Source organism: Borostomias antarcticus (assembly GCF_949987555.1).
Source record: "Borostomias antarcticus genome assembly, chromosome: 7".
Classification (NCBI taxonomy): Eukaryota; Metazoa; Chordata; class Actinopteri; order Stomiiformes; family Stomiidae; genus Borostomias; species Borostomias antarcticus.
The window spans coordinates 10,891,830-10,960,223 of record NC_140240.1 but is presented as its reverse complement, the minus strand read 5'-3'; the positions used below and the strand labels follow the sequence as shown (position 1 = coordinate 10,960,223).

General features: G+C 45.4%; 4 protein-coding genes across 5 annotated transcripts in view; 2 read left to right on the top strand and 2 right to left on the bottom strand.

Annotated features, from left to right (window-relative positions):
• Window positions 1-376, bottom strand: part of spdef (SAM pointed domain containing ets transcription factor) — a gene marked incomplete at both ends in the record, with an annotated part of 2,835 nt that extends 2,459 nt beyond the window's left edge. The window contains one exon of the mRNA XM_084441332.1: window positions 1-376. This exon is cut by the window's left edge and continues 69 nt beyond it. Coding sequence (XP_084297458.1) covers window positions 1-376 — 376 coding nt within the window.
• A 21,465-nt stretch (window positions 377-21,841) lies between these two features.
• On the bottom strand, window positions 21,842-29,437 carry ilrun (inflammation and lipid regulator with UBA-like and NBR1-like domains). 2 transcript variants are annotated; one of them, XR_014630522.1, is made up of 6 exons: window positions 29,191-29,437; window positions 28,306-28,460; window positions 27,960-28,157; window positions 27,415-27,725; window positions 22,181-24,232; window positions 21,842-22,148 (listed from the first exon to the last, which is right to left on the bottom strand). XR_014630522.1 is itself a non-coding variant. In XM_084440521.1 (5 exons), the coding sequence occupies exons 1-5, from the start codon at window positions 29,346-29,348 to the stop codon at window positions 24,197-24,199; spliced, it is 858 nt and encodes a 285-aa protein (XP_084296647.1). In that variant the 5' UTR covers window positions 29,349-29,437; the 3' UTR covers window positions 21,842-24,196. The 2 variants fall into 2 exon arrangements, 1 of the variants encoding a protein (XP_084296647.1); XM_084440521.1 differs by having other exon boundaries at window positions 21,842-24,232.
• Window positions 29,438-30,129: 692 nt separating this feature from the next.
• On the top strand, window positions 30,130-35,511 carry snrpc (small nuclear ribonucleoprotein polypeptide C). The gene is made up of 6 exons (XM_084440697.1): window positions 30,130-30,188; window positions 30,543-30,585; window positions 30,699-30,807; window positions 31,697-31,756; window positions 32,685-32,789; window positions 35,025-35,511. The coding sequence occupies exons 1-6, from the start codon at window positions 30,181-30,183 to the stop codon at window positions 35,144-35,146; spliced, it is 447 nt and encodes a 148-aa protein (XP_084296823.1). The 5' UTR covers window positions 30,130-30,180; the 3' UTR covers window positions 35,147-35,511.
• A 28,645-nt stretch (window positions 35,512-64,156) lies between these two features.
• anks1ab (ankyrin repeat and sterile alpha motif domain containing 1Ab) overlaps window positions 64,157-68,394 on the top strand; it is a gene marked incomplete at its 3' end in the record, with an annotated part of 37,535 nt that continues 33,297 nt past the window's right edge. Inside the window, exon 1 of the mRNA XM_084441331.1 lies at window positions 64,157-64,453. Within this exon, the coding sequence (XP_084297457.1) occupies window positions 64,211-64,453 (243 nt within the window). The 5' untranslated portion in view covers window positions 64,157-64,210. The remainder of the gene's footprint in view (window positions 64,454-68,394) is intronic.

Sequence of the window (68,394 nt, the reverse complement as noted above, 5' to 3'; positions counted from 1 at the left end):
GCACCTGCTCCAGGGAGCGCTCCTCCTCCTGGCCCTGTAGGCCCTCCCCCAGCGGTGACAGCCCCAGGCCCCCCTGGCTGTCGATGACGGGGCACTGCTCGGGCTCTTGGCGAGGCTCCCCCCGGGACACCATCGGGGAGGAGGCCTCGGCCACTTTCACCAGCCAGGCAGTGTCTTCAGTGAGGAGCATGTCAATGCACGAGCAGGACAAGTAGAAACCGGGCAGGCCCCGCTCCAGGGTCTCCACGCAGGGCTTGGTCTCCTCGACGTCCCACGCCTCTCCGGCACCCAGGGCGGCCAGGGAGCTCGCTGTCACCTCCCGACGGGACGTGGGGAACGCCGGGCCATCCGGGTGACTGTCCCCCGGACTTGACATGGCTGCCACCTGTCGATGGAGAGAAAGGAGATATTTATTCATCTTTTATTTAAACGATAAAGTAGGCAACGATGACAATGGGGTCGTTAAAAACGGCTTGTTCTGATTCAGATTTTGAGTTCAGATAATAAACATCCCCATCCACGTATTCTAGTTCTATTTATTTTTTATTTAGAGTATATCTAATGATTAAGCCTTTTCAGTACAGTAAATTGACATCACTCATACAGATAAAGTATATTGGAAAACAACAGTTTACCAGAGCATGGCAACACCAGAGGGTCAGGTCGACTCATTGATTCGTTGTCACCACAGTAGTCAGACACAGATAAGGAAATGTCGGAAACAGTAAAATAGATTGCTCTTTTTTCACGTATCATCTGAATTAATTGACTTTTTTTGCGTGAAGAACAGTGGATACATATTTATCCAATAGCGGTGTAACAAACGTTATTTTTTTCAGGAAATCAAAATTACAGTACCTTTGAGAAATAATCCCTTTGCGGCCTGAATCTCTAGATGCTCTCTAAACACAGACCAGTCCGAATGCTGCTAGAGGCGCCATCAGAGAGCCTGCGGGTCAGGATACTCGGAGAGATGAGGACTGAGGTGAGAATGTTTATCAAAGCTCTCTTTAAATGAACCCTGAGCCGTATGAGAAGATAATGGGGTGGGGGGTGGGGGGGTGGACGACTGGGAGAATGACCCATAAGAGAATGACCACCACCGCACAGGCCGGCAGGCGCAGGGCTGCAAAACTGGATTTGACTGAGTCTCTTACTTGTGGGTCAGTGGGCCAGAATGGCCCGTGTCTCGGGGGTGGGTGACTTGTATAGAGGCCTGGAGCAGAGCAGGCGCCTGCCGGGAGCCTTCAAGGTACCGTCTCTGCAGTCCCCCGTCTCCACTGCCAGCTGGAGTTTTTAATCAAATGGAAGTCGGATCACGCCAAGGAGAGACACCCCCGCACGTGACCCGACGACAGCCATGATGGAGAGATACCCCCGCACGTGACCCGACGGCGGCCATGATGGCACCTCGATGGTGTCCTCCTCGTGTTAGAAGGTTGCTGAGATCAATACTGAATGTGAATGGCCCCTGGAGAGGCCCCCTGCCTTTCTCGTGTCCATCTCCGTCCCAAAATGTGTCCATCCCCAGCAGTCCCTATCAAGTCACCCCCTCCCTTTTTTTATTCTTGTCTCTATGCTTTCTGTCTCCCCACTTTTGTTCAGCAGCTACCTGGTTTACTCTACATTCTTTATGAGCCTGTCTGCTAAGTGCTTATTGTGCCCTATTATATGTTACACTTAAATATCATATTATGGTCTACCATGTAGGTAACATCTCTGTAGCTTCTGTATTTATCTACTCTTCTGATAGTGATGTCTCATATGAAGTATTGAACCCGTGTTTACTGCTCTGTAAATGTTCTTAGCCAATTAGGCTTAAACATTTTGCAGGAGCTTGCTCGATTTTCGTTGAGGAAGGTCAGGGAAGAATTTTTACAGCTCACTTATTCGGCCCGTGGGTGAACTGTTTTTTGTGCGTGGCTATAAGCCAGCGCACCTAGTAAAGTGTTTGTCAGGTTATCACTCCCTCCCTCCGTTACTCCAGAAAATGTTGGCCTGCATTCTCTGTTGGCACCACAAGAGGCAGTAGTCCCAGCATGCCAAAATCAAGAAGGACACCAAAATCAACCCACCGATCTAATCTGCACAAGTAGAGTAGTGGTGAGAGCATTGGACCACCACCCGGGAGACCGGGGTTCAAGACCCAGTGGGGATGACTTCATGTTATCATCAGTGTAACTGCTTTAGCCACTGACCGCTACCATTAATGTTATAGAAGCTGCTGCTAGTTGTTGTGAGCTCATGAGCTAACTGGCTATCCCGCTCTTATTGTGCTGATACGATACGATACCCTTTATTGATCCCCAAAGGGGAAATTCAATTTCGTTCAGCAGCAAATCGAATTTCCCCTTTGTTGATCAATAAAGGCTATCGTATCGTATTGTATCAGCACAATAAGAGCAGGATAGCCAGTTAGCTCATGAGCTCACAACAACTAGCAGGAATGCAGGATTAGCATTGGAAGCATTGGAACTGATGTGTCCAGGCGACAAGACCTATCTTAATTTATCAGACATTATTTCATGTCATTTCAATTCACAGCTATGTCAGTGGCATGACTAGCTTCCGTCCAGTGGTGTAGTCTAGTTTTTTGAAGTGGGTATACTGTGATTTTTCCCTCCCAGCCTCATACCCATCCCGGAGCAACACCCCTCCCACAACGTCGACACCCCATAAGCAACACCATCTCACTAATGCATAATATATCTATCTACGTGTAATTAAAAGCATTCTGAAAGACTGGTAACGTTAGAATAGCATCAGCCTCGTTTTCTGCACCGCATTGTAGGGTAGCAGCACACGGCTCATCAGTAATGTTAGTTTCTGTCATGTCATTGTCACTTGCTGCAGGTCTGTCATCACCCGAAGGCTTTTGAAAACACTCAGAGAGTGTTGTTTGCTTGCGTTTCATATCTAAACCATGGATCTAAACGAGTTTCGAGACTGAATGAGGTTCTCGGCGTGAAAATGTTCCTAACGTTAGGCTACTAGTGTACAAAAAAACGGCTTCCCATGACATCAGACTTAGGTTACGGGCCACGGAAGGCTCAATGGTCAGTGATTTGTTACACAGACAGTGTGAATTTTATAAATGGAAGTGTGAAGGTTTTTTTTCGCAAAACGATGTTGTTACGCACCCTCGCGCATTTTTAGGTGGGTATACGTAAATCCGTGGCCTTTCTAGTGAGTATACGGCATATACCTGCGTATCACGTAGACTACACCACTGCTTCCATTCTACCAGTCCTGAACAGAAACAAGCTAGCCATGCACGTAAGCCTGGCCTGGTTTGCTTCCCTCTGGTATATGAAGGGGTTAGACCTATGTCCATCCCCCCTTTTCTCTCGGTGAAGCGCATTGTGTTGCGTCTGTGTATGAAATAAATAAAGTTTGATTTGATTTGATTTGATTCATACATTTCTCTATTCCTCTGGTGGAAGTTCGCCTGTGTACTGTTGGCTAGTTTGGTCCATCTATATGACTCTGGCATTTCATCACAGGGACATGTCTGTTTACTGAGGTGGCGGTCATACTGTAAGTCAACATTTATCTATGTCAGCTGTTCCACCGGTGCTGTAATCCCAGGTGGAGTTCACAGAGGGCATACACACACATACACACACACACACACGCAATGTACCCGCTGCCACAGCTGGTGGATGGGACAAAGCCTCGGCATCACACGCAGGTTATCAATGTCTGTTCCGGTGGCGGGGTACTGTAAAAGAGGCGTCTTCCCTCGCAGAGCACATGTTCCGAGGAAAGAGAGACGTGGAGGGGTTTGTTTGTCCAGAGACAGAACAACGCTGTCTTCATAAAACTGCTAGAGCACCACCACACCCAAAACAGATACCCAGGTCATGGCCAGGGACAAAAGGTTGGCCAGCGTTTCTTGCAATGTTGCTCATGGGTAGTTTCCATTGTCAGGTAAGACGAGAGGATCTACAGTAGAGTTACTTTAGTGTAAACTCTTAAAAAATACCACATAGGCCCCCAGAACGGCTTTAAAATCAATCCTGAAACGAACCCTGAAAGAGAATGAAGTTATACTTTCCAAATTAAGTCCTCATTCTCTCTCTCTCTCTCTCTCTCTCTCTCTCTCTCTTCTCTCCATGGTTCATCCCTCCAAACGTATCCCCCTCCCTACTCCTCCTTTTATCTCCCAATTTCCCACAAAGGGTCTGAGGCTCGACCACCGTCCCTCCGGCCTTCACCGGGAGTCAGATTAAAAATGTCCTGTCCCCCAGACCGCCCGCTGGGCTTCCACTCTCCCCTGCAACAGCTTGCCCTAAGCCCATTAGCCTGGCAAATTTAGCCATATTAGCTTTCTCCAAAAGGAGAGGGGACAGAAGGGAGAGGCGCAAACATACTCCCCAGGGGGAAGGATTAGGGCCCTTGACTGATCTCTAAATGAGTTTGGTCAAGACGCTGATATTCATTTCAGGAGAATTAGAGTTTGCTCCATTTACGGGCAAGGCAGCCTTTGACACAGCAATCAAAAGGAGTCCTCACACAGGCCTGCTCCCCTGGTAACCATCGCTCTCTGCATTCCTGGCCTCTCTCTCTCTCTCTCTCTCTCTCTCTCCCTCCCTCTCTCTCTCTCTCTCTGCATGATTTAAAGACCATCTCTATAGAGACACTTTCTGGGGCTCTGTAATGGGTGGTAAATTCACTATTAGGCTTTTATAGAGTTTAGATGTAATTTAAAGGGATAGTTCGCACAAATAAAAAAATAAAAACTTTTTAAATGTGTTTGTTCAGCTTGAAAGCAGTATGTCCAATTCATGTTTAGTGTAAAAAGGTCAGAGTTCATGTGATGTGATGTCACAAATAACCCCCTAAATGTTTGACCTTTCACAAGACCCGTGAGAATACAACGTTTAATCATACTTGAGACAGAGGAGGTCACGAGTATGATGGGAGGACAACATCCGCCGATGGTCACCAAAATGTCCTCATGGCTCCCTCAGTCCTGTCCTTCTACCCTGGCTAGCCAAGAAAGGACTCTCTTGTCTTGTTGATTTTGGAGTTTAAGAAGTGTATATAACCAGGCGTGTCTGTTTGCCATGTGTGCAACTGCGTACGGTTTAAAGAAAGATTTGGAGCCAAAGGGATTCTTTGTTATTGTTTCTCATGGGAAACTTAGACTGGGGAGCAAGGGAATTGTTCTCTAAGACTAAAGAAGAGAATGAAGACTAAAGAAAAAGAATGAGTTTCATCTGCGGAGACTCTTCTGTCTCAGTGTGACTGTGCTGATATTACCCAGCAATACCCTGGGGGGAGGAGGTTCTGGCTGAGAGTAGCATAAACCACTAACAGCCCTCTGACTTTCTCTGGACCTTTTTTTATGACGGGACTTAAGATGACCAGGTGTCAGATATGAGGTCTTTTCACACAGTGTCAAGAATAGTTAACTCATTTACAAGCCCATTTTACAATGTATGCCTAAAAGAGTGAAAGTGGACATAGATTATTATAATATACTATTTTGTGAGAAGAGTGAGAGTAACCTTCAGCTGTACAAGCTGTATATTTATCAAGAATACAGCTGTATGCTTGATAAATATCTTGAATGTCCTTTATCATCATATTTTCCACGTCTAATGTCTAAAACATCTTTCTAGTTCGCCTCTGCCAACCCTAAACCTGGAGGAAAGCATGACCCCACTGTACTGAGACACTCCACAATCATTATGATATATGAAACGTTTAAGATATAGGCTACTATTCCATGATACATTTGATGTATCATACGTATCATATTCCATGATACATATGATACATTTCCCAAGCAGATCATTACATTATTTCATTGATATATTATATGACCTATAAATGGCATAATTTAATCCATAAAGCTGTATATGACCAAAAAGTTACCTGAGGGTTTAAAATATTTTTTATTTGGCATGAGAGATTTCATAATGCTACACGCCATGATCTTAAATTCCTCCTCCCTAGTCACTAATGTTGACACATTCCTTAGGATAACATCCAGCAACATCTTCTGATGACTCATCGGCCGATGCTGCCAATGAAAGTGTTTTTCCACATGAGCAGGTGTCAATGGGGGATATCAACAGCACTTAACAGCCACTGGTTATGGTTTGACACTCTGAAAAGCAGAGTAAGTGGTTTGCTCCTGCCCAGACTGATGGTGGCCCTTTCAGCCTGATCTAACCGTAAGCACCTGTGATGGCTCTGAGCCAGCCTACTGGGAGAAGATTAAGTTCACAATTAAGTTATTTTTGAGTTTTTTCAAAATCAGATTGTTAGCAGCAGTAATTAGTACAGTATGTGTGTGACTGCACAGTGTGTGTGTGTGTGTGTGTGTGGGGGGGGGGGGGGGGGGGGGGGGTTGTGTGTGTGTGTGTGTGCCCCTCTCCACCACCCTCAGGCCATAACGGTGGGAGAGAATACGTTCTCAGATAGTCACCTTGCCCTTATAATTCAAGGTTATTATCCCCCATCTCTGTTTGGCCGGCTCACTCACTCACTTTCTGTTTGGCCTGCAGACAGTGAGATGGGGGGTTTCTGTGGTCTATGTGGTGCTGTATCTTGGGCCTGGGCCAGACATTCCCTTCCCATGAGCCTGTACCATCCTGACCCGCATCTTAGTGGATGGTTTACCTCAGTTGGGGTGATTGTGACTCATCTCATACAATGATATGCTAAAGGCAATACAGTAGATTTTACATCTGTTACTAATAAAGCAGAACCCAGTTGACTCATATGAGATGCATAAAGTGGTACTTCTTTTCAGACTTTGATATTGTTATATTCAACAGTGAATTTGCCCTCAAAATAAGTTTAAAAAAACCACAACAAATAAACAGGAAAAAAAAACAAAAAAACAGAGTGACCTATAGAAGGATTAAATCAGACAAACATTCCCTGAGCATGTTTCTGTTTAGTTTCTCACAGTGAAGCTGACTCCCTGTTGAAGACATTGCAATCTCACAGGTTCTTACCTGGGCAGAGAAGGCTTGTGCGCGTGGTCACGCTAGCTCAGCAGAGGTGAGGTGGCGAGGCCGGACGCAGCGTTGCTCAGTGACACCGGCCTCTCGTCCCGGGGCGGAAGCGGGGGGGCGGGGGTCTCAGGTCAACCCCGGCTCGGTTCCGCCGGCGTGGGGTCGGGGTCGATCCTGAGGCTGCCGGAGGCCCTGGAGATGCAGCAGGCAGCAGGGCAGGGCGGTAGACGCCTCCTCCCGGGCCCTGGAGCTGTGTGTGTGGGGAGGCTGGGAGGCTGAGCCCCGGCTCACTCTTCTGACTACTAGGGAGGCTGACAGGGCACCTGCCGTGGGCGGGACAGGGTGAGTGAGTGTGAAGGCATTCAGTCCCCATTGACTGCTGGTCATATTTATAGGGCAGCCTTGTTTACCTATGCACACACTAGTGTGTGTGTGTGTGTGCGTGTGTGCGTGTGTGAGTGTGTTTGTGTGTGTCTGTGTTTGATGGCCGTTGATCTCTCTGTTGTGTCTCCCCCACTTCCCTGAAGGAAATGAAGAATTAATATTTTATAATGACTATTCTTTATAAGAAGAATAACTATAATGAGAATTATTCCGTATACTGATAAAAGTTATAACTATTTATATGAGCCATTTACAAAGCATTTAGATAACAAACACTTTTAACAAATGGTGAATGTAGATGATAAGGAAATGATCAGCATGTTACTAATAATTACTAATAATATTCTGATCACAGCATAAAGGAACCATTTAAAATGGTACAGATGCTGTAACTTTTAATATCTGATTGTGCAGTGCTGTAGATGCTAAACTCTGTTCAAACCTGTGCCATAATACACTTTCTAAGCTTTGTGTCATGGGATGTGTCATCATACATGTTCTTATCAGACAACAGATTGATTATTTTAGGATTATAGATGAACACTGTTAGACCAACATCATGAATGACTGGGTTGAAGGATATGGTCAATCTAGAAATGTTTGCATGTCTGGAGGCAAGCTGCATCCACCGCAAGGAAACATCAGTCAGGTTCTGACTTAGGTATTTACAAAGTCCCATATCTGTTAGATGAAGCATTGTAATGCGAAACCACAGAAGCAAGATTTATGACCTGTTACTACAAGAAAAGGAATGGCAACAAATATTTATATATTTTTACTTCATACTTCAAGTATTTGCACATCGCTGTACACTGCACATACAGTAGTTAATAATGTAAAAATAATAAGTAGCTTTGTTATCATTTTGTTTCCGCTTATTTCCTTGCCCTTTGTTTACACTAGCCTTTTTTCACATTGTTGAACACTGTACATTAGTAATATACAGTCATAGCATTTTTCCGATACCTCTATTTCTTTAAAAGTGATATAGATAACATTTGTATGTAGACTCAATATATCGGCTTTTTAAAACTACAGTATTGTTGCACAAGCATTGTTAGAGGTGGAAACCAAAACTCAGCCAACAAAACATTCATTTCGTACCCGTAAAGAAATGTAAATGATAAATTCATAATAAATCTTTTTTGGCGGGGGGAGGGAGGGGGGGGCAATACTTCTATTCAGCACCTTTCTAAAAGCTCTGTGCATGTTTGTTTTCAAATTGTGAATAGTTAAAAAAAAAGATTCACCTACAGTACATAGAAATGTTATCTATATCACCTTTAAAATGTTTCCAGTGTCATGTTTACTTAATGTTTCTTTTAGTTTCTGCCTTGTTTTGGCAAGGCAAACATACCACTATCTGTTTCCCATACCAATAAAGGTCTTAGTATTGAATTGAGAGAGAGAATAAGGAAACAAAAGACAAAGATGTCAAACAGGTTTTGCCCATTGTCCTTTTATCACTAAATCATAAACACACTTATGATTATTTTGTATTTTCTGAGTAGCAGGTTAAACGCATTTTAATGGCAGATGATACTGTTTAAATTATATTGTTGAAAATTATCTTGTACTTCCTGGAAAACAGTTGACTGAATTGCTTAGTTATTCCATCCCCAGCTATGGCTCTCATAGGGCACAGCTTTGATCTAATTAGACATGACAAAATGGAGCATACATCATCCACACATAAATTGACTGGATCAGATATATCCACCCAAAGTGCAAATATCAAGCCAATAATATTTATTCCACACACATGCCAATTCTCTACTTTCACTAGCCGGTGTCTGAATGGAGTGATTGTGAGATGTGGAGAGGGTGTGCTGTGACTGCGTCACACGGACACAGGGACTTTTGGTGGCCTGCATATGCCATGTGTTTGAACTGTACTAGTAGGCACGCCAATACAAACCCACACCATTTCTGCTCTTTAAACACCTGGAATTAGTTTAGAGAGTACTTTAAAACGTGCTCTCTTGTGTGCGTGTGTGTGCGTGTGTGTGTCTGCGTGTGTGTCTGTGCGTGTGTGTGAGTGCGTGTGCATGTTGATGTCACTAGGCCTGGATGACACCAATATGCACGCTTATGAATAGTTGTTCTATATATATTCAACATAGTTAGTTCTATGTTGGTTTGTGTCCTCCCAGCCCCAGCTCTAGACACCTGTCCCTCACTAGACATCTGTCCCTCACTAGTCCCACGTCACTCCAGTTCCTCTCCACTCCTGGCCCTCTAACTCTAGTTTCCCGTTGTTTTCCGCCCAGTCCATTTCCCAGTCCCAGCCTCATTCCCTGTTCCCTTGTGTCCTAGTTCCCTCTGTCCTTGTGTTGGTGTCTTGTTGGAATCCCTCCATGTCCATGTCTGGGTGATTGTCTGCACCTGTCTCGTTATGTCTTGTTGCACACCTGTACGTTGTTCCTTGATTGTTATCCCTGAGGATATATGCCCTCCTGTTTCCTTGTTCTCTGTCGGTTCATTGTCGATGTTAGTGTGTTTCCTGCCAGTGTTCCTCTGTTTAATTTTTGATATTAAAACTTTATTTTCTGAACCTGCGCTGCTTGCCTGCCATCTGTTTTTGGGTCCTACCTCCACCAGCCTCAAACCCTAACACTAACCAATCAGCCAGCTTTCTCAAGAACCATTCAACCAAACAACTTCACATTTGACATTGCACTTCCTTGGGTCCTGAGTAATATGCCTTGTGAATGTCAACTGCATACAGTAATTCTTGAGATAGATTATTGTCACTAGGGCGGATGGTGGCCATTTTTATTTTCACCGATTTCAGGATTTCCCCTTTGGATGATTCATTAAGACTTTTTGTAGGTCAAAGAGCATATCTTTAGGAGTACGATACAAGTAAAATAGCTTTTGTGTTAAATTTGCATGAGGTCAACTTACATTATTACTGAAGTATTAGTTGATAGTTCAGTAATAATGTAAGAGAGTTGTTGTGAGTTTTGTTCTGGGTATATAAAAATAACGTTAGAGGGCATAAACGTTGTCGTTTACTGCTACTTCAGATATGAGCCAGAGAGGAGAGTTGAGGGAAAGACAGGAGAGGGAATGAGACAGATTTAGGAAGCCCAGACACAGGTCCAAAGCAAGTAAAAGATAATGTATCTAGTTTCCTTACAAACATTCTGGACTTCCGAAGACATCCTTTCAGAGGAGCTGGTATGACACAACCAGCTGGCTAGAATAGTCAGTCAGCCAAAATAATAAGAATAATATTATGAAGTAGTCAAAATAAATGTGTGTCTGCGCTGGTTTCCAAACTGAAACTCCCCTTGGCGCTAAGCCCCTGATGTCTTTGAAACCTAGAAATGCCTGACGTGTGTGTGCGTGTGTGTGTGTGTACGTGTGTGTGTGTTATGGTAATCCACAACCAATGATCTACAACCACAACCATTCTATGAGGACTATCAGAACACCTATTAGAATAGCGTTCGTGTCAATTTAGTTGTCTTTTCTCTCAACTGTGTTTTTTTTGGGCTTTACCCATATCCCATCCATCTGGAGAATTTGCATGGCAGTTAGTTCAAGCATGCAGAGGAGAGAGGTGTTGCACTTTTGACCTTTTCTTTATAGCATTCCCATCAAGATAAGGGGAGCCTAAGGAAAAGTGATTGTTTAATGTTGCGGGAAAGCTGAGGTAACAGACCTGAACTTCAGTGACGGTAATGGTAATTTGTCACCTGTCACCATAAACCCAAACAAGGGCACAGTGAGCCGGTCGTCCCCCACCCATGATGGATGTTCAGCATGTGTAGCTGTTGAATGTGTAAGAACAGTGGGCTTTTCTAGTTTAGATGTATCTATAAAACTGGCATAGAGGCCCTTCATATTTTTTGTCTAAAAAGTTAGCGTTAATTCAAAAGTAAGTAGCGAATTAATATCAGTGTATATATATATATAGCAGTGATTAAAATAGTTAATATAAAAAGAACCTAAAGCAATTTAAACTTTTTGTAGGACAAAAAATCACACCCAGGTAGTGAAGTAAGAGGTGCAGATTTATGAGTGATCTCTACTGCCCTCTAGTGCTGGTGTGCAATCGTATTGGCAACTCCTGATTGGTCTAAATCTCTTGCTACAATGGACACACACATGTACACACATGTCAGAGAGTCTATAGCAGTGGCTTTATTCATAGTTTTAGTGGTAGTAGTGGTGGCAGTTGGTGATTTGAAAATATCCACTGCCGCTACTCCTACAATTTTCACAATACTTACACATATTATAGACCAAAACGTTCACTCACATTCAAATATCTAAGCCATGCCATTTATAGTTTTTGAAATATTCAGTGTGATTTAAAAATCACACTCGCCATTCACACAAATGGTGGAATGTTCAGAGCTCCACTCTAGAGGCAAATGGTACTCGTTTTCTAACTTGTCACCACTGACAAGTTAGAAAACCACCACCACCGCAGTTTTTAAGATACACAGACAATTATATCTCAAAGTGTTCATCTGTTTCCCAGGATTCCTACGTTATACATATCTAAGCTGTGGCATTTACACTTCTTGAGATAGAGCGGTCTGAAGCCGGCCATGCTTTCCTCATGCCTGCAGTCTAGTGCTGGTGTGCAACAATAGCAATTCCTGATTGGACGGCACGTAGTGTAACCCATACGTTTCGGCATGCCCTGGGTGGGAATCGAACCCTGGTCTCCCGCGTGACAGACACCGTTTTAACCAGCTGCGCCAATGAAAAACTAACTCTTCATTGACAAAGTGAATGGTATTTATACTGGGGAGTGAGTTTTAACCAACAGCTCGCTACCTACTCGAGGACTCACGAGAACCAGTTTCACTCAGTTTAGCTCAGGAGGTGGAGGGGATCGCAAGGTCCCCGGTTCAATCCCAGCTTCCAGTGTGCCGAAGTGTCCTTGAGCAAGACACTGAACCCCAAAATCACTTACGAAATGGTGGTGCAGTACCTAGTACTGTCGCCTCACAGCAAGAAGGTCTCTGGGCAAACGCCTGTGTGGAGTTTGCATGTTCTCTCCACGTCCACAAGGGTTTCTCCCATAAATAACTCAATATGAAAAACGTGCAGAGGAACAGATCGCTAACGTTGTCCGTCCCTAGCAAAGACAGACAGGAGGACTTAGTGGGCCCCCGGGCGCGTCCCCTGAACGCTGCCTACAGTCTGCTCCTGGCTGCCCTTGGGGGAAGGTCGATGGGATGGGTTAAGAGCAGGAGAAAATTGTCATCGATGGATGCTCCTGCCACTTGTGTGTGTGTGTGTGTGTGTGTGTATTTCGTCATTGCCACCTACACCGTGTGCATGTGTCTCACTGTGTGACAAATCAAGAAAAATCTCATGCTACGAACAAACACACAGACACACACATGTCACATATAGAAGCGGTTGCACCCCTTAAAAATACATAATGAAAACAACAATGTTTTTCAATAATAATAATAATAATAATAATAATAAATACATCAATACAATTAGATATATGATCATGTTGCTATTAACTGATGCATTTGATCTTCTAGTCCATTGTTAACACTTCAGACTTCCATTGTGTTTTTAAGGTTGCATCTCCAAGCATCTGCAATGAACATGTCTATGCATATACTGCACAAGAGACTACTGATCATGTTTGTAAACTGTAGCGTTGCTGTTAAGATTTGCATGTCTGCCTTTTGTCAGGGGCAGATTAAGGTAGTCAGACTGGGCTTGAAGGTTTTCTGGGCTCTTCCTCAAACCCAACACACACACGCGCACCAACGCACGCACGGACACACACACACACACACACACACACGCGCGTACGCACCCACACCCAGGTACTTCACTTGAAAACCCAATAAACACACATTATTTTGACAATCAAACTGTACTTTCACTTCTTTCTTGTTCCCTAACTGTTGAATTTAGAGGGGAGGTTATTAAAACGGTGCTCCTGCGTTCGTCCGTCCGTTCTATGAGATGTAGCCTGCCAGAGATCACCCCTAGAGTTCTAGCCAAAGTGAACTTTTCCCATTACCAATACATTTTTGCTGTGCACAGCACAAGTATCGTCCATTCTACACACGGGCACTTATTTCAAAATACATTGAGTTTAGACATGCAGGCTAGATGCTTCCTGCATGTCTTGTTTAATCCTTGTTCAAAATGTTATGACTCTCATTGGTTAGTGTAGAGCAGGAGTCACTAATAGGCGGACCGTGGCCCGAGTCCGGACCCAGGCGCCATCCTATCCGACCTGCAACCAACTAGAAAGGGTCCTCAGAGAGCACAGGCCTCCTAAAATGGTTAAAGTCACACCTCAGTTTATATGTAATAGCTTACCACAGGATCCAGGCTAATGCATTGTAAATAATCTCAGGTTATGCTACTTAGCCAATCAAATCGATGTATTCCGAGTGAGCTCACACAGTGCGCACGAGACGAGCGACAGCAGCTGTAGAGAGGAAAGTAATTTCACAGGCCGTGCTCTAATAAAAAGTAGAGAGCGAAAATAGAGCTTTTTATCAAGAATGAACAGACACTAATAATGATCATTCTTCCCTCTTCCTATGTTCTGAGACTGTGGTGATTATTACATGTGAAGCTACGAGCAAAGCACAAGCTTGAGCAAGCCTGCCCACTCAAATCTGAATCACAGAAAATAAACGATCTATCGGCCCGATATGATGGATCCACTAGAATCCTAACTCATTAATTTACTAATGGCAGCACAACAAAACAAGCACCGGGATCATTATGTCATTCGATGAAAGAAATGGGAAAGCTTCACACACAACCTCATGTGAGCATACTTTAGGAATAGCCTTCACAAGGAATCTGTGAAATAAACAACATTTGAAGACACAAAAATCACTTCAATTTGATTTACTCTCCTGTGGACCTTTGCTTCAGAAAATATTCTCTATCTGGACCTCTTTGAATTTTAATTGCATACCTCTGGTGTACAGTAGAGATTTGGTGCATTGTCCGTACAATGATATATATAATGATGTAGCTGAAGTCCTTGTATTTCAGATATAATTTTTGGGTATTTTTTCTTTGCGTGTGTGTGTGTGTGGGGGGGCTTTACAGAGTAGACTGGTGATCTTTTGGCTAGGTATTACAGTATAGTTTCCAATTGTCAACAGTTTGGTCATGTCCAGAGGTAGGATATCTTCTGATATCATAAGGCACATGTTGTTATGGTTCGGGCCGGGTCCGCCCCGGCTCGCCCCCTGCTCCCAGTCTGGACCCCTGCCCCAGACCCCTGGTTTGCCTTGCTCACCCCTGCCCCGGACCCCTGGTCCACTCTGCTCGCTCCCGGTCCAGACCCTCGCCCCTTCCCCGGACCCCTGGGTCGTTCTGCTCACCCCCTGCTCCCAGTCCAGACCCTCGCCCCAGACCCCTGGTTCGCCCTGCTCACCCCCTGTTCCTAGCCTGGATTCCTGACCCTGAGCTCCTGTGCCCCCTGGACCCTCCTGGACCCTGAGCACCTCCCCTCTCAGTGACTGCCCCTGCACTCCCCCCAGAGACTTTTGTACACTTTGATCACTTTGTCACTAGGTTTTGTTCTGCCTCCTTGTGTGTATGGTCTTGTGTTCGTTGTCTTGTCTTCTATGTTGGTTTGTGTCCTCCCAGCCCCAGCTCTAGACACCAGTCCCTCACTAGTCCCACGTCACTCCAGTCCCTCTCCACTCCTGGCCCTCTACAGTAGCTTATGGTGCATTCGTTTGTGGTCGGAGGTGGCAAGTCGCAAGTGGCAAAATACCTACCTCCGACCTGTGTGCATTCGAGCTATATACCATTATATCACAGTTACCTAGTTATATTTAGTGCATTCGAGCAACTGGGGGCTGAGAAACATATCCGAATTTGCGACGAGGAAGTGCGAGTTCATGCGGTGTTTTATTTAATCATTCCTAGTAGCAAGTTGCAATTTGCCACCTCCCACTTATAAACGAACGCACCATTAGTCTTCCATTCTAGCCCCCTCCTTGAGTTTCTTTACTCCCCTCTCTAGTTCCCAGTCCCTAGTTCTAGTCCCCTCCTTTAGTTGTCTGGTCCCCTCTAGCTCCCCCCTCTAGTTTCCCCTAGTTTTCTGCCCAGTCCTATTCCCAGTCCCAGCCTTGTTCCATGTTCCCTTCCTTTGTGTCCTAGTTCCTCTGTCCTTGTGTTGGTGTCTTGTTGGCATCCCTCCATGTCCTTGTCTGGGTGATTGTCTGCACCTGTCTCGTTATGTCTTGTTGCACACCTGTACTGTACGTTGTTCCTTGATTGTTCTCCCAGAGTATTGAGCTGTGTTCGGAATCGCTCCCTCGTTCCCTCACTCCCTATTCCCTATATAGGGTTCACCATGTAGTGAACTACCTAGGGAACGGAGAAAATGTAGGGTACATGCACTGTTCCCTGCAAATCAAGGTGAATTGTGGGTAGTAAATAGTGGACTATATAGGGAATGAAAATTCCGTGGAGAATTCGGACACTACAAACAAAATGGCTGACGATCTATATAGTGCACTATATAGTGAATAGGGAGCGATTCCGAACACAGCTTATATGTCCTCCTGTTTCCTTGTTCTCTGTCGGTTCATTATTTATGTTAGTGTGTATTGCTCCTGTAGTTCCTGTTTATTATTTGCCCATTTTTTGTGGGAAAAAAAACCCTTTTGAACCAACGCTGCCTGCCGCCTGCATTTTGGGTCCAGCCTCCACCACCCAACCCTAACATGTTCTTTAGCTGCATGTAAGATGGTTCCACTACAATGCATGTAATAATGATGTACAGTAAATTATGAACTTGCTCAAGGTTGGCTACCAGAATGGGTGCTTGAGTGTATTAATTAGTCTACATTGCCATTTTGTCATCTTCCACACAAGATGGTAACAGCTCACATCTGGTACTCTTAGTTGTTGTATTTCCCACGGTCAATACATTTAGCATTGAACACTGAAACTATGCTGTTTCGGTAGAACTATAGTTTATTATTCTCAAAGATTCTTCAAATTAAATCCACTGAGTTTAGATATGTAAAAGCTTCCTGGCTTGTTTAATCCTTGTTTTATGTGTTACAATTCTCATACTGTAGGTTATTGTATTAACTAAAAAAGAAATTCCACATTCCCACTTCATCATTGCCACAATCACAATCACACACATTATGGGTGGGGGACAACATGTTTAACATGCACTTGTTTTCACAGGCAGATATTCCTTATATGTCTCACCAATTGATACAGTACAAGACTTAGTGTCCTGAGAAATTGTGGGGAAAAATCTTAATCTTAATTCTTGGAATGGCAGGAGAAAGGAGCGCTGCTTGGTTGTCGGCAGTAAGGTCTGGAAGGTGCTCTGTCAGGGTTTCAAAATGCAAAGGCGGCAAGGCACTCTTCCAATAAAAACATTTTAAAAATTAAAAAGTATTTATTTTAAATAAAGGCTTTTTACATTTTATTGTGAGTGCCTTGCCACCTTTTTGAATCTTTCATTTTAATTCTTGTTGAGGGCAGGCAGCCCATCCACTTCTGATCAATTGCTATCTTACTCCTGTTTACCTATCAGATATTTCCTCAATCCACCCAGCAGCTGTGAAGTGAGCCAAGGCGCCAGGCTAGGAAATGACCCTGGTGTCTGTACACGGACAAGCCTCATCCTGCAAACATGCGGCATGTGCCTCACACTCTGTCTACTGCAAGGTCTCAGTTCATGTTTAGTTATGAGGGCATCAGTGGTAAACAGAGGAAGGACCCTATTAACATTAATAATGAGACTACACACTTGTTTACTGTCACTCTTTATATTGAATAGAAGGCATTGTTGTCACAGTAAGTTGCAATCAGTTTTATGTTTTATTCAGCAAATTAAAATACTTTATTGGCCGATCATGACTGGGAAATTGAGACACATTAAACAGCAATATATCTGTTAGGGTTTGAGGCTGGGGGAGGTAGGACCCAAAAGCAGACGACAGGCAGGCAGCGCAGGTTCAGAAAATAAAGTTTTAATATAAAAAATTAAACAGAGGAACACTGGCAGGAAACACACTAACATCGACAATGAACCGACAGAGAACAAGGAAACGGGAGGGCATATATCCTCAGGGATAACAATCAAGGAACAACATACAGGTGTGCAACGAGACATAACGAGACAGGTGCAGACAATCCCCCAGACAACAGCTGTGTTCGGAATTGCTCCCTATTCACTATATAGTGCACTATGTATTTTGTTTGTAGTGTCCGAATTCTCCACGGAATTTTCGTTCCCTATATAGTCCACTATTTATTACCCACAATTCACCTTGATTTCCAGGGAACAGTGCATGTATCCTACATTTTCTCCATTCCCTAGGTAGTTCACTACATGGTGAACCCTATATAGGGAATAGGGAGTGAGGGAACGAGGGAGCGATTCCGAACACAGCTAAGGACATGGGGGGATTCCAACAAGACACAAACACAAGGACAGAGGGAACTAGGACACAAGGGAAGGGAACAGGGAACGAGGCTGGGACTGGGAATTGGACTTGGCGCAAAACAAGGGGAAACTAGAGCTAGAGGGCCAGGAGTGGAGAGGGACTGGAGTGATGTGGGACTAGTGAGGGACAGGTGTCTAGTGAGGGACAGATGTCTAGAGCTGGGGCTGGAAGGACACAAACCAACATAGAAGACAAGACAACGAATACGATACAGTACCATACACACAAGGAGGCAGAACAAAACCTAGTGACAACGTGATCAGTGCACAAAAGTCTCTGGGGGGAGTGCAGGGGCAGTCACTGGGAGGGAAGGTGCTCAGGGTCCAGGAGGGTCCAGGGGGCACAGGAGCTCAGGGTCAGGGATTCAGGCCGGGAACAGGGGGTGAGCAGGGCGAACCGGGGGTTCGGGGCATGGGCGAAGTTCTGGACCGGGAGCAAGCAGCGAGCAGAGTGGACCAGGGGTTTGGGGCAGGGGTGAGCAGGGTGAACCAGGGGTCTGGGGCAGGGGCGAGGTTCCAGACTGGGAGCAGGGGGTGAGCCGGGGCGGACCCGGCCTGAACCATAACAATATCACCGTAGCTACCACTTGAGTTAACATTTTAACCCTATAAGTACAGTGACAACATTCCGAATATTAATTGGATTTTCCCTATAATACTAGAAAGCGCAGTTTGTCTGCTTTCAGGAAGTGTTGAAATGTTGGAATTTTTAGATTTTTTTTATTATAATTTTTTTTTTTTTAAATAAAGATTTTTTCAATATTTTTACAATTTTGCCGGTGACGTGGTTGTATTCATAGGGTTAAACAGCTCAACTGATTGAAGCCCAAATAAAAGTACACATTGTCCTTTTGATTGTAATCCAATGGCCTCTGGGCTCTTTCCCACCTAGCAGAATAAATCATATTTATGATCACTGTTCAACACGTCATGTCAACAGGCAGGCAGGAGCAGATTTCCTTTGGCAATTATTTTTTTATTCGCTTCTGCTTTTTAAGGATGAATGGTTCACCCATCGTGAAAAGATCTTAAAATCGACTCTTTCAAAATGGAGTATTTGGGATTATTTGATTTTTATTTGATTTTTGAATGAGCTATTTGGTCTTTCTGAGTGTATATTGTATTCCTCTCTGTTAATGCTTCATTATGCAGATGGGAAGTAGGCTAATAAAACTAGACAATGAGTGTATTTACCCAATGATAATGAGATAGTGGGGTTTTCCTTATTTACAGTAGTTGTAGTTATAGGGTAAGATGCACAATGGACAATGGCAAGATAAAGTCAATATTCCTTATTTGCTCTATTTCACAACTTGACTGAATGAGCATTCAAATAATCACCAGCTCGCACACACACACACGTTACAGACACCCAGACACACTGCACAATCACACAGACACACGCACACTGCGCAAACACACACATGCACAACTTTTTATTTGCACACACTGACCCCTGAAGATCATGTCAATCATGAAACTGTCGGAGGCAACATTGTTTAAAGAGACAGCAGGCCTTCCTGCAGCCTCACCATCAGATGTGCAGGGCCAGTGTTTAATACAGGCCCATTTTTACATTACAGTCATTACGGTCATTTAGCTGACGCTTTTATCCAAAGCGACTGACAATAATTGCCTTTAAGGTGTTCATTATTTCAGGTGTTTCAAATGAAACAGGCCCCAACTGCAGGCAAAACTGGCCCAAATCTGATATTTTTGCTCATACTCTATGTGACTCAGATCTTAATTTTTTTTCATAACTACACAGCACAAATCACATGGACTATGATCTTTAAAATTTAGATTTGGGCCACTGGTCCTATAAATACCGGTCTAATTTTCTGCAATGCGACCTCAGTCTGAACAGTCATATCGAAATTCATGCATGGAACTTTTACGTCACTTTAGATGGACATTTGTCACTACTCTGCACTGGCAGAAATCACTCAGCGAATAAAAACATGGAGGACAACTGTGTCAGTAGAGGGACAGTAGGGTGTTAGGCCTCATACTTTACTGTAAGTATATGGCGTGATCTTTCTGTACAGCCATTGCTCCACGAAAAGCTGTAATTAAAAATTTCTCTTTCTTCTCATCCTCGTTATCAACTGCTCACAAATTTGCTGGCTAGGTTACAGTAGTCTAAAGGGCCCCCTCTGGCATAAATAACTGTCATATTCACCGCACAAAAAAAAGAAATCGTTGATAATGACATTGTTTTTGCCCTGTTCTGCATCTGTTCTGTGTTTCCTCACAATATGTACCAAATGTGACACATGGGAGGCCTTGCATTGGCCATTTGAAATGGGCCCCCAAATCCCTGAATCTGTGTCTGCTGATAGTGAATAGCACAAATTGCTTGACTCTCTAATTTAGTCATGCAAATCATCAAACGCTATTGGCAGTAATATTAGTCAAACGCAGTAGGAATAATTGTAAAATTGTGTGAGCTTGCTTTCGCAAATGACGTCAGTGGAGGTGAATAATAAGTGAATGAAGCGGCGCAGGTGCATCTCTAAGCCAATTAGGTGTGCAAGGGTATAAAAACGGGAGGTGTGAGAACAGATGAATGAGCATTAGTCACAGAGGAAAAAGAAGCAAACACATGAGGAGATCGATATCCTTGTGCGTAAAGTAGCCTACAAGAGCGCAAATTATAACCAAAAGATTATATGAAATGTTGGGAGGCCCATGCTGTCAGTAGTCTAATTGAATTAATTTGTAGGACAGACAGATGTAGACAGATGTGGTGGTTTTCTAGCATATGTGAAGTAGGCCTATCTGAATTGTCGTTTCATGTCTGGTTGTTAGGAAAATACAAAATTCATACTGGTATGGGTAGAACTGGTCGGCTATAAGCCAAGGCGCCAGCTGGACAAGGTTGGCAAACGAGACCCGATGCATTAAAAAAAATCTGACTCATAGTGCTCCCCGAAGCACATTTATATCGCACTCTGTTGACACTGTAAGCCATGCGCGTCTTTTAATGGATAACTGTCTCCTATGGACACTCAAGTTGCCCGTGCGTCATGCTCAACGATATTGGCCAATGTGAATCATAATGGTTTCCACTCCACAAACGTTCAGGTGGTTTGCGTAACCTGTCCGCAGTTAACATGAAAAGCAGCGGTGTACAGGGGTTAGCCTCAGCATTTACGGCTTTGAATGATGGACATGGGGACAAAGGAATTCCTAAAGCGGTTGAGCCTGCAATGGGGGACTCTGAGCATCTGCCTGAGGGAAGTGGGGTTTGAAATATTTTGGGTGGGGCCTGACTGGCGATTGTTTCATCAAAGACAGCCTGGAGCGATGCTGCCTGACTCCTATGATTCCCATGGCTCTCTGTGTTACCCGGGTAATCTGGGCTTTCAACTGTACACTGAGGCTGCCAAACCAGACTGATGTGCCACCCCGCAGGGTGGCACTACGGCATGGTAGAAGAGGAGCAACACTCTGGTTAACACCAAAGACCCTCGGCCTACGAAGGAAGTGTAGCCGCTGTTGGACCTTATAGTGTAGCCACCTGAGTGCACTTCATGTCCGTCTGTTGTCGATGTGTGTGCCTTGGTATTTGTAAGAGTCAATCTGGGCTATGTTCTGGTCACGGTGAGTGGTCTCCGATCCAATGGATTTTGTCACGCCACTGGACAAAGTTCTGAATGTCATGTTTGTTTGTATACAACTGATGTGTCAGACATGTGACCCAGGAATATAGCTGTGCGGTCAGAAAATGTAATCAGGTAATTGTTAGCAGCGCTGTGCATTCTCTGGTGTACAGGGTGAGGACTGGGGAACTAGCGCACCCCTGGGGGATGCCGGTGCTAATGATCAAAGGTTCAGACAAGGTCCTGTTTACCCTGACCTGCTATCTTATGTTATTTTCTCCAACCAACCTGACTCAGCAGACTCATCCCATCCCCAGTCACGTCAGTTACAGAGTTAACAACACTCGCGTTCTCGTTTCTCTGTTAATTTATTTATACAAATGTTTATTTATACATACAGAAAAAAGGCTTTAATTTGTCATGTTCTCTTCTGATAAGTGTGCTATCTTAGGACTCTATGCAAACTCTCGGCTCATCCACTCACCGTGCCATCCGGCTCATCCACTCACCATGCCATCCGGCTCATCCACTCACCATGCCATCCGGCTCATCCATTCACTATGCCATCCGGCTCATCCATTCACCATGCCATCCAGCTCATCCATTCACCATGCCATCCAGCTCATCCACTCACCATGCCATCCGGCTGAAATCTGTACATCGCCACATACGAAAACAAAGAGAGAAAAAAAAAATCATACGGCAAAATACCGTATCTCGCCATTACACACACTCATACACACACAGCCGACAGGGACTCACACACTGATTTAAAATGAAAAGGCTGAGAAGTGTATGCCGTTTGGGAGCAGGATAGAATGGCCGTCGGGATAAATAAATACAGCAGTTGTGGAAGATCCTTTGCTGGTGAGAGGGGCAGCGTGAAGCTCGTAGAGACGGGGGAGGGGGATTATGATCCAAGAAAACCACACACACACATACTTGTAGCTGGGGTCCCATGTGGTTCATGGACGACAAGAAGCTTCTGGTTTTCTCTGGAGGCCGCGGGGCGCACGGAGACAGAGGTGGAAGCAGAGGAATCACGGCTGACGGTGAGAGACGAGTCTCAACACCAGCTTCAGCTCACACAAATGACAAAACCACACAACGTCGATACCTTCAATTTGTAAACAATGGTTCACTTACATGGATGACTCTCCCACAGTATGCTCAGAAAGCGTCCATTACACAAGAGACAGAATTATCAGAATGATATCAATTTCATGTTCCCAATTTTTTTATTTAGCTTTTATTCACGCAGGGAGTCCCTTTGAGATAGAGGTTTCTTTTGCAAGAGAGCCCTGCCAGTGGAGAACCAAAGGTGCAAACTCTTGCCGTGGAGAACCAAAGGTGCAAACCATACCTCAGGGTATCATTCCCAACTGTAGATCTCAATCTGTAATATGACTCCTGAACCTACCAAACCGCTTCTTTTTCTGTTAGCCTTGGAGGCAGTCCGATGTTCAGGAAATGTGTTGTGAACGCAGAATTGATTTTGTGGCCACAAACTGTCTGGCTAGGCTCTCCACGCAAAAAGAAGCACATCACCGAAAAACCAACCTTCAACCCTAACACACATTGCCTTCAGAAAAAAAAAATCACCACTTGGAAACATCTGTGGAGGCTGCTTACATAGCCTACAGGATTGTGCAAATAGCAGTAAATGAACAAATGTGCTGGTAACAATCTCAAGACACCTTCTAACGGACCAGAAACCAATACATAGATCAATTACTGAAAAGTAGTTGAGGTGCATTCGATTTGCCTTAGAGTTTCCAATTCAGTTTTGGTTCCATTGGTTCTTCTGGACCAGCTAAATGAAATCAAGCCAACCCGGAGTACTAGACAGCAGACTGGGGCTGGTCCTATCTGACCCATGCTTGCTTGTCTCACTGGCATGGTTGATTCACAGCAAGTTTGATTTGGTCTCTGAATTGATAGCGCCATCTGTTGTCTCTATTGGAGAATGTCACTTTATTTGAGACATTCTTGCATTGGTAGTACAGCAAAGACTTACAGCAGAGGGCAATGGAGCTGCTGATCTCAGCCAGACTGAAGCCAAACCTCATCTTGCCTCACAGCATTGCCTCTTAATTGTTACTGAAATATAATTATTGAAATCATCAATAATTATTGAAAATTCAGAGGAAGGAAAGTTAAATAATGTTTGTTCAATTTAGGTGTTCACGGGTCACTGTGGCATCCTTACCCAAGTAGTATACACTAGTCCATGTTCAGTAAAATCCAAAAGGATACGATACAGCATACACACATGCGCACACGCACAAACACACGCACACTTATGTATAAACAATGATCCAGAATCTATAATTACTTACCAGGCCAAATAGATTTCGATGGCTTTTTCATCTCACGTGTCACGTTTTCATTGGCTCACACACTCGCACGCATCCCTTTGCCAAGTCCATGAGTACCTACCTCGCCAGGTGTGTCGACAGCTAACAAAGAAAACTAAATATGTTGTGTCATCTAACTTCTCTTTAGGGTTTATAGCACTCGGTATGCAGCGTTCACACATGCGGACCCAGGTGGTGAGGTCTGGGGGACTCGTCGCTGGCGCGGAGGTGTCCATTCCAGGTTCCTCACTGTAGTTTGCGTTTGTGTGGGTGGGGTGGGGTGGATGGGGGGGGGCAGGGGCTAGGGAGAGGGTTGTCAAGAGTCAATATGAAAGAACTGTTCCTCCCCCTCTCCGAGCCCCCTCCTGCTTCTGGGGGATCCCAGGACGTTTCAGCAGCGATCCCGGACAGTCTTGCCCCTCTCTAACTCTGTCCAAATGGGTAGGGCCCGTGTATACCCTAGAGGGAGAGCAGGAGTTAACACAAGGTCATGAGCAGCACAGCCAGAGCACAATCTCAGCTTACATAGTTTGTCCATAGAGGCAGCAGCACATGGGGTACCTTCTTTGTGAATCATTAGAACAACAGATGGAATGTGCTTCTAGACAGTCCAGGTTGACCCACCCAGGAAGGAGCACAAAAAGGCAGGGTGGATATGAAAGCTATGAGATAAAGGAGAGGAAGGAACCACACCCAAGGGCCTCGTTGCCGTCCCATCTCACCCCATTCTGCATGATGTACGTCGACTACTGTTCGCAAACGGCTCGTCATTCATTAGGCCTGTACATTGAACGCACCCCTCCAAATGCCATGGAGCATGGTGAAGAATTGACCATGAATGTGTTAGATATACCATCAACTAGGGATGGGCATCAATGATCGAATAATTCATTGAATTGATCGATCGATAATTGATTGATTTTGGTCGATCACAAAAAAATGTGCTCGATAATCATTAATAAATTCAGTGGAAATTAGTTTGTGTACGTTCTGTGTGAGAAATGTATTTGTTGAATTAGTAGGCTACGCAATGACACAACAGGTTCCCGAAGTAACGGTATAGTTGATGCATATTAATATTTAGCCAGTCCAGCAGCAGCAGAACAGCCTAGCCATGTTGAAGACGAAGCGGGCAAAACAAAGTTTGGCGTGGGATCATTTTTATTTAAAAGGCCAAATTAGCGCAAACCTACCTCTGCATCCCAGCAACCTCGGTCCCCTCAGAGTGAGTGTTTTCTGCGGCTGGCCTGACTGTCACCAGATTGCGTTCGCGTCTCACCACTGAGCATGTTAATATGCTCATCTTTCTGAACAAGAACCAGTAGGCCTACTAGGCTCTTACTGGAATAAGTTAAAGCTGGACGCTCTTAAGGACACCAACGTTTACGTTTTCAGTCATCCTCCCATGTGTGAGTATTTTGTTACTGCTGGTGAGTAACGTTAGCTTATTTTTGCTATATTTTTATTTATTTAACGTAAAATGTGTTGTTAAACAATACGCTACTCACTGCCTTGTTTATTTAAGAGGATTGTTATTGGACTGAAGTGTCTAGTTTGAATGCCGTTTTGAGTGCAATCACGTCAGCATGCGTGGACAGCCTAATGTAGGCTAACGTTATCAGAACACAAGGAAACATGCGTTATTTGTTATTTCTGCCTTAGGCGTTGTTTTAATGGAAAAAAGCTTAACTAATTAATCGATAGTTGATTGTTAATTCTTTCAATTATCGAAAAATAAATTTTGATCCTTTGCCCATCCCTACCATCAACCATTCTAAATACTGTACAACACATTTAGCATACTAAAGAAGGTGTTAACCATTACAATTACAACGGCCTTCACAGTACCCTGTTCTAAACCTCTGGCTGGCTATAGAAGGATCTGGCTGGGCTCGCCACAGTCCAGGGAACAGCTCTATTGTATATTCTCACACTGTACCACCCAGCCAGCCGTGGAAAAGACTGGAAATGGGGTAGAATCACAGGGTGCACACAGTAGAAATTCCAATTTGATTGCAAATACGCTCAGGCTTTGTCAAACAGCTTTTGCATTTGAATTTCAAATCCTTTCCTGAACAGACAGAAGTGTCACTGAAATGTCACTGACCCGACACCCTGGAACGACCTGCTTGTTTTGAAACGGGACATTTTCAATGACAATGGAGACATGGTTAGGGCCCTGGTCTGTGATGTGTGGGACAGCCCCTGCTAGCCAACTCTGCGTTCGCTCTGTAATGCCGGGCCCACACTATAGGATCTCTGGGACGATTTATCCCCAATTCACTCCTGCCGACAATCGGAGGACAAATCTGGTCTGGGACCTTGGTCAGTACCGATGATCGACCCAGATTATCTTGTGAGGGGTTTACAGATCCAATCTTAAATTACATTATAGTCATTTAGCAGGCACTTTTATCCAAAGCGACATACAATAATTTCATTTAACATATGAAGTCAGTGTACTATTACTCACGAGTCTATCTGCTTTCTAAACAAGTGACTAAGAGCATAATCTAGTGCTGAGGGCAAAGTGCAAGAGTAGCAAACTAAAAATACAATAGGTGCTTAAGAGGGACGATCCTGGTAATAGTTATTGAAGAGGTGAGTTTTGAGCCTGCGTCGAAAGATGGGCAGCGACTCTGCTGTCCTGATGTCAGTGGGCAGTTCATTCCACTACTGCGGGACCAGGGGAGCAAAGAGCCGTGACCGTGTCGATCAACCGCAGGGGCCTCGGAGTAACGGACAAGCAGTTGCCCCGAGGTAGCAGAGCGTAGTGGTAGGGAGGGGGTGTAAGGCTTGATCATGGCCTGGAGGTAGGAGATACTGTTTACTTACTATTTTAGATTCATAATTACCATTTTAGATTCACCATTTACTATTTATTATAGCACAGATCATTTTAGAGGATTGAGACACTTGTTCTTATTATATTTATTTGATTTTATATTGTCTCTTTTAGTACAGTACACTGCCATGTGCTGTATGTTTTTTTTTTACTCTTTCCTGCCTGTGCTGTGTGACCACCTGGGGATCAATAAAGGCTATCGTAGCGTAGCGTAGCGAGAGAGCTGTTCCTTTCATTTCCCTTTATGCATTCTGCTACTGGAAGTTTCTTAAACCTCCCGCTCAGTTTGCAGACTCATCGCGGCCGCCCCGATAATATCAAACATGTTTGATATTTAGGATTTAAAATCTGGACGATTACGTCACTACTTTACGAGTGAGACGGTGAGGCCACAATAGCCAATAGACGTGAGGTGGTTCGTTGCTCCCTCGGTCACAATAATCAAAATAATATCCTGTAGTGTGTGATGAGCCATTATGTTCAGATTTTGTAGTGTGTGCATGTTTGAGATTGGAGAGAAGAACGTCTGTTAAGATTCTCCTTTATGTGCGTGATGCAACCCGATTTCGAAAGGATTATTAGGATTATTATTTTTTTAAATCCTGTAGTGTGCCCGGTATTAGCTAACACAGCTTCCAACGTGAAGACATATGGGCATCCGGGACTGTTGCTGCAACGGCCCGGGAAGCCTGCGTTAGTAAACAGAGGTAGACGCAGAGCTGGCTAGCTGGGGCGGAGTGCCGCTGTTTCCCCAAATAATCCCGAACCAGGCTTTAAGAGTAAGCCAGCGCCATACCTGAGTCACTACTGAGAGGTTGGTTTGGAGGCCGTTGGAGGTTCTGTTTACAGCATTGTGTGACAGTCCGTTCTGATCCTGCTGGATGGACTCTGGCGGGCCCTCCCAGGCTCCGCCCCCTCCTCCAGGGTCTTTGAGGTTGTCGTGGCTGCCGTCGTGCTTGTTCTTCTGCGGCGAGGCGAAGGGGTTGAAGTCTCCTCCCTCGGGGTTGCGGTGGGGCTGCGTGTTGAACTCCGTCTCGAAGGAGGACAGCTGCTGGGTCACGCCCAGGAGACCGCCCACCTCCACGCTCAGGATCACCCAGATCACATCTGCGACGAGAGAGAACGAGAGACACACTGGGAGTTACAGGTTGTCCTCCCATACCAGCAACTAGCCCATTATGGCAACCAGCCCTCAAGAGATTACCCATTGCGGTGACGAGTGCCTTGTGATGCATCCTAAATTACACACACATGCCTAAACCTCAATGAGTACTACTACTACAACTAATGATGGGTGCTGTAAATGTGCCATCTACTATATACTGTGGAGTGCTATCCCACCTCCGTAGAACAGGCCTGTGGCTGTACACATCCTCCACTGGCCCTGGTACATGCCGGGGGCCGCGGGGCTCTGCATCTGCACGCTGATGTCAGAGACCTCCTGGGGGTCCAGGCACCGGACCATCACCATGTTAACATGGCCAAACTGGTCCCCGCCAATGTACTTCAGACAAACTCCAGGGGGCCAGGACTCCCCACCTGCAACATACCAATTAACACACAATTTAGTTAAGGGGCCGATTCGCAACACACACACACACACACACACACACACACACACACAGAAATGAAAACTTCTCCTGTACTGTCTTTAGTTCTCTGAAGTCAAACTCAGACACTACCTCACCTGTGTTTTGTATTCTCCAGGTCTTTGTGAACTGAGTGTCTGGGGGAACAGACTCGCCCTCCCCAATCGTCACGTCTTCCACAAAGGACATAGACGGCGTGTTGATGCTTGGACTCTCAAAGTCATAGTATGCACCGATAGCTGCCTGCAAGTTCCTGTAGCAATGGACAAGGGAGTAAGAAGAGAGTGGGCATTTGATATGCTCAATCAGCCGATCATAAGATGTATTTGAACTAATCAAGTACTAGACACAACTGAAAAATAAATAAATAACACATAATCATGCTGACATAAGCCCATCAGTCTTGACATAATCAACTGATCAGTGACAGTGTTGAAGGTCAATGATCACAGCCGTGCCTGAATTTGATGATAGTTTAGAGGCACACAAAAGCCGTGGCTCACGACCCATTACGTCATCATTCCCAGTGGCAAAGTTGTCTTGAAAATTCGAGCCCCTGTCTGCAGGAGTTTGCAAGTCTGACTCCTAGATCACCCTAATAGCTATCATCACTGTACATAAAGAGTCATTATGAACTAGAGTTGAAAAGCAGACATTGTAACACTACAGCAGCGGTTAGCCTTTTTTGCTAGAATATAGCCAGCTAGCTTGTCTTGTGGTTTATTTTTAGCTGGCTTGTTAGCAAGCTAGCTAGCTCAACTTTTAGCATTAGTTCTAGCAAACGTTAGTTTCGGTTTCACATGACATGATGTTCAATAGGTCCAATGCTATGTAGCTAGCTCGCTAAAACACCTTTCAGAAAAACAACAGCCTGGAACGTGACATGTCTTTATTTTCAACCCCCTCTTTTCACAGTGCTGTATCGATTTGTAGCATGATAAGCTATCTAGCTAGTTAGCTAGGCCACAAATCTCCGCGCTCACCAGTTGGTCATGTCAAGGAAGAAAGCGCAGCCAGCCGGGTTGAGCTGGAACCCGAGCAGTCTTTGGAACTCAGAGATGAGGACGTCCTTGTCAGTGGTGCCCATGCAGCTGAATTTCTGCATGAGCTCCTGGTCCAGGTCTATGTCCATGCCCTCCATTGGCAGGTATCCCGTGTCTCCGACGGGGGTTCCTCTCCTAATTTAGTCCGAGGCCTTGTCCAGTCATAACAACCAGTTTCACAACAACAACCATGATAGGGAACAACGTTTGACGTACTACTATCGGACGTCACTTAACGTCACGGACATCGCTACGTCATCTGTTGCTATTCGAATGCATTATGTTTTCATTGGCTTAGCAAGATTTAACAAGATCATTTGGAATGCAAGTATGAATTGGCACAAAAAAAAGAAAAAATATCACCAATCAATCAGTCAAAACCAACAAAGACAGAAACTGTTTGCAAATATATGGCAAATAAAAATGATCTTGAATCTTGAATAATCTTGAATATGTCACTGTAGATAAGCCAAATTTGCAGCAGTGGACTCGACTCGACTGGATTGTACCATGGATGTATTGTACATACCTCAGGGAAAATGGCGGAGGATTTCGAATGCTTGGTTTTACGATTTAATATAATGTCAACATTAATAAAATTAACAGACACTAACTACACTGCGAGTTTAATGCCCAGGCTGGCCACCCCATATTTCCTGTAGCCCACGATCGATTAAAATCGAAACATTTATTAAAATCAAATTATTTTACATGAAATATTATTAACTGGAAACATCTTATCTAGCCCAAAATACATTCCTAGCTGAACCCTAGCTTCGTGAGCTGACCGGATGTGTTCCAATGATAGCAAATTATTTATTTTAGGCAGGTGGAACCTTTGTAGTCAGAACTAGCGTTTGCGAACAATTTTGACAAGAACACCCGGAAGGAAGACTCTCACGGCGGCTGGGGCATCGCTTGAAGACAAACATGCCGAAGTAAGTATACATGCTGATTAAATGTTTGAAATTTAAGTATAATAACAATGATTGTATTAAAGGACTACTTTTAAATTCTCCTGAACATTATTCGATGGCGCTTGCTTAGAAACTATTCGCAAAGCCACTAAAGCTAGCCGTTTGTTAGCCAACGTTAGCTAGCTAGCTAGCTAGCTAGCTTTTGGCTAGCCAAGCCTAGGTGCAAACTCTTCGGCTACCTAACGTTAGTGCAGTTGTCCAGTTATTGCAATTAGTGCAGTTGTCCAGTTATTGCAATTAGTGCAGTTTATACACCTACATTTTGGCGAGTGACTGATTTTTGTCCTCTTTTTGACCCTGTTTTGTACCTCTCAGATTTTACTGTGACTACTGCGATACCTACCTTACACACGACTCGGTAAGACTCCTTTCTTTGTGTAGCTAATCGACTAATTTATCAAGATAACTGGTGTATGTTGTTGCTGTTAAACTCAAACCTCATGTTCTTTTGGATGTGGTTCTTTTTGACAGCCCTCTGTGAGAAAGACCCACTGCAGTGGAAGAAAACACAAGGAGAATGTGAAGGACTACTACCAGAAGTGGATGGAAGAGCAGGCCCAGAGCCTCATTGATAAAACAAGTGAGCAGATATGGCCTATCATCTGACAGTGTCAGTATTATTGCATTGATGACCAGAGAATATAACATGATCTGGTCACACTAATGCCCCTATGTCTTGTTCTTCTGGTGCCCTATGGCTCATCATTCTGCCCATCCTAGCCCTTCTCAGTCCTGTTGTCGCATTACGCTCACTCATGCCAGACAACAGTCCTTTCCAGCTCCATTCACTTCGCCATCAAAATAAATCGGTGTCGGCCTATTTAGGAGAGGCGCTCATATTTACAAGTGTCAGATAAACATGAAACTTCTCTTACCTAAGCAAAGGGGTCTATTTAAACAAATGCTGGGTTTTGAATCTTCAGCGCTACCATTAAATAACTTATTTAGACACGTTCTGTCCGAGTGAAATTATTTTTCCGAGGTAGTCTTCTGTGGTGGTGGCGGTCTCTTTGAAGCTTCAAAGCACCGCCAACACCACAGAAGAAGACTCGAAAAATAATTTCACTCGGACAGAACGCGTCTAAAGCTATTTAATGGTAGCACCGAGGCTTCAAAACCCAGCATTTGTTTAAATAGACCATTTTGCTTAGGTAAGTGAAGTTTCATGTTTATCTGACACTTATAAATAGGCGGACACCGACCGACACCGATTTATTTTGACGGCGAAGTGAATGGAGCTGGAAAGAGACTGTTGTCTTGCATGAGCGAGCGTAACAGGACTGAGAAGGGCTATGCCCATCCATCTGCAGCATCTTATTTCTAGCTTTATATGTATGTATGTATGTGAGTCGGTCACGTGTGACTGGGAGAGGATTCCAAGATCGTACCCAGTGAGTGGCAAGTGGAAGCAATGCGCATGACAGTTGTGTATCTGAGGCCAATGCTAAACACATGTTTATCCTCCCCAGCGGCTGCGTTCCAGCAAGGCAAGATTCCTCCCACACCGTTCCCTGGAGCCCCTCCCCCAGGTGATCCTATGTTTCAAACACCACACACTTTTATGCATGGTCATGTCCCGTTTGAACCCTAACCAGGGTAGGAATTTCGTCATTTTAGGGGTAAGGCCATTTGGCCTTCGGTGTCACTCATTTCTTTTAGGGCACAAAGGCCACATGCCAAGGCACAAAGGCCATTGAGGGAAATTAGAGGATTTGAAGCCTATGAATAAATTACTTTAAAGCAGTAGTTAAAGTAGTAGTCAGTAATGTAACATTAGCTAGCTAACTGAAGCTGTGTCTGTGGTCTGTGGAGTTATCTAGATAGCCATCATGTTAGCCATCACCCGGCACAAAGAGAGACTTGCTCTGCTCTGGAAATTATTTTGTTGAAAAAGAAGAATAGTTGGGCAATGGCTAGATAGCTAAGGCATTGTGAGTCATAATTTATTAGCTATCGATATAGTCAATTCAGACCTTGTTTGCATGCTTGCGCTCAACGAACCACAACGCAGCAGCAGTCCTTGCAGCTGGTTGTGCGTGCTAGTTTCACATCGCATCAAAGCCACTAGCAGGCTACAATTGTATACTACCAGTGTAACATTTTATTGATATCAATGCAGCCTCAATTGAATTCATTTTGCAATTTCAAGAAAACGACAGGAGACCACTGATGCCTTTAAAGCAACCTAAAAATGTATATGGTAGCAGGGGCACAAAAGCCATGGTGGCTGCAGGGGGTAGAATTAATTTTGGGGCGTCACGGCCAGAGGGAGGGGCATCGACGGCCATGGCCGTCGTGTAATTCCCACCCTGACCCTAACCTATTCCTTAGTTAGACCACTATTCTAGAAGGTTGTAGGACAGTGTAGCCAGACCACTATTCTAGAAGGTTGTAGGACAGTGTAGCCTAACATGAAAATATTATAACTTGTTATAATAACATATATCTGACTTCCAGGTGGCCCCCCACGCCCTGGCATGTTGCCAACGCCCCCTATGGGAGGCCCTCCCATGATGCCCATGATGGGCCCCCCTCCCCATGGGATGATGCCCGGCGGTCCAGGTGAGAGTTCTACATTTTCTCATCTGCCTGGTATTACTAGATATTTTACAGTGAACACCTACAAACGCACAAAACACATTTCATGGATGATCAAACATCGTAATCACTTATTATTATAAGTAGTAGTAGTACTTTATTGATCCCCCAGGGGGGAAATTACACTGTTACAGCATCAGTGGACTAGCCTGATATCAGACAGAATTGTCAACTCATTGCGCTCCATTGAAAACGTATATCTGACATTGCTTCCACTCTAACCAATTTCCATGGGGTAGAGAGATTCGATTATAATGTTATTGCTGATGCATAGACATGACAACCACCGATGAGAACACGGAGTGAAGTGATACAGTAATGGAATTATTGTAGTAGGCTACTGTAACGAACAGGGGGTAGACTAATTTGTTTCTACTATCAATTACTACGAATCGTCATCCAAGTAATGAGTTCCCAGAAGCTCTCGCTGCAGCACCTCAAAAGTCGTGTTGTCCGAACACACAGCTGGACAACGCCCGACAACAGCTTGATTATTGCATTAGTCCCGCCATTGGCGCTGATTGGCTAATCGTTAGAACCCACGTCGATTATTTTTTACTTGGAGAATCACCTGTTTCACGTAGCAACACCAGACCAAGAATCGGTCAACTTTGGAGTGGGCAGATTCGAACCTCTGGACCCAGATTCGAACCTCTGGACCCAGGCTATCAATAGACAACATAATAGATTACAATACAAATTTACAATTTATACAGAAATACAAATGTACAAGGGTGAAAATAGTAAAGTGTATAACAGTAGGTCAGTTCCTTAGCATGCCTAGATTGTGCAAACATCAGATTTATTGTGCAAATGAAGCATTTATCGAATGGAGCCTTGTGGGGTCCCAACTGAATTTATACACAATTTTTTTGTTAAATGAGCTTCTAAAGACGTCTCATAGTTAGAATGTTAAACGTATTGCAAAATCGAATATATTCCCTGCCACATCTTGCCTGCCTGCCAACCTTTGCCACATTCTAGAGTTCCACAGTGGAAATAAGTGCCCCATTCAGACTACACAAATTCAGCCCGATTTTGAGAAAGTTTTTTGTCGCTGACTGTCCAGCGTCGGGCCTGAATATGAACAGCGGGAACAACGAAACCCTTTGTAGTGTGACATAATCAATGACATAATCGACGATCAGTGATTTGGCGTGTGGTATGCCCTACGACACCCCGATGAAAAGTCTAGCATGTCAGAACCTTTTGTATTTTCCTGCCTAGTCGGACATCTCCTGCGACCATGCCTACGACATACCTTAAAGTTGACCAAGAGGATGACAGTGTTCTTTACATGTTAACACGTACGTTACCTCAGGTTCTCCTTGAAGGATAGTCAGCCCATACTCTCCTCTTTGTGACACCCAGGAACAGGTTTTCTTTATTTTATTTTTCTCTTGACTCTGAGCACAGCAGCTTGCGCCGAATTCTGACTGCATGGCAGAATCCCGCTCCCCTTCGCGTTTAGTTTGATCTGCGCTCTTCCGACAAAAAGAGTGTTTACAGATTCTACCACTCGGCAAAGAACATCACAAGAGTCCATTTACCATTTACCATAACATCCATGATGATAAACTACGAGAGCCCTTGGAATAGGAACCTACATTATAGTTTACAAGTAATAGGCCTACATTAATGTATTATATTATTTATCCCTCCTCACATTTATTGTGGTTAGCCTGCATCTTTAGGTCACTGGATGGTAGTGGAGTCAGTAGATAAAAAGGGATAAATCCCAGACGAAAACATCAACTGTAGTGTTAATGAGGCAGATAGGCCTATAGCCTAGGTGTGGTACATATTGTACAGTTTCAGGAGTCAAAAGATAACTCTGAAGTCAAAGATAGTGAAGGGGAGTCATTCTGCTGGGGAGTCGGAATTCGGCACAACACCCCGCCACTATAATTTAGTGTAAATAAAGGTTGTGAAAGACGGCATACGATGATTGGTCGCGGTCATTCGTGTAGTGTTGCCAGTGTCTCGGCTACGACAAGGCAAGAATTTATGGAACTGTGATTGCCTAATCTGACATGGTGACCATTGTGAAAGACAAAAATATGGTGTAGTCTGAACTGGGCCTTATCCTCAACTATTAATCTTAATGTATGTACTGCCGTGATATGTTGGCTGTATATGTTTCATAAATAGACCAGTAAATTAAGTGCATTTATCCCATGTTATTGAATCCCCCCCCAGGTCCAGGTATGCGTCCACCAATGGGAGGCCACATGCAGATGATGCCAGGACCTCACATGATGCGCCCTCCTCGGCCAATGATGATGCCCGTCAGGCCTGGCATGATGCGGCCAGACAGATAGAGCCAGAGGACTCTCCAGGAACTGAGGGGAATGTCCTTGTTCTTTACAGCTATGAACACTCACTCACTCATGAGGACACTGCTACTGCTACAACAACACATTGTTTCTGGTTTTTGAAATGTATGTGCCAGCATATTTCTGTTTGTCCCCAGCAGATTTATTTTAGTCAAGGTATTTATTGTTATTTCAATAACAATGTTATTTCAAAATTCGACCTTAGTGTTGTGATGATTTTTAAGTTTACAAATAGACACTACTTTTTAGTTGCAGTGATGCGATGCTCAACCTATGCATTTTTAGAAGATATCATTTTGACAGTATCCCAATTTATTTCTTTTATTGTGCCATTGTTTTATAAAAATTGAATCCAGTCTTCTCTTTTCCATAATAAAGTGTGTTGACTTGGGCCTGTGTTTAGACACTTGTGTGTACTCAACTATCTTACATATTCATTCAGCAGGTGGCGCTAGAGTCATTATTGACCCACCAACTGTTGTGGTATAGTCACAGCAAAGTGGCTAGTAGTACATGTCCTATCAGACTGCAGGAATATGATGCAATGGTCTTTCAAGGTAGTTCTTGATGTGTAGCTCATTTATAGGGGAACCCTCATCAGTTTTCAGAGCCACAGGTCATAGATTGACATCCATGCATTGGAGAGGGAATTTCAAGGCATGCTGATGGTCACTATAGAATCCATTAAGACAGGCACTCTCTGCTTCCCCGTATGTCACATAAAACCTTCACTGAGCTGACATGGAAGGAACCTTAATGCACATCTAATGCATATGTCGTCCATATGCTGATCTGGAAATCCAAAGGGTCTCATGAATATTCAGTTTAACCATAAAGTGAAGAGTAGCTGTTGGCTCAGCCCTGAGGGGGGAGGAAGAGGAGTGGGGAGAGAAGTGCATGATGGGAGCCTCTGAGGGGGGGTCAACGGTATGTCATGGGGGTGGTGACCAACTGTATGATTGCGAGGAGGGGGGAGGGTGCTAGTCTTGATGATGTGACCAGGTACTGGACACATCAAGAAGGATTTCAAGGGTTGGGAGAAATCACTACTAAAAGGGTGTGCAGAGACATCAATATATGCAGAGCGATTCCGTAAGGTACTTGCAGCAACCAGCAGGCTGTTTAGTGCATCAAGTGGGCACTATGGACCTGAGCCAGCTTCGAGGTTAGGATTAGAGACTACTGTATTTGGTGCTATGACTCTTTGTACAAGACATTTTCCTCATTAATTTGATTGCCAGAATGGACATAGGCCTACTGACTTATTGACTGACACTGTAGCCCATCTTAGGCATGTTTTTGCACAAACCAGGCATCCTAAGATATCTACAGGTATGCACTTGTTTATTGTATTGCACTCGGTTTTGTGTTAAGTACCCAAAAGCCATACTCGAGTAAAAGTAAAGTTACTATTAGTATCTGATATTTGCTGTACTTAAGTATCAAAAATAATCTGATATTAAATGTATTTAAGTATTGAAAGTAAAATTACACGTTTTTTGTGTATGTAATTATTTAAATGTAGTTGCAGCTAGACATGCTTGTGAAAGGTATCGCAATCTGAATGATTTTAGGTGTTTGGCAAGACTTGATACATTTCACAGGACACCATACCGAGACTGGTGAGATTACACCCTGTGCTTCCCGTCTCAGAGATGCACATTTATCATAGTTTTTCCAATGCATTTATGGGTGCCCCATTGACTTCCTTTTTAGCCTAGTGAAAAGCACGATACTGGAACAATCAGTGAAATGATCGTTTCTATGTTTCAGGTTCATGGTAGACAGATCACAAATAGGGCTAAACGTCCAAAATAGCACACTACCCCTTTAAGAATGAAACAACTTTATTCAAATATTCAATAACGCTTAGTGTTCATGTGCTGCTGGGGTTTGCAGTCTCCAGAGATGGACTTGTCCTGGGGAACTCCCCACACACCGGCAGAGGTGGTCACAGTTGTCTGGGCGGCCTGACTGGCATTGTAGGCATGGACGTCTCCCCAACTTTGGAACGCAGAGCAGTGACTTCAGCAGCAACATACCAGTGCTATTGCTGGCATGGGTGGACTGCATGTTGTGTATCAGGAAGACTAAACATAGATCTACACCACCTGGCACAATGTGGAGAACAGCAGCAATAGAAACAAAAGTGTTTAAGTCATTTAAAATGCCTGTTAGTGTACTTACCTGATGGATAGGCTATATAGTTATCTGGTGGTTATCCATTGGCTGCTGGGAGTGGAACTGGGTAGCCTACGGCACAGGGCTTGGGCAAATCGCAGACGGGCCATGCAATGTTGCTTCTGCTAGAATTGCGCTTGAGCTCGGCATGTGGCGCTCTAACTTCTGGGCACGTCATACATAGATTAACTTCCCATTGATTTCCGTTCCATTAATCTCATCAACATGATGAGGTGAGCTGTGGCAGATGAGGAGTAGGCTACCTCAAGCCACAGGCTCATCCCAGGTGCAAAACAGAGCGGTTCAGGCGCATGGAGCGTCAGGCGTTCTGTTCTGTAGCCTAACAGTGCCTGAACACCCCCCACATCTGTCACTTGTTACTTTGCCATACAATGCCATGTATGCATTATTTTATTTTTTTACTCTTGTATGTTTTTTGTGTGTTTTTTTTACTCATATATGCTGTACTAGTCTGCACCTTTTTGCTGCTGTAATGCCCAAATTCCGCCCCTGGAATTTGGGCATTTCAAAAGAAATGTTTTAGACGAGTTGCCGACAGTTTGTGCCTCCAGTCAATCTGCGCACCTGCCTATAGGGCTTGGGAAAATGTAGTCCCAGACACGACCATCTTGTTTCTACACAGGTGTATCTATTTGTCTGATTGGCTCTACTGCATAATCCTATGCAATCAGAGAATAGATACACCTGTGTAGAAACAAGATGGTCGTGTCTGGGACTACATTTTCCCAAGCCCTATAGGGAGGGAGAGTTCTGGTGATTCTGGTGATCATAGTTGATTTTCAATCACAATCCGAATTATGAAAATATTTTCTTAAATTCCATTGCCTTTGACTGGACGAATGGAGCAATTTCGAAAATTTGAAAGAAGGCGAAATACTGTTTGAAATTCTCACGGTTAGTAGGTTATTACTGTAAATACACTCACAATTTTTTGTTTTGATAACTTCGCCGAAATGGTTTCGTAGTAAATATTAGAAAATCCGGTCTATGTTTAGATTGAAACTCCTCTCCGATAGGAACAAATCCGCTAGGGGCGCATGTTTTTGTAACCCACCCACAAAAGTGGTTTAGTTATCAATGCTTATATATCTTCATACCATACATTTCAGACACTAACTTGACATAAAGTATACTAATTTTCATCTAAGTTATAGGCCTGCTGCATATTTGGTATAATGAACATCTCTTTACGGCAGCGCCCCCTACAGCTGCGCCTGCGTGCATGTGCTGTTTTAGAGAAATGACTGATGGGTGACAAGAGGGAAAGTTCTGCTGCGTAGCCTATAGAGAAATTATTGAAAGAGTATATTATTCCCAAGTATTTGGTGTGTCTACCACAGAATTGTGTGTCTGAAATCCTGCTTCTGTATTAGGTAAGCTCATTTGAGTTTGAGTATTGAAAATAAGTATTTTGTTGATAACTTGACTAATCCACATGTAGTCTATTGTAGCCTACTAGCTAGCGACAGAACGTAACTAGCTGTCTTACTCTTTGCAATGCGAGTGACAATTCGTTTTCCTGGTCATTCTGTTTAATTGCAATACTGTTCTATAAGGTTGTGCATGTTATCAAACGATCATTTTGATGTTTGTCATTTTGCACTTTAGGTTGTCATGTTTTGGCAATGCAATTCAATGCAACAGGTTTGATACTATTCTGCACGGTGTGCATTGATTCGTGCATGACGTTCTCTGCAAAGCTAGCTTTATACAGCTGCAGCTGCGTGCACGTGCTGTTTTAGAGAAATGACTGATGGGTGACAAGAGGGAAAGTTCTGCTGCGTAGCCTATAGAGAAATTATTGAAAGAGTATATTATTCCCAAGTATTTGGTGTGTCTACCACAGAATTGTGTGTCTGAAATCCTGCTTCTGTATTAGACCATACTGTGTGCTGCTGCTGCTGCGACATCTGCGCTGGAGAGACGGGGCCTTTGTGGGTTCGTGTGACGGGTGCATGCGGACTGCTTGGACTGTCTGGACATCGCGCCAGCATTTGGCTCCTTTGCTTCAAAACAAAGGACACTAGGAAGATTTCTCTTCAATCAGAAGTAAGACCATTCCGAGCACCAGTGGCTCAGAACACTGTGGGACACGGTTGTGCACAACAAATAACCTTGATATTGCTGCAGCTAGGTTCTTTATTTTATTTTGCATTTTTGTTATTTCTGAGTGGCCATCTCATTTTTGGATGTGGAACAATAATATTGTATAAGGGTTGTTAATTGATTCTAAGTGATTTTGACAAATCTAATATTTTCAAAATAATAATAATATTTTTCTTAAACCTGTGTTTCCGGTGTTTGATTCAAACTAAGTATCCCCACAGCCCGTAAGTGAGGAAATAGTTGTATGTCTTCACAATTATCATCCTTCTTCATACTCCAACCCAGGACTCTTGCTGTAGTGATCCTAGACCCTGTAGACTTGTTTCAGCAGGAAATTATAGGTTTTATGTAATACCTGGTTACATTTTCACTTTCCCTCCCTATGGCACAGGGAAGAGAAACACACATCAACGCCGACTCAATCGGCCTTCACTGTGGTAAATCTGGAATGTGATTGGACTAACAAAATGTCAATCATTAAATCCTCTTCAGAGTAGGTACTGTCCTCCCTTGCGGTAATTTTTCAGCGTTTTGGCCAATCACAAATTAGCATGAAAAAATTGCATTACATTGATAGACCCCTAAGGGACACGCCCAAGGGAGGAATTCCTCCCTTCCATAGATATCTATGGGTCCTCCAGCTGCATGTTATAGATATCACTGTTGGAGCTTTAGAATTTCAATAATGGGTTTTTATCCATAGGGAATATAATATTAAATATGAATTATAAATAAATAAATGCATATATTTTATTCCCTATCTTCTCTCCAAAAACTGAGGACTGTCCTCCTCTACCTCAATGGACGAGCCTCCTCTGATATATATATGATGTTGTACAAAAGCAAAACTCACTCTAGGGTTGTGGTATATGGTCAATATACCGTGGTATATTAGCCATATACCACACCCTCTCATGAGTTATTGTTTCAATATTGATTGGAATGCGGGCTAATTTACAGTGTCAAAATCAATAGAATTGTGGTCTTTACTTTTTTTCCTTAAAGCCCCATTATGTAGCGGTCTAGTTTTGTGCACTTTAGCGGCCCCTAAAGGCCACTAGAGCCATTACAACCGCAGTACCATTGTCATAAAACGCGAAGAGACGCCTGTTACGCCTCTCACGTGCATTAGTTGTCAACTGACAAGCTGAGGAAAACAGTATGCCGGCAAATTCGAAGAGGAGAGCTAAAGGCAAAGCAGAACGTTAATGCGAGAGAAAACCGCGGCTCGTGGCCAAAAGTTACATAGTGCAAATACAGGCCGCCGGACCCCTCTGTGGGAATGGAAGAGGTGCTGTTCTCGCTATAATAATCCAGCAAACCAATAGATCCACTTTGAAACTGATATTTTAAGATGAAATCAACAACATAGTGGGGCTTTAGGATAAACATGTCTTTTAAAATGTTGGAATCAAATCTTTCGAATGTGGGCAAAAAACAATCAATTAATCATTCATACCACCCACTGGTAATCAACTATGAAAAATGTAAGTTGTGCATATTATATAGGCTAACCGTATTCCCTAATAGTCACAACTAGTAACATTAGTGTACACTACATGTGCGACATGCAAGCAACACATTCTTTTTGGAAATGGGGGAGAGCCTCATAATTGCCACTAAATAATATGGGTGATGGCTATCCAGCTAGCTAACGTTAGCTAGCTACCCACCTCGCCAAGCAAATGGCTGTGCTGATTATCCATGTTAGCTAGCATTATGACAAGCTAACGCTAGCACTACTAACATCATCTGGGCTAGACTAGCAGTTGCGAACAAATGAGGAGCAGGCTGTATGACTTATGTTAATAGGGAGGGAAAGTGAAAATATGCGCCCCTAGCGGATTTGTTCCTATCGGAGAGGAGTTTCAATGTAATCTCCCATAGACCAGATTTTCTAATAATTACTACGAAGCCATTTCGGTGAAGTTATCAAAACAAAAACTTGTGAGTGTCTTATCAGTAATAACCTACTAACTGTGATAATTTCAAACAGTATTTTGCCTTCTTTCAAATTTTCGAAATTGCTCCATTCCTCCAGTCAAAGAAAAATATTTTCATAATTCGGATTGTGATTGAAAATCAACTATGATCACCAGAATCAATAAAGTTTGTCTCCAAGTATTTGCCGTTTAAGGCATTCTACTAACTTTTCGGTGTCAACCAAGATATGATATTTTCAAAAGACGTGTCTATGAGAAATCCCATTCATTCTCTCGGCATTAGGAACTCTACCACTAGGGGGCGATGAGATTACTTTCCCTCCCTATAGCAGTGCTTTTGGGAGAAACAATCTTAGCTAGCTAGCTGTTGTCCATATTCATTGTCAGCCAAGTATGATGGTAACTATTAAGATGTACAATTTGTAATCATCTCTCTTCTCTTTATTTATAGCCAAGCCAGGTTGAGTCAGCAGTAGAGGAGAGAGACAGGGAGGAACAGACGTTGCCCATCCTGAGCCTGCTATGATGACAGTCAAGAGTCAGTGAGTAGACTGCACCGGTCCATTTGCACTGGTACACTCACTTGTCCACGGCACTAGTCAGCTTTGTAGTAGCTAAGGGACCGCAAGCATGGCGTACTGGTGGGTGGTGTCCGACCGTTTTGTGGTGGGCCAATTTTTTGTCCCAGTCCAGCCCTGCATACATTAGATGATGTCCTTTTTCTTCTGAACTGATATACCCTACAGTAAGCTACCTTGCCAGGCCGGCCGCACATATCTAATAGTTGTGCGCCGCTTCTCTGCTACAAGTGATTCCGTCATGTTCGTCTCACATCGTGGTGGAGAGAGGGAGAAGCAGAAATAATTGCCTTCCTCTTTATTCTGCTTAGAATCGATAGGGACATGGCAGAGATGAGAGGAGCTAGGGGGCTTTGTCACTTGCAGGGAAGAGAGAAAGAACTTTCCTGATAACCTGACGACTATTCGGATAACTGTCCCTTTCACTCTCTCAGACAGTGTAGTGAGTCACAATGATGTAGCCCAGAAGGCAAATGATTTAAAAAAGTAACTTCCCGATACTTCCATAATATCATTGGTCAACTTCAGGTAGAAAAAATATCGGTATAGGCCTACGCATTAGGCCTTTTTGTGCATTTCCAAATAAGGTATTCAATACGGAATGGATACACCCGCACAAAGGCACTTCATCTTCCCTTTGATATTATCGAACCAGATAAGAGGGAACTGTCCCCAGGAAGAAAAGCCAGACGTCTCTTGATGTGCCAGTTTCACTGGCTTCATTCATACTTGCCTCTTTGATATTCCTGTCCTGAAATTGCATGCGTGAAATCAGCAAATTATTAACACTTCAGTCATAGTAGACTAGACTAGAATTTCTGAAAATGTGCTTATTTAAAGTGCTGAAGGCATTTTGTGTTAATTTTTGCTATACAACATTTCTAAGGGTATTAAGAAAAAAAAAGAAGTCCCATAATGCCTCAAAATTGAGAAATCCAACATGGCAAACACCACCAGGCTGGAATCTATTTAAATACATATATTTTTGAAATTTTAATTAAATGTGTTTTTACTGTTATGGTTCGGGCCGGGTCCAGCCCGCTCACCCCCTGCTCCCAGTCTGGACCCTCGCCCCTGCCCCAGACCCCTGGTTCGCCCTGCTCACCCCTGCCCCGGACCCCTGGTCTACTCTGCTCGCTCCCGGTCCAGACCCTCGCCCCGGACCCCTGGTTCGCCCTGCTCACCCCCTGTTCCCGGCCGGCAGTGGCGTATTTAGGCATGAGCGACATGGGCAGCCGCCCAGGGCGTCATCTCGCAGGGGACGGCAAGAGGAGCAGAAAAAGAAAAAAAACTCTGCGAAAAGTAAACAAACTCCCCGTCTGCATCCCCCGCCCCCGCCAACCCCGCCAACCCCAACAGACCGCAAGACAATCAGAATTGCCTGTCAGCACCCCCCCGATCAACAACTTGCCGACAGTCTATTATTCACAATCTGGTGACAGTGGGGCATCCACTGGACCTGGTTAGAAGATAGGAGGGAGAGAGAGAGGCACTAGGGAGAGGGAAGGCAGAACAGGGTTAGTAGCACATAGAGCCATACAGACCACACAGATATTGAAACAGGCAACCTGGGGCAAGCTCCTGGAATATATTTGTCTAATGGCTAAGAACATTTAAAGAACAATGAATTACATTAAATTAAATTTTCAGAGCAAGAAAGGCTAAGAGCATCAGGTCCAGGCCTAAGCCGGATGTGGACTGATGTGTGTCTGTGTGTACGTGTGTGTGTGTACTAAATACTACGATATCCACAGCTCCACAGCTGACACTGGACCTGGTTAGAGGATAGGAGGGAGAGAGAGAGGCACTAGGGGAGGCAGAAAACGGTTAGTAGCACACTGAGTCATTGAAGCAACACAGCTGTCAGAACAGAACAAGCCTGTTTCAGGATAACCAGCTTCTGTACACTACTTGATATACATACATTGCATAGCAGGATAAATACCAATGTATACAGAGGATTCACAGGTAGGTTTGAGGCTGCCTTTCTGTGTCTCAAGGTCCTAGCTAGTGATTGTAGGCTAGGTCGAAAAGGTACGTCTTGAGGTCTCGCTTGAAGACCTCTGTTGTTTCGGCCCTTCTTAGGTACTCCGGTAGGGTGTTCCAGAGGTTGGGGGCATAGAAACTAAAAGCTGCCTCTCCGTGTTTCTTGGTCCTGGCTTTTGGAACTGTTAAAAGTTCAGTACCTGAGGATCTGAGTGGTCTGTTGGGCATGTACTTAACAAGCATGTTTGAAATATATTCTGGTGAGTGACTGTGGAGAGATTTATAGACTAGTAATAGTATTTTAAAGTCTATTCTAGAGTTGACTGGTAACCAGTGTAGTGATTTTAAGGCTGGTGTGATGTGTGCCCTTCGTCTAGTCTTAGTGAGGACTCGTGCTGCAGCATTCTGTATCATTTGTAGCTTAGAGATTGCTTTCTTTGGTAGGCCTGATAGTAGAGCATTGCAGTAGTCCAGCCTGCTTGTGATGAAAGCATGCATTAATCTTTCGGTGTCAGCCTGAGAGAGAAAGGGTTGCACCTTGGCAATGTTCCTTAGGTGGTAAAAGGATGTCTTTGTAATATTCTTGATGTGGTTTTCGAAATTAAGATCTGAGTCAGGTTTCTATGCATTCCTGGATAGAATAGAATAAAATAGAACAATTATTTTACCATAAATAACCAGTCCAAGTAAAGGTACATTGGAATACTTGTTACAGTTGTACTTACAGTGAGAGCTTATTCACAGTCATCCTCAGTGTTCCTGCAGTTGCATGCTTCTATGCATTCCATGTGACTCTTCCTCAATAGAATATAATATAATAGAAAGACTATAAGCAGTACAAGTAAAGGTGCATTGGAATGCTTGTTACAGTTATCCTTACAGTGACTTATTCAGTTCCTTCATTTCCTTTTTCAGTACTTAAGCTATCAGGTTAGGGTTCAACAATCTGTCAATAACAAACTAGTAGTCAGAAGTATGCAGTCTGGCAGGCTGATATTCTCAACCAGTCTATCATATTTGTACGATCTATACACAGTGATCACCATCAGGTAATCCCCTATACATACCTGCAGCTGCAGCGTTGGCCGAGGCATGCCTTGGTACACCCACATGAAGTGAACTCCCTGCAGGCACAGGTGGCAGAGAGTAGCTGTGGCACTAATTGACCTTCCTTGTGCATCCATCCCATTTAATTCACTGGAGGAAGATCAGGATGTGGCAGGTGAGCTTGGTCCCAGACACTTGCTTGATAGTGTGAACGCATGATATGAAACTTTACTGCATCTGAGGTTGGAGGCAGAGCCTCTTGTGCACGACCTTTACAAAACAACTTCACTCTTGCCTTGTTGCATGTATCAATCGCGGGCACACCATACATCTTATAGATGAATTTCTCTGTTGATGTCACTATTTCTTCTGTGACAGGGCCCTTCCCATGGCCAATAAGATCAGTGTGATGTTGCTCGAACACCTGACAGGCTGTTTGCTTTCCGTTACCGCTGAACTGAGACTGAGCACAGCCAGTGATGGCATGGAAGGCAAGTAGTGTGTCCACTTGACCATCAGATAGTAACATGCAAATGTCATGTACTAGAAAATACTTTGTATCCTTCCATGTCCCAGCTTTCATGTAGAGATGTGTTCATCCGATTCTGTCATAGTGTGCCAGAAGTAGAAGAAGCATGTCTGTGTCACGCGCTGACACGACTACTGTTTCCATAGGAGCCTGGATGCAGTGCAAAATCAATCTTCTCAATAAATCATCTTCCTCATGGTCAGCCCTTAGAGAGGAGACTTCGAGATCTGGATCTGGTGACTTGACAGTGGTCGCTTTGGCAAAGCCCTGATACTACAACCACAGGTTCATCTTTCGGGCTATGTTCTATCAGATGGTTTGAAAGTAGTAGAGCAAGACCTGCTTTATTTTCTTCAAGTGCCAGTTGAGTTCATGCTGGAGGATATTTTCCAGGTCTACCTTGCGACCGGCTCTGTAAGATGTTATGAGTCTTTGTAGAATGTGCCTGTCCACTTTGATAGTGTTTTGCTTGTCCTTGGAAAGTTGCACAGCTTCATACAAAGAGGCAAATGTCTTGGCCTTGTTCTTTCGAATTGGTGATTTCATATCCAGGTGCTCGTCAGTCTGGAGGTTCACACACGTTTGTCCACAAATACTTTCATTTGTGCCTGTCCAAGGTGTTCTGCACCAAGCAGAGATTCTTGAATCTCTGGTGTGACCATGTCCTTTATGTTTATTATTATTATTTTTATTATTATTATTATTATATATTATTATGTTTTTCAGTGTGTCACCACCATCTTGAAACACACCATGCTCTTTCATTGACCCACATATTCTGCCTTCATCAAAGTCGTCTTTCTCCATTCGATTTTTTGTGCACTCATTGGGTGTGTACTCATCGTCTTCATTGTCTGTTGTCAATCTCAGCAATGCTGCTGTCTGAGAAGCTATGTCTGTTCTCAGATTGAGCAGCATTTTCTCCCAGAAGATCACACTCTACCCATAGCTCGCTCAGGCCAGAATCAACCATGTGTTGTCCTATGACACCCAGGAAGTTCATGGCAATGTGGAGGCCTCCAAGGCAAGGGATAAGCATGTCCTTGTATTCTTCTACTTACCACTTTAGTTCTAGCAACTTCGGATAAAGTGCCTCATCCACTGTCAGAATGACATGCCGCTGCTCCATTGATTTGGAGACATTGAGCACTCGCTTGACGACTGTGTTCAGTGTATCAAGTTCAGATGCAGGAGCCTGTATGATAGGTAGGTACCCTACTGTAGTTTTCTCTGGGTTGACTGTGCTTGCCTTTTGATTGTACAAAGTCCAGGAAGGCATTGGTTTTTGAGATGTCCTGGACATGAAGAAGGCCATGTCAGTAGAGTGTGCTTTCTGTGCTGCGGGACATTGTTCAGATGACTGTGTGAAACAGTCCGCTGCTATTACTCCAATGAATGGGCGCTCTTTGATTCCTCTGTTTGCTTCAGGTAAGATATAAGTCATTGCCTTGGGGATGTTGAAGCTTTCTGACTTGGAGTAAAGGTCAATTGCTTTAAGGAGATCACCTCCAGGTGAACCACGTTGCCAGGCAGCCATTTGAGTGGCATGGAATGTCCCTTTTCCATCCAGAGTGTACTCATTAATGTAATCACTGAGAAATGAACAAAGCTACCCTTTACTAGATCTAGAATAGCAGCACCGTCATCCCCCATGGTCTCCAATGTCTTCTTAGCCAGTGCAGTGTCAAGTTTGATTAGCTCACAGTAACTCATGACATAACCTGCCTGGTGAAATACACTATATTTCCAAAAGTATTCGCTCATCTGCCTTTACACGCATATGAACTTAAGTGACATCCCATTCTTAATCCAAAGGGTTTCATATGACGTCGGCCAGGGACGTGCACAGATAGACATGAGTTGGTGCTAGAGCACCTGCCCTTTGCCCTCTGGACAAGGCAAGTGCCCTTTTGAAAGTTTTATTTATTTATTTTTTACAGTGTAGGCCTACTGTATGTGACCCATGGTGACATCGATCAATTCTAGATTAAAAGCGTGTAATAATAATACCCCAAAATGCGTTGTAATTTTGCCAGCCCCCCCCCCGCACACACACACGTGCCTGCGGCACACCCGTGCCCCTCCCCTCCCTCTCTTCCTTTGTCAACGGTAAATGTGAAAAGCGGACACAAACAGAGGCGCGCTACTCCTCCCCTGCCCTTTCCCCATCCAGAGTGCCCGAGTGATGACAGCTAACCAGCCAGGTAACACATAAACAAAACAAGTGTATTGTTTGCCCCCTAAGACTCAATTGTCAAACTATAACTTGCATTTATTTATCTCTGTTGTGAAGTAAGTCTCATACAGCGCCAAACAGCTGAGCCTAGCCGACTGCCCACCTGCTTAACAAGCTAGACGCTAGTCATAATCAATTAATGGATTTAACGTAATGATGACCACCACACGACCAATGTCGGTAGAATTTGTTGTTGGTACAGCATGGGAAGCTATGAGTATATTTAAGCTGAATATTTAGTATTATGTAGAAGTAATCTTAACCAAGTCTCACCCCCCCCTTGCGCGACAATCTAAATACAAATTATCTGTCAGCACCCCCCCCCCCCCCCCCTCGCAAGGTGCCCTCATTTTTCACTGAGCACCTGCCCCCCAAAATGTCTGTGCACGCCACTGACGTCGGCCCACCCTTTGCAGCTATAACAGCTTCAACTCTTCTGGGAAGGTTTTCCACAAGGTTTAGGAGTGTGCTTATGGGAATTTTTGACCATTCTTCCAGAAGCACATTTGTGAGGTCAGACACTGATGTTGGACGAGAAGGCCTGGCTCGCAGTCTCCGCTCTAATTCATACCAAAGGTGTTCTATCAGGTTGAGGTCAGGACTCTGTGCAGGCCAGTCAAGTTCTTCCACACCAAACTCGCTCATCCATGTCTTTATGGACCTTGCTTTGTGCACTGGTGCACAGTCATGTTGGAACAGGAAGGGACCATCCCCAAACTGTTCCCACAATGTTGGGAGCATGGAATTATCCAGAATCACTTGGTATGCTGAAGCATTCAGAGTTCTTTTCACTGGGACTAAGGGGCCAAGTCCAGCTTCTGAAAAACAACCCCACACCATAATCCCCCCTCCGCCAAACTTCACACTTGGCACAATGCAGTCAGACAAGTACCGTTCTCCTGGCAACCACCAAACCCAGACTCGTCCATCAGATTGCCAGATGGAGAAGCGTGATTTGTCACTCCAGAGAACGCATCTCCACCGCTCTAGAGTCCAGTGGCGGCGTGCTTTACACCACTGCATCTGACGTTTTGCATTGCACTTTGTGATGTATGGCTTAGATGCAGCTGCTCGGCCATGGAAACCCATTCCATGAAGCTCTCTACGCACTGATCTTGAGATAATCTGAAGGCCATATGAAGTTTGGAGGTCTGTAGCGATTGACTCTGCAGAAAGTTGGCGACCTCTGCGCACTATGCGCCTCAGCATCCGCTGACCCCGCTCTGTCATTTTACGCGGCCTACCACTTCGTGGCTGAGTTGCTGTCGTTCCCAATTGCTTTTGTTTTTACACCTGTACTGGATAATAAGTGGGTATACCATATGTCTGTGGTTAAATAAGCTCTGTCGTCGACTAGATTAGCCCTAGGCCTACTGCATGTGAGAATACATACAGTGACATTGTGCCAATCCCAGCAGGTAAAGGTGGGACTGATTAATCAAGATTCCTCCCATTCTGGTTATTCTATCTGTTTGCAACAAGGCAAGGCAGTCTGTATTATTATCACTGAACATGCCACACATTCAAGTCCAAATCACAAAGAATTGGAAACAACATTCGGAGAACACAAGAAAAGCACAATGCTGGAAGGACTAACTGACTGACTGGTAGACTGCTGGTGGAGGTGTGTATTGATGCATGGTCCATTATTGATTATAGATGAGGGAGTGAACTGCCTGCCCAGAATGGACTGAAATTCTGAGGCTTGGCAGAGACTTCCGAGTCCCAGAGTGCTCCTCTTGCTTACCTCCTCCTCCCCCTATACTGCCGTGCCACCAGCACCACTAGCCTGTAATTTAATCCATTTATTCATGGCTCAGGATCAATACCCATTTCATTCAGCCTTAGGGAGACTCTACCCCGCCTCACTCCCTTCCCTCTCAACAACTCTCTCTCCCTCGCTCCCTCTCTCTCTCCCTCTCTACTGTATCCCTCTCCCTCCATCCCTCTCCCCCTCTCTTTATCTCTCTCCCTCCCTTTCTCTCTCTCACTCCCTGTCTCTCCCCCTCTTTCTATCTCTCTCATGCTCCCTTTCTCTCTCTCTTCCCCTCTCTTTCAGTGAGCCAGCAGGGTCCCTCTGGACACAGCTCCACAGATGTTACATTCCAGAACAAGAGAGAAGGCAGAGCTATACAGCAGAAACACTCCACATCCCTGTGTCCCAGCTCAAACCCTGTTCGCTGAAGGGTGAACCTGGTCACTCCCCTACATTAACAGCGCTGTTCTATAAAAGGGAAAGAGACAGGCAAACATTTTGCTATAGTACCAGTATCTGAGTACTATCTACCCTCTTTTGGAATGCACATTTATCACAGTAAAAAGATTTTCTCAATCGTTATTGCTTTTTGGGGGATATGCGTATGCAGTAATTTATCATTTTGGCATAACAATGATATGAAGGAAATGATTAATATCTTTGTGTGCTTTGGACGTGACTGACTGCTTGAGTGTAAAGTTTGTAAAATAGGCTAATTGTCGTGTCTTGTGTGTAATCAAATTGAATGAATATTTCATATACGGCGCATCCTGAATTTTTTATCCATGTCCTTTATCACACTGCCACAGGTTTTTGCCCTCTCTCTGAACCGCAGCCACTTCTCTCCTGTGAAGGTGTCCAAGTAGAGCAGATACTCCCATTTAACTCTGCTGCATTCTCACAAGCAAATACAATTCTGAAAGTGGGATTTTTTTTTGTTATGTTCTTTTAAATAGTCGGCCCTTGACCGTCTTTGCAACCTCTTACTTGGTAAATCGACTGTACTTATATAGCGCTTTTATCCAAAGCGCTTTACAATGAAGGCCTCTCATTCACCCATTTAGACATACATTCACACACCAATGATAACAGCTGCCATGCAAGGTGCTAGCCTGCTCATTGGGAGCAATTTGGGGTTCAGTGTCTTGCCCAAGGAAACTTCGACATGTGGACAGAAGGAGCCGGGATTTGAACTGCCGACCCTACGATCATTGGACGACCTGCTCTACCTTCTGAGCTAGGCCACCCCAGACTTACTATGCAACATCCTCATCCATCTTTTACATGTCTAAACTTTTTGAATTAGTGTCTTCCTCCCGTCTCATTCTGCATAGTCTCACATTTGGATTTCTAAATCTGAGAAACCTAAGAGACCGCCCATAATGCCTCAACACTTCCACTTCAGAGTACTAGTGGACCACCTCAGGGTGTCACCCAATGATTTTCAGGACATTCTGATGTGGCATTTCAAAATAAAAGCCCTCTAAACTGTCCTATATGACCTACTGTTTCCTGCCATTTCAGATTAGGATTAAAAGGAGACCGCCCATAATGCCTCAACACTTCCACTTCAGAGTACTAGTAGACCACCTCAGGGTGTCACCCAGTGATTTTCAGGACATTCTGATGTGGCATTTCAAAATAAAGGCCCTCTAAACTGTCCTATACGACCTACTGTTTCCTGCCATCTCAGATTAGGATTAAAAGGAGACCGCCCATAATGCCTCAACCCTTGGCACACTCTCCAAACTCGACACTCTTTACCACTCTGCTATCCGCTTTGCCACAAACGCCCCCTTCAACACGCACCCCTGCACTCTTTACTCCCTGTTAAACTGGCCCTCACTACACACCCGACGCAACATTCACTGGCTCACCCTCATCTATAAGACCCTTCTTCACCGGTCACCCCCCTACCTGTTTCGCCTGCTGCATCCTCTCCCTGTCACACACAACACCCGGTCCTCTCTCTACAACCAACTGAAAATAGCCAACTCCAAAACCTCTCTGGGTCTTGCATCATTCCAGGCTGCTGCTGCCTCTGACTGGAATGCTCTGCAAAAGACTCTGGACAAATTCATCTCTATTCCCACCTTCAAAAATGCCATCTCACTCAATCTCGCCGATTCATGTAAATGCTTTTCCACCATATAACATCCTACCTCAGTTGTTTTGCCATTCATTCCACTTGTAGTCCTCTTCTGTGTTATGCCTGTTTTACCATGCCTGTGTGATGCTCTGTGTTGTGTTCTGTGCAATTGTATGCTGCATGTTATGTTATATTTGTGTTGTGATGCTTCAATGTGTGCTGTCTTTAACTGTTTTTTTAACTGTCCTGCGTGTTTGGTGAAGAGTTTGTGGTGGTGATGCTTAGTTGTATGCTGTATGTTCCATAGGTATTGTGATGCTTCCATGTATGCTGTCTTTAACTGTCTTTTAACTGTCTTGCATGTTTGTTGATAATTTGCTGCTGCTGTATGTCTGTGCTGGTGATTGCTCATTGTAGTGTTGCGTGTTGTTTTATATATGTGTTGTGATGTGTCAATGTATGCTGTTTTTCTTAAACTGTCTTATATTTAACCTTGTTTTATTTTTTCAGCCCCCTAACCCCCTTCCCTCAAGAGGCTTTTTGCCAGGCCACCTTTGTAAATAAGAACTTGTTCTTAAACGCCTGCCTGGTTAAAGAAAAGTTAAAGAAAAAGAAAAAGAAAGAAAAAAAAAAAACTTCCACTTCACAGTCCTAGTAGACGACCTCAGGTTGTTACCCATTGATTTTCAGGACATTCTGATGTGGCATTTCAAAATAAAAGCCTTTTAAAGTGTCAAAAACTGCTTAAATCAGGGTTAAATCAGGATTAAAAGAAAAATACCCATAATGCAACGGAATTTGTATTATTTGGAAAAAAGTATGATAAACGCATAGCGATGGCACGTTTCCCCCATGACACAAGGAAAAACACTGCAGCTGGCCACGCAAGCTTGGAGGCTTGTGCTATAACGTTATAGCTATCAGCCAGCTATGAACAGTATAACGTTTAGCTAGTTAGTCAAATAATTGCAACAGTGGATCTTGCCAGAAGACAGAGATAATTTGCGCTGTGAAGCTAACATTAAATCCGCATTGTTCACTAGTCTAACGTTATTTATCGAAGTAGGTGGCCAACTGCGTTGCCAGCCTGATCTCGTGAGCTCACATTCGATTTCACTCCGCAGATCAGTCTGGATATCTAACGGAATCCGCTCCAACAGAAATTTGTTTGTGCCAATCACAACCGTTTATCTAATATATTGCGGGTTTAATAAGATGACGGAACAGAGGAGCGCCGTGGAGGCATTTTTGCTGATTGGTTGTAGGTCTATCCAATTGCGTCCAGAGGCATTTTGATCTACGCCCGTTGGTAATGCCCCTTGGGAATCGGAAAGCAACTGTGAGTTTCCAGACCCTTCGCATTTTTGTGAATTGGTTCTGGCGAAGCCAGGCTAGGCCAACACAGCCAGCTGCACTCTGAAACATTATTGTTCTGGGTTCAACATCTGTCAGTTGTGGTGATAGTATGACACTGATATAAAGGAATCGAGCAGAATACCACTGCAATAACTGATTATTAGTCAAATCAATTAAATCATTCATGCCAGGGAAGGGTACAATATGGTGCGCTGTGCATGTTACTGCCATTGCACAAGAGGGCTAACGTCACCAAAAGCAAATGCATAGGTTACAGTAGCCTAGTGTCAGCAGGACAACTGTGCGTTAGTTTGAGCGCGATATATGTGGACACAACCGACTTCTAGACAACTTTGATTTTGTAATGGTAACGCTATCAAACTAGCTAGGCTATATAACGACATATGCTCAGTCATCTAGCAGGCTAACGTTAGTCTAATTTGAACTATCCTTGTGTCAAGCTTGCAAGTTGGTTAGCTATTGGAAAAAGTCAATGTTTTAAAATGTTGTTAACTGTTGGTAAGGTTGATCATTGGTGATCAATCATGCTCTGTGTTAAAGCAGTATCAAGTCTGTGAACTTACCGATGGGTGGTTATGGCACCAATTCAAGTTCACATCTTTTTCTTTTGTGGGCATGGAGAGTGCTCCAGAGACACGGGGAAGGGGTCATTAGTCGTGTGACATCACATGAGAAACGAGCTGAAAACAGGACAAAAAATTGTAAATGGACTGCACTTACAGTATATAGCGCTTTTCCACCTTAGCGGCACTCAAAGCGCTTTACAATGGCCTCTCATTCACGGCAGCTGCCATGCAAGGTGCTAACCTGCTCATTGGGAGCAATTTGGGGTTAGGTGTCGTGCTCAAGGACACTTTGACATGTGGACAGTCGGAGCTGGGATTCGAACCGCTGACCCTTCGATCATTGAACAACCTGCTCTACCAACTGAGCTACAGCCGCCCCCCTTGTAGTCTAGTTCTCCAAAACTAAAGAACACACATTTGATAGTTTGATGGTGTTCACACAATGCACCTATGTACTGTACAGTACCAATATCATACAAAACAATAGAAAGTAAGGTTTTCACTGTATTATCCCTTTAAGAGGGAGGATCATGGTAATGCTTCTTGAAGAGGTGAGTTTTGAGCCTGTGGTGACAGATGGGCACCAACTCTGCTGTCCTGACATCAGTGGGCAGTTCATTCCACCACTGCGTGGACAGGACAGAGAAGAGCCATGTCGATCGACCGCAGGGGACTCAGAGTAATGTGGCAACCAGTCACCCCAAGGTAGCAGAGCGTATTGGTTGGGAGGGGGTGTAGGGTTTGATCATGGCTTGTAGGTTGGAGGAAGCTGTTCCTTTCATTGCCCCGTAGGCTAGACAGGGAGCCAGTGTAGAGAACGGAGAAGGGAAGTTGTGTGCGTTAAATGCAATTATTGCAAGTCCGGTGGCTTTGGATAAATGTCTGCTTGATGATTGCAATGTAATGTCTGTACAGTTTTCTTACAGGAAGGTGGAAAGGAAAATTGACACTGGAGTCCACAGTTCACCACTGAGCTGGCTGAACTTGAACTGAACAAATGACTGTACAAATTGTCAGATATAATTTATCTTCCTCAGTTCTGAACAGCACATCTCTCTTTCCCTCAGTCAACCAATAGCCATCTTGGGCGAAATTTTTAACTCTTCATGGTGTAACTATCTCCATCAGACAGTGTGTGGCTTGTAATAGAGAGATTCAAAGCTATCTTTATCATGTAATGTCTGACACCAGTGTACCCAGAACGTGTGGATATGTGAGTTTGTGAGAACAGCACTGAAACTGCTGCACTGAAACTGCCTTCTTAAAATAATCAGCGACCTCCGATGCAAATAAGGTCTCAATTCTTGTCCTATTAGACCTAAGTGCAGCGTTTGATACGATCGACCATGACATCTTAATCAATCACCTTGAAAGGCTGGTTGGTCTCTGACTGTGTGGTATACTGGTTCAGAACATACAACAAAGGGAGAAAGTTCTATGTCAGGCCTGCAGATCATGTGTCTGAGAAACATGACACCTGCTTTGGGGTTGCACTAGGGAGCTGCCTTGGTCCATTACTATTCTCACTATACATGCTGCCACTCAGGGATATCATTAGAGAGCACAATGTTTTCATAGTTATACGGATGACACACAACTGTACATCTCTGCTGAATGAAATTATGCTGCAGCTATAAACTCAAAAAATCTGGGAAACTGACATCCTGGATTAAACCTGATGTTACATGTCTTGGTGTTATCCTAGATTCAGATCTAAGCTTCAAGTCCCATATTAACAAGGTGACGAAAACCAAATTTTTCCACCGCACATCGGAGGGCGCTTTTGTGGGTGGGTGGGTGCACCATACAACCCAGACGTGGACACAACACAGACTGCTAAATTAGCTAGCGTTCCTACTAGCAAGCTGGCGGAACTAGCTTGTGGAACTAGCTAACTAACGTACCACAAGCACCATCTACGTGACACAGGGATCCAACGTCAGGGGTCATGGGTCAGCTAGCTAGTTACCAGCTAGCTACGTGGACACAGGTATCAGGCTAATTTACGAAACGGGACCAAGGAGTGAGCAACTCAGACAGCGCTGAGTGGGCGCGCTACGCACGTAGATTCATTACAGAAGACAAGTATGATACACATCATTGTATTCTGTATAGTAAAGTTGGCTGGTCATCCCTAGCAGCTCGGCATGACATCACTAGTATCTGTATATTTTTAAGGCAGTTATCGGTAGACTACCCCCTTATATTGACACCCTACTGGACTGGAACGTTCCTTCCTATCAGACTCGTTCCAGTAACTGGTTTGTTTTTAAGGTCCCTCGAGCTAATACAGAGCTTGGCAGGACAGCGTTCTTGTATGCTGCTCCAAAGTCTTGGAATGACATTAAGACTCGGTTGAAGATGGAGGTTCTCCCTTCAATCACAGAGTTTAAAAACATGATCTCTGTCTTTGGTGATTCGAGTTGTAATTGTTTTATTTGATGTATGATGTGATGTTTATTTGATGTGTGCATTGTTCACTCGGTAATGCTGTAAATGAGCAGAGATGGGCATAAATACATCAAAATGTAATTAATTATAAATACTTAATATTAGTCTGAAAAATGTTTTGTTTGCTAGTAGGCTAGATGGTATTCATTCCGTTTGCGATAACGTTATTGCAGCCAGGCTAAATTCATCCAGGGAGCTGTCAGTGGCAGGCGAGTTGAAAAGCTTCACTTTTTAACTTCACTACCATCTACTAGCAAACAAAACATGTTCAGCTATAATTAACCTGTTAAAACTAAGATGCCTGGATAAAAAAATAATGTCTCCAATGGATATATTTGACAAACAGGTTAATATGCAAGCCGGTTTTCATTGCTAAATCAAAGCGGGGAGAGCCGGGAACGTGCGTCTACATTTCGTGAACTTGTTTGTGGACGCGCGTAGGCCAGAAAAGCACAACTGCGCAAGTACAAAAGTCACCGGAAAGCCAGAAAAGCACAACTGCGCAAGTACAAAACTCACCGGAAATAGTCAAATGACTACAAATTTGCCAAGATGGCGCGGTTCAATAGGGCTTCATTTGTGATAGCGGTCAGTGAATGGAGTGGCTGTATCCAGTTCTATTAATACATCCATGGTCTAACCCCTCCGCATCCCGCTTTAACGGGTGCACGTTAACGGGTTCACTTGTGCTATGCTAGAAATGTGTCCTCAGTTAGAGAAGTTGCTAACATTAAGAAAATTGTTCTCCAATGAAGCTCCCCAGTCCCAAACTGCTACATCACAAAACACCACTATCTTATGCCACGTTCCAGATAGAATTTTGAGCCCGTAAGTTACGACTTTAAGTCTCGACTCACGACTTCATAGCGTTCCAGGCAAACTGTCTGAATGCGTGGCATTCTGGATAAATGTAAACAAGCAGATATGGTAAAAGCTTGAGATTTGGCACATTGTCAGAGCTGGCAAGCTAAACATTGTATGCCTAATTTCGCTATGCTAAGAAATCGTACGTTACATTTTATTTATTGACATCGACTTTTCGCCATTTGCATGGTCACGTTCAGGTTTACCTTAATGTCAGCTAGCTAGCACTAGCTATCTCTTGTCAACATATTTGGGCATCATTACATACACATAGCAGATTGTAGTGCATAATCGTTTGTATTATTTTGATTACAAGTACAAATTTACTTTACGTTGCCCTAAAGTTATCTTTGTCGCCATACCCATGGGGGCTGCCATCTTGCTTAGAGGGCTGTGTGACGTCAAAGAGCGCAACTGGGAGTACATCAATCTGGTACGAGTTCACGGGTGGGAAGTTACGGGTTTGACTACCATTCCAGTGCATTTTCACGTGTAGAAGGTCGGAAAAACACGAGTTACGGGTTGCCTGGAACGTGCCATTGGTGTCCTTTCGAGTTTAAATAAAGGTTTGAATGAATGAATATTGCAATACCCCTGCTCGGGCAGTGCTCAATGCTCGCTGCCAGCGCGCCTCTATGCATTTCATATCAATGATGTGAATCGAGATACAGTATGTCAACCTTCTGACCTGCTTGCAGGTCAGCAGGCACCCTCATGTGCGATTCTAATCAGTTGATTAACATTGATTTTTCTCTAATAAATCGTCTGATACATGCTATATTGCGTGCATTGAACTTCTCTTATGTGGGGCTCACACTAGACGATTCATCCCCGATTCACCCCTGCTGACAATCAGAGGAGAAATCTGGTCTGGAACGTTGGGTACAGATCTTCAGACCAGATTATCTTGTTACAGATTAAATCTTAAACCTCCCGATCGGCTCGCAGACCCATCTTGGCAGCCTCGATAATAACAAACATGTTTGATTTAGATTATTACGTCACTAACAAGCGAAACATGGTCTGTTGCTTCCTTGGGCACTATAATATCCTGTAGTGTGTGATGATTTTCAAATCTTGTAGTGTGTGCTTGTTTGAGATTTGCTAGAAGAACATCTGTTAAGATTCTCCGTGTGTGAGGCAACCCGATTTTGAAATCGGTTAGGATTTTAAAAATCCTCTTGTGTGAGCCCGGCATTAGTGATTATCAAGTTATCCTAAGATTATTATGGATTGATTGGACATTCTTTTGGACGTGAATCACCATATCCACTCATTTGACAGGCCCACCTGAGTGATGTATGGTGGCCCACATCGTTAACATAATTCTCATATCTGCTCTGGGAGCTTGATCAATGACTCATAGTGAAGGACGGCTGTTGCCTTTATGACTACCATTAGGTTTAAAGTGACCTCTCTGTCAAACGTCAGCATAGTTGTAGATTGATTTCCCTGCTTCATTACTCTCCTCCTTCACTCTGTCTCGGTTTAAAGATGTTGCTCTGCCAGTAAGAGTCCATTTTTAGTCCCCTACCAAACCACCAGTGAGAGAGCTAGAAGTTGTGTTCAGTTTGACATTGTTTACGAAAGATCTGAGCACGGATATTTTGAACAGAAGCTTAAAAGGAACCTAATTACATTTCAGCTCTCCTCTGTTTTTGTTTTGTCTGGTTCTTTTAATTCAGTGCCAATAACAACGCATTTAATCTGTCTCATGCCATTGTCATGGTAACCTCCTAAGGGGCAATACAAACACACAGACCTGAGCCTGATATTGTTTTCACAGAGCTCTGCAGAGAGAGGGTCAACCTAGCACAGGAAGCCCTGAACTGCTCTGGCCTCAGCACACACACACACACGCACGCACACACACACACACACACACACACACACACACACACACACACACACACCACACACTCTATCTCTCATTCACACACTAACATGCAGACACACACATCTCTCATACAGACACTCAGACACACACACACACAATCTCTTATTCACACACTAACACATGCGTGCGCACACGCACATGCACACACATACACACAAGCGATAACGTTCATGCATGCGTGGCGTGCCATATTTTCCCTCGAGTTCCCCTCTTGCATAGAAATGATGTAACATTAGAGGCCATTCTGTGCTCTGATTGGTATCTTGCCAGCCTGCCAACTACACATCTGTACTGTGGCCAGAGGCAATCACCATGGAACATGATCCCAAAACATGAAAGCTCTCACTTTGACACAGATGCTATTGTTGTAGTATCACTGCCTGCAGGCTTTTCTCACCTATATAGCGACCCACTCCCTAATCACCGCTATTGTGGACGGTACTTTGTAGTTATCCGTTTTTCTTTTATATTGTGCAGTCAAAGTGCTCAGGAAGCCGTTACAGGAAACGTCAGACATGTCATAAATTTCAGTCCGAAACGACTGCTACTCTGGGAGCAGAGTGAAGCGAAATTTCTGTAGCTCCTGTGTACAGTACTGCCGTCAGCCACATGATTCAGATTCACTGCCGTCATTCACATGGCAAGGCAAGGCAAGGCAAGTTTATTTGTATAGCACATTTCAGCAACAAGGCAATTCAAAGTGCTTTAGATTCAGATTCACTGCCGTCAGCCAGATGATTCAGATTCACTGCCGTCAGCCAGATGATTCAGATTCACTGCCGTCAGCCACATGATTCAGATTCACTGCCGTCAGCCACATGATTCAGATTCACTGCCGTCAGCCACATGCGTGAAGCATCTGACACTCATAGAGGAGAGATCCAGTACAGGTCTGGTCTCTCGTGGGCTGTTGTCTCTCCGTTCTGCATCCTCTCAGACCCCTCTCTGTAGGGCTGTCCTCTCGACGGCTGACGGAAACCTGCTGCGTCTCCACTCAGCCGTGCGCGCTCTCGGACTTTCCTCCATCTCAAGGACGCCTCCGTTTGTGACAGAACGCTATCCCATGGCCTACCTGCCTGTCTGTCTGTCTGTCTGCCTTCCTGTCTGTCTGACTGTCCTCTTGTTTGTCTGTCTGTCTGCCTGACTAACTGTCTACCTGCCTGGCTACCTGTCTTCCTGCCTGCCTGTCTGACTGACTGTCCTCCTGTCTGTCTGCTTGCCTGACTGTCGTCCTTTCTGCGTGTCTGACTGACTGACTGACTGACTAGCTACTTGGCGTCCTTTCTGTCTGTCTGTCTTTCTGTGTGTGTGTCTGTCTGTCTATCTGTCTGACTGTCCTCCTGTCTGGCTACCTGCATGCCTGTCAGCCTGTCCTCCCGTGTATCCGCCTGACTGACTGACATTCTTCCTGCCTTTCTGTGTCCCCTCACATCTTCTCTGTTCACCTCAGGGTCTCCGCTGGGCTGTCAGCCCCGGGGTCACATCACTGTTCCCTCCTTAGCATCCGGTTGTTAGGCAAACCCCCGTCTCTGTTCAGTATCTCAGTATTTGCACTGACACACAGATGATTTTATCACTCGTTTAACCGTCGAATCCCTTGAGTTAATCCGTGTATTTTTCCAGTTGGGAACTAATCACATTTGAGCACTTCAGGGAGATTTACAACGCTGGCCGTTAGAAAGCGGTGACAGACGATCATCATTGAGACATAAAGCACAAGAGCTCAACGGAATGTGGAATTATCAGAGGATTTCTCTATGAATAATGGAACACCCATCACGCCCTCTCATGAAATCTGCAATAAATCAGATATCAACCGCACCCAACATGCACGGAAAATACAAGACTCCACTTCATGAAATATCCATGACTTCTTTTCACCTTATGAGTTTCTGTGATTTGTTTTAGAGACAAATAGCCTCACAGAAGTTAATAGTATTCATGGGTGAGTGTATTATATTCTTACCTTACCTACCACACACAACCCCCCCCCCCTCTCTTCCCTTGATTTGACGCCTGCAGTTATGATTAAATATTTTACCTTTTATATATTATTAATGTGGTATTACTCTTTATGATCACGTTGTATATCAATGTTTTTGTTATTGTTTCTTTCCTGCCAAAGCAATTTGTAATGCAATTTGCATGTGGGTGTAAAGTTTTTTTTTTTTCTCATTTCATTAGATAGGAACATCATGGTTTTGGAGCTGGAGGATAAGTTATATGAGTGTGATATAAATTACATGTGTGATATAAATAAAGTTGTATTTGATGAGTCATGACTAGTTGTTTCCTGCAGCTCTGCTGTGTTGCGAAAAAGTAAATCAGAACCTGACCACAGCCAAGTTATAACCCATTGTGTGTCTATTTGCTTACTGGGATAATACAGTAGCTCTAGTCTGTCTTAATGGATGTAGGTTTTTGAGATAGGCTAAGCCTCATTGCTACAGCTCACCAATCAGATTCCATCCCCCGCCACTATTTTGTAAGAGGAAAACACAAGCTTAGCGCTGCCCAAGATAATTGCAGTTGGTATAAAGAAATACCGTCCCCCCTATTTCAGAATGATAATCGGGTGCAGCCAGACTCTTCTCCAGCGCTGGAATGGTGTGAAGCCAAGTGTGGAGAAAAGCTCAAAGCACGAACTCTAACATGCAGTTTTGGGACAGGGACTTGAACAATTCCATCCCAATGACATCCCCTGTGTGTGTGTGTGTGTGTGTGTGTGTATGTGTGTGTGCGCGTCTGGGTGTGTATTCTGAATAAGATGCATTAATATGGAAGTGAGAGAATGCGGCTTAGAGTGTGTGGTGTTCGTGCGTGTTTCATTTTATCCCCAGCGTCTTTTTTCGTCTTTTTGACACTGTTGTAAAATAGAGTCAACATGCAGCTCAGTGTGTTCTTTCAGGTGTGGCTACAGTTGCTACTGTATTGTTCATGGCTCTCTTTCCCTCCCTCCCTCCCTCCCTCCCTCCCTCCCTCCCTCCCTCCCTCCCTCCCTCCCTCCCTCCCTCCCTCCCTCCCTCCCTCCCTCCCTCTCTCTTTCACTCTCTCTATCCCCCACACCCTCTCTTTCCCTTCCTCCCTCCCTCCCTCCCTCTCTCTATCCCCCACACCCTCTCTCGCCCTCCCTCCTCTCTCACCATTTAACCCCCTTCCCACCTCTCTCTCCCTCTCCTCTCCCTCTCCTCTCCGTCTCCTCTCTCTCTCCTCCCTCTACTCCCTCTCCTCTCTCTCCCTCTCCTCTCTCTCTCCTCCATCTCCTCTCTCTCCCTCTCCTCTCCCTCTCCTCTCCCTCTCCTCTCCCTCTCCTCTCTCTCTCCTCCCTCTCCTCTCTCTCTCCTCCCTCTCCTCTCTCTCTCTCTCCCTGGCTATAGGTTCTGATGAGATCTCTTGTGTCATGTGCATAGAGCGCCCACCAGCCTATAAGGCGGAGAGGGGCGCGCGAGTTCGGCAGAAGGAGCCCGCGGGGCCTGGTGACTGCTAAGGGACACCTCACAAGAGTCCCTTGTGTCGGAAATCAAACCCTCTTTTGAGTAGATGGCTGAATAGCTGGGAGTGTGTGGGATGTCTTCTGCATTCCTGCCAAGCCATCGACCCTTCCTCATTCTTTAACCTCTGCCGTGCCAGAGCACTCACTGCTAATGCTTAATGAAGCTAACCACTGGACTGGAACCAGAAATATATCAACAATCAACAAGGTGTGAATTAGTAGGCAACACACCCAGTGACTTCCACCCAGGCTTATCGTGTTGTCAGACCGATAAACCGTTAGGAAAACAATGCCAGACCCACGCCCCCCCCCTCCCCCTCTTCCCCCTGGCGGAGGAATCCCCCCCCAGCCCCTCTCTCACAGCGGTGTCAGTAACCTGATTACACCAGCTGTCAGTCAGAACCAGGGCCCGGGATCCTCCTCATATCCTCCTCACAGCCACGGGACAGGACCGACCGTCCTCCTCAGCTCTGGGACAGTCTGAAGACGGGACAGGACTGACCGTCCTCCTCAGCTCCAGGACAGTCTGAAGACGGGACAGGACCGACCGTTCTCCTCAGCTCCGGGACAGTCTGAAGACGGGACAGGACTGACCGTCCTCCTCAGCTCCAGGACAGTCTGAAGACGGGACAGGACCGACCGTTCTCCTCAGCTCCGGGACAGTCTGAAGACGGGACAGGACTAACCGTCCTCCTCAGCTCCAGGACAGTCTGAAGACGGGACAGGACTGACCGTCCTCCTCAGCTCCAGGACAGTCTGAAGACGGGACAGGACTGACCGTCCTCCTCAGCTCCAGGACAGTCTGAGGACGGGACAGGACTGACCGTCCTCCTCAGCTCCGGGACAGTCTGAAGACAGGACAGGACTGACTGTCCTCCTCAGCTCCGGGACAGTCTGAAGACCGGGACAGTCGCTCCAGAGAGGACAGGGACAGCGCCGGGAGGGGACACTGGGAAGAGGAGGACTGGGACGACACTGGGAGGGGACGCTGAGAACAGGTATGGAAGAACAGACGATGAGGGACTGAATTCAGGGGTGGCGTGGCGCTTTCACAACTCTAGACAAACTGATTTGAGTGGCTTGAGCTGTTTTAGTGTTAGAGGAGAAGTGACCGTATGGAATCTCTTTCTGAGTGAGGGTGTGTGGAATGTTTTTAAAGCTATGATTTTACGTTCATTAGGGTGTGTATGTGTCCATGCATGCACTTGCGCGTGTGCATGTGTGTGTGTATGTGCGTGCGTGCGTGTGTGTGTGTGTGTGTATGCGTGTGTCATATCTTGCTTGGCCTTTTGTTTTTCTCCGTCCTGGTATCAGCTTTCATGGATCTATCCCTCTGGGACCGATCCTTCCTATGCAGGCTGTTTAAAACCTGATAGCATCGAGTCGTAGCGCAGAAGGGGCGAACGGGATGTCCAGGGAGAGAGAGTCATGCTGGACAGGGGAAGGAAAAGGCATTGTCAAAGAAAGGCTGACTCCTTTTGAGTCAGTCCACTGAGGCCAGAGGCCAGGCCAGCAGGATACAACTGGTGGGCGGACCCTGGTGATTGTATCATAGCTGTGGACACACACAGAACAAGGCTCTCTCTCTCCCTCTTCTCTCCCTCTCTCTCACTCTCTCTCTCTCTCTCACACGCCCCTCTATCCCCAAACAGGAAGACAAGTCACTAAGTTGGGCTCAGTGTAGGCGGGCGCACATCGGTGGGGGCATCACAGAGAGCGATTCCTCCCGGCGTCGGACGCTGACATTGCCGCGCGTCTGGCCGGTTTTCCCCTCAGTGTTCATCCAGGATCCGAGGAGGGAGGAGGACGAGACGACGAGACCGGGAGAGACAAGCCTGGTTCGCGCGACGGTCCACCACTACAGAGCAGAGGAAGCCGGTCCCCGGGGGCGCGGAGAGACCCTGAGAGACCCTCGCCTCGCCACAAAACATGGCGGCGACCCCTCCCCCCCAGGCCGAGACCGGGGACTCGCCCCACCCGCCAGGGGAGTCGAAGCCGACCCTCCGTCTGTCCGGGGTGGACTCGGACCCGTCGGCGCGGCCCCCCTCGCGGGAGGAGGGGGGGCCGGAGGAGGAGGAGAAGGACGGAGCTCTCGGGGGCCGGAGCGGCTCAGAGCAGCAGCAGCAGCAGAGAGTGGAGAGATCGCCTTCCTTCACCTCGGAGTGGGATGAGGTAATGCTTCTGCTCTGGGGGGCTGGGAATACTGCGGGATGGGAGGGAGGGAGAGAGTGAGGGAGAGAGAGAGAGAGAGAGAGAGGGGAGGGAGGGAGGGAGGGAGGAAGCAGTGGGATGGACAGAATGAGGGAGGGCGGGAGTGAGAGAAAGAGAGATAGAGAGAGAGGGAGAAGAGTGAGAGGAGGCGGGGGGAATATTGTAACGAGGAATGAGTGCTTTGCAGAGGAAGGAAGAGGAGGGAGGTAGAGGAGGGGAGGTGGAGGAGAGGAGGGGAGTGGAAGAGGAAAGGTGAGGTAAGGTGAGGAGAGGAGGGGAGGGGAGGAGAGGAGAGCGTTCTGCCCTGGCCCAGGCCGGCCGTCAGGGCAGATTTGCCCTCAGGCAAGAGCTGCTGAACGCATGAGTGACCTGATCAGTTCCAGCCCCCCCCTGCCCCCCGCCCCCCCTCCCCCATAGCTGGCCCGGCACACAAGGCTAATTGGGCTTGCGCTGTCACTCTGGATCCACTCAGCCTGCCTCCCATGGGGTCAACCCACGCTCTCGCTCACAACCTTTCCACATCCTCGTCTCTAACTAACCTACTAAAACTCCCCACCGCTTCCCCAGTCCCGGCCCCAGCCCCAGCCCCAGCCCTAACCCCAGCCCCAGCCCCAGCCCCCAGCCCCCAGCCCTAACACCAGCCCCAGCCCTAACCCCACCCCCGCCCTAACCCCAGACCCCACCCCAGCCCCCAGCCCTAACTCCAGCCCCAGCCCTAACCCTAACCCTAACCCCAACCCCAACCCCAACCCCAACCCCAACCCCAACCCCAACCCCAACCCCAACCCCAACCCCAGCCCCAGCCCCAGCCCTAGCCCTAGCCCTAGCCCCAGTCCCAGCTCCAGCTCCAGCCTCAGCCCCAGCCTCAGCTCCTCCCCAGGTCCCCCCAGATCCCCGCCCCCCAGGCCCCGTTCTACAGAGCTGTTTACTCAGGCCACGCAGGGTGGGGCGTCCTGTTCTCAAGGGCATCCTGTTTTGCAGCTGCCCCCACAGCGGCTGTTCCTCTTCCAGATTAGAAGAGATTTATGCGGATTGAGGCCAGGGCTGGGGTCGGGGCAGGGTTGAGGCCAGGGCTGGGGTCGGGGCAGGGGTTGAGGCCAGGGCTGGGGTCGGGGCAGGGGTTGAGGCCAGGGCTGGGCCTGGGCCTGGGTCTAGAGGTTGGTTGGTTGAATGGAGCCTGGGGCAAAGCCAAGGAGGTGATATGAAGGGCAGGGCTGGTGGGGGCAAGGCTGTGTCTTAGTAGGAATGGAGTCAGGGGGCTTGTAAAATGACCCCCCCCCCCCCCCCCCCCCGACATGCGCTTACTCATAAATAGATCAACAGTACAGTATACATCCAACCCTGCAGAGCTAGGTAATACAGAGACAGAGGGAGCTTGAGGATAGAAGACACACACACACACACACACGCACACACACACACACACACACAGCCCCATACCACTGTTATCTGCATGTCTTCCGGTCTTTTTGTGCTGCATCTGAACGGTTGCAGACAGCCAAGCTTTTGATTGGGGTTTATTTAGATAAAGAACCACGGGTTAAAGATGTCAGCCCAGCAAAGCCTGACATTCTCTACACAAGTTTTCACCAGTTCATCTGTTGTCTTTCTAATGGCGAAGGCTAGTCGTCATTAAACCCTAATTAGGATGGTTCACTCATCGGCTGAGATCAGAGGGTCACAGAAAGGACTGTTTAATATTCAGTGCAAGCAAACGGCCATCTTAGATGATCATGTTTGATGATGATATGTGATTAACAGCCTTTATATCCTGGCTACATCTGTGCAGTCCTCTATTAGGAAAATCAAAACATAGTTATGTCGACACACAATTGGCTGATGGCATGAACCTATGTCATTGACATTTATGTGGTGAGTTTGTGTGTGTGTGTGTGTGTGTGTGTGTGTGTGTGTGTGTGTGTGTGTGTGTGTGCGCAACTTGCAATGTGAAATAGGAACCAACACTGTGTGCCAAACAGCTCAATCACTTTCACAATGGGCGCCGATAGACTGCCGCATTGTGAAGACACCAAAGACATAGATGGCCACACACACGCAGTCCGTTGCTGTCACACACAGCATCTATAGGGGCCGGCGGTGATCCTAATTTCAGATAGACGAGGAGCGGACTGCCACAAGCTGCTGCTCCATTATTGATACAGCCGACCTCAGCAGCCTCAGCAGGGAGAGCACTTCTCCCTCACGTCTGCTCTGACAAACACGCTCACAACGAACACGGGCCTGATGTCATGACGTTATCTCGCCTGTCAGATCCCATGGGAGCCACCCTCTCTTCCCTGAACAGCGCCTGACCGAGGCCCCCGTCCCACACATCAGCCCAGATCCCGGCTGGGGCTGCTGACGGGTCATCATTGGCAACCAGCTGGAGGGCCCTCGCTTGATTGAATTAAGAGCCTGCACATTGTGATTCTGCCGCTGCTCCTTCTCCTCTTCTTTCTCCTCTTCTTTCTCCTCTGGTCGGCACTGTGGGATGATGGTAAGGGAGCGGGTTTGGGGGGGGGAGGGTTCTGCAGCACAATCCCTGACAGTCTGGGAATTAACGATCGGCAGGCTTCTAATTGCTAATTAATTAAGTGCGTTAACAGCTATAAAATGCCGAAGCTTATAGCTGACGGTGTTTTGTGGTGATACACCCAGATAGTGTAAGAGATTTACAGAGCTGATTGTTCAACACTCTGAAGTGAGCCGCAGAGTCGACCTTAACCTTGATCTGTACCTGTCTCCGGGCTGCGGTGTCCGTGCCAAGTCTCCCCCTGTGTGTCCCAGAGTGTGAAGGAGCTGCGTCCTTCACTCAGACACCCTGGGTGGCTACCGGAGGGCTTGGAAGTGATCTCAGTCCTGTCCCAGTCCAGCAACGCCTATCCTCAAATGTTTTGATATCACCTGAGAAGATAGACAGACAGACAGACCGTTGCAGACAGACAGACAGACAGACAGATAGATAGATAGATAGATAGATAGATAGATAGATAGATAGATAGATAGATAGATAGATAGATAGATAGATTCCGCTGACACCTCGAGTCACTGCACAAGAAGTCAACAGCTTGTGTGGCGTTGATGAGGCGACTGGTCCGATTAGGCTGGGGCGGCGAGGCAAAAACTCTGGTGGGCAGCCCTAGCCCTGGTCTACGCCACCTGTGAATACTGCCTACCCGCCTCATCGACCCGCCTATACGGGATACCTGTGTCCCACTCCTGTGGACAACCTTCCCATCCTTGCAGGCATCCAGCCCGCTGGCCTCCGCCGCACAGGAACCACAGCACGTCTCGCCTGCCGGGCCGTGGAGCCTAACCACCTGCTCCACGACAGGCTCACTGCAACAGTGGAACCTCCTCGGCGTCTCAAGTCAAGACACCCTTTTGTGCCTGCCGCACAGGATCTCCTGCAGCAATGCACAAATAAAGCTTTGATTGATTGATTGATCTTAACATCAGCGAGGCAGGATGGGCGGATCACACCTGGCGTGCGGAGTGGGAGGCAAACACCTCCAGACTCCACGATTTCATCCCGGCCGCCAGTCCTTCCCGGGACAGACTTACCCAGACCGGCGTGGGTGAGGCTTAACCGCCTCCGGACCGGCGTTGGACGCTTCCGCTCATCGATGCACAGAAGGGGCTTGGTGTCCTGTGCGGCGTGCGAGTGTGGCGCCAAGGAAACCGAGGACTGTCCAATATATCGGACACCTAATGGAATGCATGGCCTGACAGTTGTGGATGACGAAATGGTGACATGGCTCCTGGAGGTGTGCCCGGATATATAGCCCGGGTGACCCCTCACCCAGGCTCGGGGTAGGCTGGTAAAAGGATAGCCCCTGGCCCCGAGCTCGGGGGAGAGTGAAACATCTACACCGAAACAAAGAAGATGGATTGATTGATTG

What these genes read in the sequence shown, in the direction of transcription:
- snrpc (XM_084440697.1), top strand. An exon ending in CCTACCTTACACACGACTCG is followed by an intron (nt 30,586 to 30,698) that starts GTAAGACTCCTT and finishes TCTTTTTGACAG; the next exon opens with CCCTCTGTGAGAAAGACCCA. An exon ending in GAGCCTCATTGATAAAACAA is followed by an intron (nt 30,808 to 31,696) that starts GTGAGCAGATAT and finishes TATCCTCCCCAG; the next exon opens with CGGCTGCGTTCCAGCAAGGC.
- ilrun (XM_084440521.1), bottom strand. Translation starts at nt 29,348, where the DNA reads ATGGAGGGCATGGACATAGACCTGGACCAGGAGCTCATGCAGAAATTC. An exon ending in TTCCTTGACATGACCAACTG is followed by an intron (nt 28,461 to 29,190) that starts GTGAGCGCGGAG and finishes CCATTGCTACAG; the next exon opens with GAACTTGCAGGCAGCTATCG. An exon ending in CACAGGCCTGTTCTACGGAG is followed by an intron (nt 27,726 to 27,959) that starts GTGGGATAGCAC and finishes CTCTCGTCGCAG; the next exon opens with ATGTGATCTGGGTGATCCTG.